This window comes from Populus nigra, chromosome 7 (genome assembly GCF_951802175.1).
Source record: "Populus nigra chromosome 7, ddPopNigr1.1, whole genome shotgun sequence".
Classification (NCBI taxonomy): domain Eukaryota; kingdom Viridiplantae; phylum Streptophyta; class Magnoliopsida; order Malpighiales; family Salicaceae; genus Populus; species Populus nigra.
In genome coordinates this window covers 18694405-18745303 of record NC_084858.1, presented here as the reverse complement: position 1 = coordinate 18745303, position 50899 = coordinate 18694405, and the positions used below count along the sequence as shown (strand labels likewise).

General features: G+C 31.9%; 3 protein-coding genes and 1 pseudogene across 5 annotated transcripts; all 4 read right to left on the bottom strand.

Moving 5' to 3' along the window:
* Positions 1–4354: 4354 nt before the first annotated feature.
* Positions 4355–5879, bottom strand: LOC133698322 (uncharacterized protein At2g39795, mitochondrial-like). Its single transcript, XM_062121203.1, has 2 exons — positions 5519–5879; positions 4355–5199 (listed from the first exon to the last, which is right to left on the bottom strand). Exons 1-2 carry the CDS (start codon positions 5768–5770, stop codon positions 4639–4641), a joined length of 813 nt encoding a protein of 270 aa, XP_061977187.1. The 5' UTR covers positions 5771–5879; the 3' UTR covers positions 4355–4638.
* Positions 5880–13759: 7880 nt separating this feature from the next.
* LOC133700230 (glutaredoxin-C9-like) lies at positions 13760–14766 on the bottom strand. Its single transcript, XM_062123777.1, has one exon. It carries the CDS (start codon positions 14511–14513, stop codon positions 14043–14045), a length of 471 nt encoding a protein of 156 aa, XP_061979761.1. The 5' UTR covers positions 14514–14766; the 3' UTR covers positions 13760–14042.
* A 12136-nt stretch (positions 14767–26902) lies between these two features.
* LOC133700214 (MLO-like protein 12) lies at positions 26903–31062 on the bottom strand (annotated as a pseudogene).
* A 2209-nt stretch (positions 31063–33271) lies between these two features.
* On the bottom strand, positions 33272–40150 carry LOC133699695 (auxin response factor 3-like). Of its 3 annotated transcripts, XM_062123070.1 has the most exons (13): positions 39305–40150; positions 38907–38963; positions 38319–38501; positions 38106–38190; positions 37864–37954; positions 37625–37789; positions 36353–36472; positions 36204–36279; positions 35346–35523; positions 34760–35241; positions 34322–34657; positions 33837–33988; positions 33272–33631 (listed from the first exon to the last, which is right to left on the bottom strand). In XM_062123070.1, exons 1-12 carry the CDS (start codon positions 39611–39613, stop codon positions 33914–33916), a joined length of 2157 nt encoding a protein of 718 aa, XP_061979054.1. In that variant the 5' UTR covers positions 39614–40150; the 3' UTR covers positions 33272–33631; positions 33837–33913. The 3 variants fall into 3 exon arrangements, with proteins under 3 accessions (XP_061979054.1, XP_061979052.1, XP_061979053.1); XM_062123068.1 differs by having other exon boundaries at positions 34322–35241; positions 39305–40147; XM_062123069.1 differs by lacking the exon at positions 33837–33988 and having other exon boundaries at positions 34322–35241; positions 39305–40144.
* Between the last annotated feature and the right edge of the window lie 10749 nt (positions 40151–50899).

Sequence of the window (50899 nt, the reverse complement as noted above, 5' to 3'; positions counted from 1 at the left end):
CAAATCCATAAATGCTGCAGGTGATCCTCAGTTTCTGTCCTTTTTAAACAAGTTCATAAAATATTATTCTTCAATAGAAAAGGAAGTTCATAAATATTATTCTTCAATAGAAAAGGAAGTTCATAAATATTATCAAGAACAATATTCATGCTGCGCCTAGCCACTCAAAACGTGTTCAAAAAGTACAAGGAAAAAAAATCAAAATATAACTATTTAAATATGTGAAAGCAGTCCCATATCAAAACATATCGAGCAAATCATTATTCTTTTGCTTGTTTTCTTCTTATATATTTTCATGCTTCGTTTATCAACATGGTTTTAACTTGTTTTTCAATGTGTTTATAACGTGAGAAATATATTAAATTAATATTTTTTAGATATTTTTTTATAGTTTTAATGTGTTAATACTAAAGATAAAAATAAAATATAAAAAAACTATTTAATAAAATTTTAATAAAAAATATTTTTTTCAAAAACACCATATACCACTCTGAAAAGGCATATAACCGTAGAAATTAAGATAAAAATCAAAGAGCCAAGTGATTACGTGTAATAGTTAACTACACAAGTGTAGTTTTGCTGGAAAGAAGGGCAAGCGGGGTCCGATGAGAGATTTGATTTTGACGTGGAGGTACGTAGACATATGTGGGACCACTTAGTTTTATTAATCCTTCCAAGCTTGAGAATTATATCGTGCATTTTGAAGCTTCGTTGCCTATTTTTAATTAAGAGATCGATCGAATATCATCAATGAGAACAATGTAAGCTCTAAGAGAGCAGCAAAAGTACATGGAAGTGATTGTTTCAATTAATTCAAAAAAGGTTACGTGAAATTCTAACTGAAAAGCTTATGGAAGTTATTTTTAACTTTGAATTATAATCCAGGAGTTTTTTTTTTAAAAAAAAATGAGTTAGCTAATAGAATGCTTGGACAAAACAATTGACTAAAGAACATTTTGACTTAAATTTATAATAAATTTTAATTTAATTCAAGAATTATTTCTAATTAAACAAATTTATGATTTTCAACATACCTAATAATAATGGAAAAGACATTGTGAAAATGCAAAACTACCCTTTCAAATCGGTTGTAAGTTTTTCACTTTCAATTATATCTTGATTGTTTCACTATACTTTTAAAATAAAATAAGATTTATTTGTTCCTTTAAATTTGATAATGACTAATAGACCTCGTGAAAAAACGTTAATATCCCGAATAGTTAAATTTTTTTAGTAAGAGGTGCAAAATTGTGAAAACACGGTTTCAGTTATCAGTATTTTTATTCACACACTACAATATTATTCAATCATGTTTTAGTTTTTTTTTAATAGTTTAAAACCATCTGCAATGAAAATTTTGGGATTAAATAATGTGCTTAATTCTACTTATGTTACTTGAGATTCCAGTTAGATAAGTTAGATAAGTGTAGATAGTTAATCCCTCAACCATCATTGTAAATCTAATTCTGGTTGGCGTTTCATTTTTTTTTAACAATAAATCTTGGTTCAGAGCATTTTTTTTTTATTACTATATATATTTTTATGCAACATAACGGCTAGGTTGCAAATTTTGCATGTTGACCTAGATAGGTTCGGGTAAATTTCTTTTTATCTATTTTTAATTATATTTTTCTTCAATTTTATCCTTTAATATTTTATTTGAAAGTAGGCTTTGTTTTTTTTTATTATTATTATTTTGTTTTATATGAGGCTATCATATTCTCATTTGATTGTTTGGAATTGATCTTTGTGTTTTTTTTTCAGCTTTTCTTTTTATGGGATTATCCCAATTTTATACTCATCATTAGGTTTTCAAGTTAACCTGAGTTTTTTTTATTGGTTTTTTATTTTATTTTTTCAGTTTTGCCCTTTAACACTGGATTGTTTAATAATTAAACTGTGGTTTTATTCAATTTACTTTCAATAAATTATTTCGGTATCACAACCTAGTTACAAAATTTGCATGCTAACCCGAACAAGGTCGGGTCATGTTTTGCTAACCTCTTTTTTCATTAATTTTTTATCAATTTTTTTATCATTGTATTTTTTTTATTTTTATTATTTAAATTAGCCAAACTTATTAAATCTGGTCGAGTCAATAACCTAAATCTTGAATTGTTTTCTTTTTTAGGAAAGGTTGCACCACCTTAGCATTTTTTTTTTCATTAAAAAAATTTGGGTAGGCATTCCTAAACATGATCAAGTCCTTAAAAAAAATTTCAAAATAAAAACTATAACACTTCAAGCAGATATCACCATTAACTACATAAACGGGCCACCCTGCAAATAGTTGTTCTTCGTCAAAAGAGTTACTTCTCCACCAAATTCTTAAGGTTCTTTAGTGATACCAAAATAGTATGAATATCATTGATAAATGCAAATTATACATATGTTTTATTTCTTTTACAATATGCTTTTGAGCATATTGAAAGTTATTTTTATAAGTTTAGCGTGTCTAAGAGACTTTGTGAATTAATTACTAAAAGATAAGAATTTCTGCATTTTATGTCTCGGATCTTACTTCTTGTGGCAGGTTTTTCACTGCGTTATAATTTCATAATGAGAGTGGGCTGAATAAAATTTAAAGTACACCTATCAAGCTTTCCAGAAAGGTATTTTAGACAGAAATTCGAGTTTATTTGGACCTCTAATTAGACTTGTGAAATTGAGCTAAAATCCCACTTACAACAGGATGAGAGACTTTCACACTACAAATTCAAACGAGTATAACTTGAGCCTCAAATATCAAAATCATGTTATTCAAAAGCCCAAAATCATCTACACATCCAGGACTACAACTTTTATGAAGGATGTCAGATCAGATAAAATCATTTTGAAAGTAAAAATTCAAACGCAAGCTGAAAGACGAGATTGGTCTCGTAATCTGATGAGGAAACTAATGGTGTCGAGTATCCCACTACGACTAAGAGTCTGACATATAAACGGCGGGCCTTAGGATCCACAAAAGGTACAAATCAAGTCTTTAACATTCCATGAATGAAATAATACATTTGGAATGGCCGAATATTGCAAGAAACCAAGTTAAAAACAAAGTGTGAATTGTAGCAGAGTCTAAATTACAACAGAATTGTGACGATAACAAAGTCAGTTTTCAACACAAATTCTAAGGGATTTAACCAACCTTAATGACCAGATAAATAAGAGGGAATGAAGTAACATTAAAGACTCCTAATTAGGGGAAGGATCCTAATGAAAGACAGCAACTGATATAGGGAATAAAGGCCGGAAATCATGCAGAGAAACAACCCCTCTTCTTCTTCTATATTGTGTTCTATTCTTTCTGTTTTTGTTAATTTTTCAGCAATTATGAATTAATTCCTAGTTTTGGTTCAAGAGGAATATACACTATCTTCATTAGCAAGTTGTGAAAAGTAACATTATCATTGTAATTCTTTTAAATTCAAGTATTTATTTTTCCTTATTCAGAATTATGTTATTGATTATTATTCAAGCTTATTGAATTGTTTTGAGATAACATGTATGATTTTTAGTTTCTTTCAATTCGTTATTGTTGTTAGGAACTAGAGTAAGAAACAAAATAATTAATTTGATTGCTACAAGTCTCATCTTGATTTATTAGAAAAGAATGTATTAAGTTAAATTGTCAAACTTTTGAACATTTACTTAAACAATTTCACAAACTTTACCTGTAAGGCTAGTGCTAAGTGAATGAGAATTGCTTTCAATATTAAAATCGCTTCATAATAAAAAATTGATAAGAAAGTTTTGTCAAATTAATTTATTTGTAATGTCATTGATTTCCCTCAACTTTAAGGATATCAAATTTATTTGTTTGACATAAAAAAAATATTTATTTTACTTTAATAGTGATGTGTGGACTCTTGAAATGAGTTAACATATCAATTTATTATTTTTATTTTCAGAACTTTGTTTCTTTAATTTTTTATTCAAATCACTTGTTCTTTTTTATTCCAGTATATTGTGAAGATTAAACAAAATTTCTCTTGAATTCGACCTGATTTTCACAATCAAACTACAAATTTATTTTGTTTTTTTATGGTAAATTCAGAATTATATTTTAGAAGTTTTGACAACTGACCAATCACAAAGTAACAAGTCATTCATAAATAATAGTTTTCACTCATCACTCTAAGATACAAACCAAAGAAACATATATACAAATAACTCACCGCTTCAAAGATACAAATCACTCACCACTTCAAACATATAGAGTTACAAAGAAAGTACCGAACTTGGTACCAAGTCAACGATTTTCAATTGAAATTTTGCCAAAAAACGCAAGTCTAGAAAAATACCAAAATAACATACTTGAAACTCAAATAAATAACTTTAACATAAAACCAAACAAATATTAACTAACACACATTTTTTATTTCTTAGAAACAACCATTTACAAAGCTTAAAAACTAAAAGAGACCATTATGGAAATTCTCATCCAAATCACCGCCAAAGAAAAACCATGTCGGAAGTGAGCAAAAAACCAGCCAGTGATTAAGAGATTGAACGGTCCTCGGAGAAAACTTACTTAAAATCAGGTCCTCGAAATGCAAGTTCATCATAATTTTCTTAGGAGCATTACAATGAAAGTAGATGCCACTACTAAAACAGGTAAGGAAGAGGAAGGTTGTTGTGGGGCTAAACGAAAGACAAGAAAACATCTTTGATTACAATTAAAAGGAACAATCTCAAATAGACCAAGATCCAATTTCGGGTCATTTCTTGGTGAACGTAATCTGCCATAATCTCTTTGATCCCTTCATTTATATGCCGGAATAAAAAGAGATTGGGTAGGAGAATGGAAGAGACTTTTTTGTATATGATAATCAAAGGGATCAGCAAAGCTGCGGTAATTCTTTGCAAAAGCACGATTCTCTTAGTCTTCGAGCTTTCATTCCTCAATCCACTCTTTCGTTCCTTCATATACCCCCCCACAAATAGATATAAACAAACAGGAATAACGTTTTTAATTGACAAGCTATCAATTCTGATCTCATCACGGAAAGCAGTGATACCAGACTCCATACTTCCCTTGGTAGTACTCACATTGCCATTGGCATCATCAACATCATTTGAAACATTAGGCATGTCAGCTTCCATTTTGATAGTTTCATCTTGGAGCTTTCTATTTAGCGAAATAGTCCTCCCTCCAGGATTATCTCCAAGTTTGAAAGGAAATTCATTTGGGATATTCTCTCCCTGTTTAGATGTCAGTAACGAAACACATTTTTTAATTAAAAAATGTTTCTTTTCTCATCAAGACATTAGAATTTATTCTCTACCAGCACATAACTTGAAAATTCAAAGACAGAAGAACATAAAAATGAGGCAACAAGTAAAACTACTCTAAAAAGTTAAACAGAGAAAAGAAAGCAGAGTATTATGCTGACAAAATTCTAAACCACAAAATTAAAAGAGTAGATGATTTATGTTAATTAAGCATGATTGACCAAAAATCATAGCATAAAAGAAGAACAAAACTCATAATTTATGTTAAAAAAGGGAGAAAAAAACTGACATCTTGGGGTTGCTCGGTGCAATCGATCTCAGTTTCAAGGACTCGAATCAGATTTTCATCGGCGTTTGGCTTCTGTGCGGCGACCTCTGTTGAGAAGTGTGAAAATGGAAGGAAGTTTCGTAGAGTGGTGCGGTTTTCAACGGAGATAACGGTGGGGATAGCTCTGGGGAAGGTTCTGGGAGATCCAACGGAGCGGACAGCGAGAGGCAAGAAGGATTTGGAGGCTCTGCGAAGTACCGAGTTGAAAGCCATTTCCAGGTTGTTGCTGGATCTGGGTGGGTGGAAAATGGTAGTCTGCTTTTTATATAGAGTGTTCTGGGGTTAATTTGGCGTCGCTGAATCTCTCCTTGATGTTGCTTGTAAGTTGTAAAACGAGCTCTAATTTTCTGACACCCCTAAAAAACACACCACTTTGCAGCCGTGGGCCTAAGCTGCATGTGAGATAAGGCCCGATCTATGTAAAAAAAGGCCCAACCTATAAGGCTTGCCTAGAGCCCAATGAATAATTAAGGTGGTGTTTAAAATTATAGTGTTATTTATTTTTTAAAAATATATTAAAATAATTTTTTTTTAATTTTTAAAGATTTATTTTTGACATCAACATGATCTAAAATAAAAAAATATTAAAAAAAAATAAATATTAAAAATATTTTTTAAACAAAAAAACAAACACACTTTAAATTGAAAAATAACTGCTAACCTGAAAATCCAATAGGTTTGAGTTGATGTCAATTTATTAGTTTTTCTGAAAAACACTGTCTTCTCTTTATTTTTTTCTTAAAATTAGCATTATTCATAAATTGAGAAAAAAAATATATTTTGTTATCAAATATTATAGTGTTTGTTTCATGTTAAAAAAAGCAAAAAAAGTGTTTTTAACAAATCGATCATGCCTTCATAGCATATATAGTATAAGTTATACTATAGATGCTATGTTTGCCGGAGCATATATTGTAGCATCTGAGACCAAGAAAATGGAATCAGGCCTCCTTCTTGGAGGTTGATGGAATATGATTCTTAAGCATGCTCTCCAGGTTGGTGCTTTATTTTGTTTGCTCGGGATTTCTATTATAGAAAAAATTAAAAGAAAACACTTTGGATTTAAACAATGTTTCTCTTTTTATTTTTGTTCTTTTTTTTTTCATTTTTAACACAAAATTTATTTTTTCCCATTTGATTCTTCCACGTTAGGTTATTTTGGGCTTGGGCTCTATCATTTGTTTAGGCTGATTTGGTATTAATGCTTGTAGTGTAAAAAAAAAAAAACTGATTCTATATTTGAATTTACAAAACAAAATAAAAAGAAATTGAATTATGATACTGCAATAATTGATTTCATTGATTACCTCCATCCAATACAGGTATTGATTTGCATGATTCTTTCATTCATTTGTCTTCATCCGAAGATATATTTATGATTCATAATTATTATTATTTTTCTTTGCCAGGGACCATTAGAAATCTGGGTTGCTTGAAGAAGCTACAGCCAGTAGCCACTACCTCCAAAACAGGGCAAAAACCCTGCCTTGAAATTAAACTTGCACAGCATACCTCTTAAATCTAGCTAGACAAATAAATCCATAAATGCTGCTGCGCCTAGCCACCCGTAACGTGTTAAAAAAGTAGGAGAGAGAAAAAAAAAGAATCTAGTTAATTAGAACTGTTTAAATCTCTGAAAGCAACTCCAAATCAAAACATTCACTCGATGTTTTGAAACCTGAAAAGGCATGTCACTGTAGAAATTAAGACAAAAATCAAGGAGCCAAGTGATTACGTGTAATAGTTTTTTTTAGTTTAATGTGGGTGTCCAGGCCAGCTTGCGTGCATCTCGACTAATCCCATGGGTCCTGAAGTTAACAATCATGTAAGCCTTCAGTGACTATTATATGAGCAATCATAAGGCTCGAACTTGAGACCACAAAAAAAACAAACCTCTTGGTCCCAAACACTTACCATTAGACCACTAAACCAAGTGATTACGTGTAATAGTTAATAACCACATATGTGTAGTTTTGCTGGAAAGAGGGGCAAGCTGTCTCCGATGAGAGATTTGATTTTGACGTGGAGGTACGTAGACATATCTGGGACCACTTAGTTTTATGGAATTAATCCTGCCAAGCTTTAGAAATATACTTCTGCGTATTTATTTTTTTCATCACATACAAATACTAAGATGATGCATATTTTTTAAAAAATATATATAAAATTCAAGATTATGATCATTAATTCATTATCTACAAATATTAAAAAACAATGAAAAAATATCAAGTCAAACCTAGTGAATCTGCTGAATTCATGACTCGAGATATAATATTAGGATAACTAAATAGAAAAAAAATAAAAAATACAAATTTTCAAAAACAAAATTTCTTTAAGTATTGCCTCAAATTAAATGTCAGCGATGTAATCAATAAATTTAATTTAATAAAAAATTAAAATAGGGCCAACCATATTTTTCATTGGAGAAAAAATATCAAAACATACAAACGTTGTGAACCCAGTGAAATTAAAAAAACCCCTTTATTCCATAAATTGTAATGAAGAAAATAAAGATAAAACCTTAAGTATAACAAACCCTAGGGGTTGATTTGATTTTTTTTTAAAAGCCAATATGAAAATCAAGTAGGAGAGAAGGAAAAAAAAACAAAAAGCAACACGCACCACTCCGGCCACCATCGAGTGCCGGTTATTCGTGGAGGGGACACTGAGATACTTAACCATCCCACACCTGGGATAACTCCGCATAAAGGGAGGTGAAAAAAATGACAACGCTCAAGGGTTAATAATTTAATGGAAAAGGATAAAACCGAATAAAAAATCAATTTAAAAAACTAAGCCAACCCATGTTAACCCGACTAACTTTTTACCCAAGATATGATATAGGGATAACCTCACAAAAGAAAAGTTGAACAAATCACAAAGCTCATAACTTAATAAGTCAACGTCAAATTATAAAAATTAAAAAAAATCTAAAAAAGGATTTAAAAAAAATACTGAACTCAAACCACGTAAATCATTGAAACTAGTGGACCGGGTCATGAGAATGAGACAACCTTGTAAAAGGCAGAAATAATTACAAAGCAAAGTCCTCAATTATAGAAACAAAATGAGGACCAAATCTTGCACCGAAAATAATTGAAAGAAACTAATCATGGATTAAATTGAAATCAAAATAAATGAAGAAAATGATAGAAAAAAAAAGTAATGAAAAAAAATAAGGATAAAAATTTGAAAAACAAAATGAATTAAAATTCTAAAGGACAAAATAAAATAAAATAAAATAAATGCAAAGAATAAAAAAATAGCAATCAAAATAATAAGGACCATATTGGATACAAACAACAAATTAAATTAAATATGGAGAGGGATGGAATTGAAAAAAATAAACTTCAAGAAGCATTAAAATCAAAGTAAATAAAAATCAAAAGAAGGAGGATCAAATCCAAAACAAATATAAAATGGAGGACACAACTAAAATTTTAAAGGCCTGACACGAAAACCAAGACCCATGAGAGAGAAATGAAGGGTAGGAGAAAAAAACCTCTTTGTCACCGAACCGCATCCGCCTTGGCAAATGTCCTACCCCAACAACTGCGCTACATCATAGAGCATTGGATGAGACAACTATCAGGTTTTTTTAGTCATCGTAATTGTCCTCACGCGCTTCTAGAATAGCGTGGAGGACTCTAACGCGTTGATGCATGTGTGGCGCGCATCAGCATATTATATTGATTTATTAATATTTTAATAAGATAAATAACTGAAAAGGACCCTTGGGGCATACTATTATTACAAAACAACCATAACACAGACAAAAATGCCCTCTGCAATTATTCTATAAATCTGAAAAGTCAAATGTTATTTAATTATGCAAATAAAAAAAAAGGATAAAAAAACCCTTAACAAAAGACTATTTTTTCAGATTTCAAATGCAAAAAATATTTTTGCTATGTATTTTCAAAGTTAAATGATAAAATTATCCCTTATCAATTCACAAATAATATTTGAATTCTTTTGAAAATATAATTTTACTCTTGATATCAAGTTAATTTTTAATAGCAATGAAAACCAAAATTATTATTATAATACTTAAATCCACAATGATTCTTCTCAAATGAGAAAAAAAAAAGGTCTTTTGAAGCTTGATTGAATATGGTTAAAAGATCGGTCTAATATCATCAATGACAAAGTAAGCTCCAAGACAGCAGCACTATACTTTCAAGATAAAAGCTCTTCAAAGAATATCTTGGAACTTGGAATTGATTGTTTCAATTAATTCAAAAAAGGTTATGTGAAATTCTAATTAAAATTCTATGTGGCATGACTTATGGAAGTGATTTTTAACTTTGAATTATAATCCAAAAGTTATTTTTTTATTAAATAATTAATGAAAAAAGTAGTTAAGCTAAAAATAATACTTGGACAAAAAAAATAACGAAATTGTTTTTTTTAAGGGATGTAAAAAAAAGTTGACTCAAATTTATAATAAATTTTAATATAATTCAAGAATTACTTCTAATCATATATATATATATATATATATATATATATATGATTTTATGTTTGGCAGTGTGGTAGCGGTTGCTTTTCAAATAATTTTTCGTGTCGAAATGTATGCTAATGATGTTTTTTTTTTATTTTTAAAAATTATTTTTTACATCAGCACATCAAAACGATCTAAAACATACAAACTATATTAAATTTTAACAAAAAAAATTGAATTTTTGGGAAGGCGGTTTGCACCGCGTACCGCGTTCCCAAACGGTTTCAAAAGGTGAATCTAAAGTTAAAAAATAACTTGAATTAATTTTTGAAAATAATACCAAACAAAACTTAAATTAATATTTTGCTATGGTTGTCATCTATTACATATTCCACGGTTATCTTCTTTCTCTTTCTTTTTTTTATTTTATTTTTTATAAAAAGACATGCACAAAATAATTAGTACATTACATCATTAAACAATTTTACCAACAGATTAATTCCATCGGTGTAAGGCACGCAATCATCGGTAAAATTCTTACAGACAAAATACGTCTGTCGGAATATCGATCGTCGGTAATTCCCCGTTCCGTCGTAACTCTGTCGGAAATAAAAAAAACCAAACACCTATGGTCTTGAAGACAACGAAGGGCACCAAAAAAAACATTTTCCCGCGAGAACTTTACCGACGGAATAAGTTCATATGTATTTTCAACAATAATCACCGAAAGAATGGTCGTTGGTGATTGTGGCACGGGCGGTAAATATTTCAGAACTCTCTTTAAACAACCGATGGATATAGTCCATCGGTAATAGCGATGGTAAACACTGATGGAAGATATTCGTCAGTGATTGTGGCATGGGTGGTAATTGTTTTGTAACTCTTGGTAAAATACCGACGGCCTAGTTCCGTCTGTAAAGCCGCCGGTATTTATTTAAAATATTTTTTAAAAAAATATTTATTAATAGTAAAAAAAACTAATTAACCAAATAAATAGCCAAATAAAATTGTATTAAACATTAAAAATATAAAAATATTGTTAAATAATATTTATCCAAATATTCATTACAAATTTAATGTGTTTCAAAAACAAAATTAAACTAGAATAATAGCGAAGCTGGAGGAGGAGGAGGAGGAGGAGGGTGGTTGTTCTCGGGACCGTACGGCCAAGAAGAGGCTGCACATGTATCATCACTCATCTTTGATCTTATCTCCATGACCGTTTGACGGAGTTGATCATAATCCGTTGAGAGTCGTTCATATTGTTGTTTCAAGATCATGAACTCCTCAGACTGGGTGCTCGATACTGATGGAGAGCTCCCAAACTGTTAAGACACTACGGGTTGACCACAAGTTTTCAGCTGTAGTGCTGGAGAGCCCGTAGACCCAACTTTTATTGAGTCCACCAGACGATCCTACTTCCATCTACAAATCCAGATGAGTCAAAGAATCGTCCCCATATCTCTCCCTCAACCGGCTATTATAGGTCTCCTGAAATGTTTTTTTAAAAAAAACCATCGTATTCAAGTCAAGAAAATAATAATTTACGAAATAAAATGATTGAACAAACATAACACGAAGTGTTGAGTACGGTTGTCTACAAACTGTTGTACTTTTTTTTGACGGTTTTGACTCCGCCGTGCGTCTTTACAAATAGTTTTATTAGGCTCGACTCATGTCCTAGAGACGTAGCCTTTGTTTAAAAAATCATTTTGTTTATAAAAAATAAATATCTTCATCAATCAAAACAAAAACCACCACGCAACAGCTCGCTATTACTATATAGTTAATTAAAGACCAAAACTGCATAATCAAAATCATCAGCATTCAACTGTTTTGATAGCAGCACTACATTTGACTTTAGTGCATCCACCAGGAGGCGAAGACAGAAGAGAACTTCGCTTGTGATTGTCAAATTAATCAATAATACAGTGAAATCACTCGACGGATCTATCCAATGAATCAAGGTAATACATACATATATATATATATATATATATATATATATATATATATATATATATATATATATATATATATATATATATATATATATGCTTCGCGGATATCCCATGGGCGATGCTCCCAATACTATGTGTCTTCTATTTAAAGAAATTAATGTGGATTAGAACAAGATACTTATGGGAATTACATGCATGTGTATATAAAACATAGTCCTCCATTAGGTTAAAATCCATGCGTGGCTGCCATTTCCCATTTCCCCCATCAAAGTGAAGGTGACATCATCGCTAGCTGTTGTTGCAGCTAATTGATATGGGACGTCAAGTTGGGATTTTATCAAATTCTAACACTTATCGATTGTCCTAATCAATGTTCTTAACACTTTCGTGGAAAAGTGACATGGTTACGTTCATTTCATCCTAATTATTCTAAACTTCAGCACTCATGTGTGAGAAAAAACGCAGCATTTTCCCAGATCTCTAATGCAAGGGAATGCATTTGAAATGATACTTCTTAATTTTTATATATATTTTTAGATTGTTTTAATATGTTAAAAATAGTTTTAAAAACATAAAAAGTATATTATTTAATATATTTTTAATTTAAAAACACTTTAAAATATAATTTTTAGCATATTTTTTTTTAAACAAATTAATAGGAAATAAAATGAAAGTGGAACGGGGTCATCAGTTGACCTTCGCATATATAGTGGGTACAGTTTTGTTATCTTAGAATTCAATGGAGCCCCACCAAGTGATAGAGAGCATTAACACAAAGGCTACCAAGATGATCCATCCCTATCTCTTTTATTTTTGCCTGCCAAAAGACATGGAAATACCAAACAAATCCTGAGATACACGTACTTAATGGACCACATTACCAGTCCCCCACTTTTAGGTGAAGTTTCTCACTTTCTCTCTAGCTAAATCCAAAAAAAAATAGAGAAAAAAAAAAACACGAACCACAAGCTGCATGTTGACATGGGACGTCGTCAAGTTGGGATTTTATCAAATTCTACAGGATCCTTAATATGGAGTTCTGAATCTTATGGTTAGACTTTCGGAACCTTTGGATATTTTCTAATATACACCTGCCTTTTCTTCTTCTTCTTCTACTTCCTTTCCCTTTCTTTCTTTTGTTTTTTTCCATAGCACATTAGTCATGATCACGTAGTTTGTTTGGCACAGCTAGTTCTACGTTGCCTTAATTTAGAATATCCCGGAGGCATGTTGTGTTTGCTTTCAGCTTTTCACAGCTACAAAATATTTTCCAATACGGCTCTATAATTTCCAAAACAACATGCCGTTCTCTACGAGCATTCAATTAGCAACTAGTTAGATTAATACATAAATGGAAGGGTAGGTTAGCTTTTTTATATTCAAATATATATGGCTTGGGACTTGGGATCGATATCCAATGTTTACTTGCAAGGACAAAAAATCTACAAGGAATTTCCAGGAAAAAACATGGGATTGAAACATCCTTCTTCCCAGAATAAGTCCCTAAAGATAGAAAATGACGACACCAATCTTCCATTGAATAAATTCATAATGTCGTGTCTGATTATTTCATTTTAGGGGAGACAAAGCATATGAACTGAATTGATCTAACAAGCAGATTAAGACATGACTTTACAGTCCAGGCTAAGATTGTGGAACCCGGGCATCTCTGGCTATAATTTTATTTTGTGGAGCAGAAGAAGAGAAGGGATACAATAAGAGCAAGTGAAATCTCTCAACGAGCTCAAACCAAACTATGGAAGCTGAAAAGATGTGTCCTAAGTTGAAAATGAAACATGTAATTAAGGGAGACAGATTTTATACCATGATCAGAGATACAAGTCTTTCATATAATCATGATATTCCAAAGAAATGTTACATGGTTAATCTACATCAACATCAGAAGTAAAATTATGATTTAATTACATCTGACAAGGTCTTCCTTTTGCTAAAGCTTCGACATAATCTCCATCAACACACAAATTGAACAAGAGACCCAGAGAGACAGAGGACAACAAGGTGGCCTGTATTCCTACCTCAAATGATCAGAGACGGGTAAATGAAAGAGAAGAGATTATAGTCATAGCCACAAAGCTCCGGCATCTTTCAAGATAGGCACCAGCTCACCAGTAATATGAGAAGCCATGATTCTTTCAAGCCCACCAAACAATTTGCCTCCAACAAAAACCACAGGAAACTGCACTTGATCAGCATCCTTCCCTCCTTTATCCCCATTAATCATTGATAACGCCTTGATCACATAATCCTCCTCCTTCTCTTCCACCTCGAAGACCGGTGGGTTGACACCTAGTCCTAGTAACAACTTCTTCACAACATGACACATGCAACACCCGCGCTTGCCAAATATAGCGATCGAATTCTCTGACACTAATTTTTGGACATGACATTCTTGACCATTGGTCACTACTAGCACATGTCCAGCACTAGTACTATTAGCACCACCATGATCACGTGAGTCACATCCCGGGAGTTTCCGGTTGCCGGCAGTGGTGGCCGGGGAGTAGGCTCTAAATGGGATTGCTTCCTGCATGAGGGTTGATTGATGGACGGTGTGATCGAGTGTGACAAATTTGAAAGATTGGAATTAGAAGATTTGTCTTGTCATGTGGAGAAAGAGAGGGAGGGAATGGAGAGGCATTATATTGGGAAATTTGACAGGGGAAATGAGAAGACTCTCTCACGTCAACGGCAGGGACTGTGGGTGACGTGTTTTACATCACAGCTTGGTAGACGGATTCCTAGCTAGTTGCTACATCTCCCTGACCATGACCCTTTCTTGTTTCTTGATATCTGATTAGCCAAGGAGTTCTTGTATCATAGTTAACTAATTTTTACATTAATTAATTAAAATAAAACCAAATTCTTTCTTCGACAACTTGGAATCTTGGATGCAGAAGATCATACAATTGCCGACTATATCCTCTTATAAATGGACGTTAATAATTCTGTCAGGGGTGGAGCTAGAAAATACTTTTAGAGGGACAAGATTAAAAAACGTTTTTCTAGGAGGACCAAAACTTTTAATTTTTACTAGTTTTGGCCCTAAAATTTTAAATTGTCTAAGGAAAGCCAGAATTTCTTTTTTTCAGGGGCCAGGCCCTACCAACCTTCCCTGGCTCTGCCCCTAAACGGAGCTATATGAATTTAATGCCTTGTTTAGTATTAGTTGTTGTTGTCGTTTTTCGCTTTTAGTTTTTTTTTTAAATAAAAGAATTGTTTTTATTTTATGTTGTTTTATAGGAAAAAAAAAACTATAACCACCATCACAATTGGTTTTGAGAAATAAGTTCAAATTCATCATATTTTCTTCACAAGTTTTCTTACTTTATGATGTCTTTTTATATTTTTTTTAATGTAAAACTTAAAGGAAAAGTGTTACTTTGACGAGCATTTTGGATAATTTTCCGTTTTCCTTCAAAGATTTTCTAAAAAAAGAAGAAAAATGTGTTCAATAATTAAAAATAAAATATGTTTTCTGGAAAACATAAGTTATCTAATTTTCTAGTAAATTGAAAAACTATTTCACATTCTTTTTTTTTATTTGAGTAATCTACTATAGAATCAATGGGTATAACAAACAGACTTTGAAGCGTAAAGATCACTATTTTTAATACATTAATTGTCTTTATTATATTTGCTCCAGGATTAAAGTAATATATCTTTAGAATACATTAAAGTCTTAAAACTGATAGACAACATCTTTTATAAGTTTATTAAGAAGTTCAATTTTGTTTCTGATAAATATAAACAGATAGTTCATAGAGAAAAGTTAGAGAGAAAAGAACATTGTTTTCTAATTTATTAATTTATGTCAATATTAAACTGATATTTATAAAGAAAATAATTTTCTTTCAGATCAATGTATCTTTAGAGTTTAGAATCACACATCTTTTAATTTATTTATAGAGTTTGAAAAGCAACTTTTCATTCAAATTAATTGAACAACTAACCTGACAAGAGGTGTGATGCATAATTAATTAATTCTAAAATTTTAATTCATTAACTTAAATTAATTAATTCTAAAAATTATTTATGTTACATGATGTCAAATGTTTAAATGTTAAGTGTCATTTTATATATATATATATATATATATATATATATATATATATATATATATATATATATATATATATCTTGATTTTATCTTTCCCTCCAAATCTTCCTTCCAACATCTAAATCTATCAATTTGATGTCTCTCACATTATAAGATTCAACAAAACCTCTTACATTTTAAATGTGAAATAAAGTTTTCTATAACTACCTAATATACAAGCTATATTTTATATTATCTACTTTAGAAAATAAGGGTTTTATCTATTTTTCTTCTTCTTTTCTTTTATTATTTTAATAGAAACTAAATGAGGCTCTAATTTTTATAATTTTGAAAATATATTTTTTCTTGAGTTTCTTCACGGAATTCAGATTATTCGGCGGAGTAATCAGGAGATTAGCGTTAATAATTAGTAATAAACCATCACTATAAAGATGAGAGGTAACCCTGACTATTTCTGTAATTGAGCATTTTTTAAGTCCATGACTTCTTCTAAGTTTACATATCTCACGATCACTTGACCAAAACCCTATTGGTTGATTATTTGATACTACACTACCGAGCTAACTATTTTTATTATTAAATAATTATATGTATTATAAATACAATTCAAAGAGTTGAGGTGAGGTGAGTTTAACTACTTATGTGAATTAGATTAATATATTATTTTAATTATTTTATATCAATTTTATAATGTAAATCGTTTGGTTAATGTGGGATGCTGATTAGTTAAGATTACAAGTTTAAGTATTGAGGCTACCAATATTTTTAGTGATGTAACAAAAGAGATAGACAACCTGCCTCGAATCCACATACGTGGAATATACTGTAGCAAGCTTATTATTATTTTTTAATTGGATATTTATTTTTTTATTTTTTTATTTTATTTTTTAATATTAAGTTTTTATTAAAGTTTAATGGTGAGAAATCTTAATGAATCCTCTCTTTCTATTAAATCGACCCGTGAGCCGAAACCAAGAAACAAACACCCGATGGAGGGAGATACTTGAAAATTATCAACCCAAAGTGGAGAAAAAGGCCGTTCCAGGACGGTGCGCTGTGTTCACGTCATCCGTATAAACAATGTCGCCGGTGACATAACATTCACCGTCACGAACCGTACCTCACTTCATCATCTCGACAATTGGATAATATTCGCTGATGAGGCCATCTTTGGCCGCCTACTTATTTTAAAACCAATGCTTTCATTCTTGGACACGTATCACGACCAGTTCCATTTCTCATTGCTGACGTTGCACCACATAGATCATGGGACCCACTTGAGAAATGTCTTGGATTTTGGTTGGAAGTTGTTGGACGGAAGTGGTTTGTTTTTTAAAGAGTATGTTTTTTTGTCTAAAAATATGATGAAATAATATTTATTATTTTTTAAAATTTTATTTTTAATATTAGTATATTAAAATAATAAGAAAATATTTAAAAAATAATTTAAAATAAAAAATAATATATATTTTTTAAATATACTCTTAAAATACAAAAATAAATGTTATTAATGCCGTGATAGAGAGATTGCAGCTGGATTTTCTGTTCTTTACAACGTACAAACACAAACAGCAAAAACATGTTTTTCATTATTCCATTGCGTTTTTATTTTGGGTTCTAACTTCTAAGTATCATTTATGCTCCCGTTCAAAAACAAATTCCACGTTTTGAAGGCAGTAAAATACTAGGAACTTTTGTCACCTTGTTCTTGTTCTAGTGTTGGACAGCCAATATATATATATATATATATATATATATATATATATATACAGAGTTCTTACAACTTCATCTCCTCTTTTAAGACTAGAAACTTAAATATAAATAAAATAAAATTGTAGACTAAATCATATAATTATCAATTATCATAATTAAGAAACTAAAATAAAACTTAAGAAAATATTCCTCAAGGCAAAGTTTGCCAAAAATGTGGTGGATGAACAATACTTGGAAAAAAGAGGGCTATATTTTTCATCCACTTTCAATTTTGATCATTTTATTATTAGCTTTGATTAAATAATAAAATCAAAATATTTTTCATTAAATTGAGCATTTATTCAATGTCAATACATTTTTAGAATGAATAATAATCAAATAGAAAGCTAATAAAATTAAATCATTAAATTTAATTTTTTAAAAATAAATTATTAAAGAATGAAATTAAATTCAATCACTATGATTCTTATGCATGTGTTTTGTTGTTTTTCATGGAGAACATCTTCACGTTCAATCTAAGTCCACTAAATTTGTTATTTTTTTGTTGAAATTGTTATTAATGTATTGAGATTGTAGTGAAATGTAATTTATATTGTATTGAGATTGTACTGATTTTATAGCAATATGAAAACTATTTCAAGACTTCTAAAACAACCCCTTTCATAAACTATTATTGTGCTATATATTAGAATTTTATTATTATTCTTAATTTACCCCGTTTAGATTTGTTTTTCTAAAAAAATTATATAAAAAAATTCCCTTGCTATTTAGAAAGGATTACAATGCTACTGGTTGGAAATTTAAAGTTAGCTAACACACATATACTTTGATAAAAAATCTTTGATTCAGACCTTTTTCTCTCTCTCTCTCGAAAAATTATAGAAATGTAAAAGAGGAATTATGCTTCATATATTTTCTCATTAAATAATAAATAATAGATTAGTCATGCTTTTATAGTTGGAATACTAGAGTTAAGACAAAAGAAAAGCTTCACATAGATATCATAAAAGCCAATGATGAAGCTAGGTTCAAGATTGAGATACCACATCCTAGAATATCCATAAAAAAGTTAAGGGAAGAATTTTACACATAAAACCACTATTTTATGTTACAAATTTTAAAATGTTTCTAGTGTTTTGTATGTGTTTTTTATAATATATATAATCCAAATAGACTTTTTAGAGTGACAAGCGTGTAATACTCTATAATAAATTGGTAAATCTCTCACTTGGTGGGAGTGGTGTTTATTTTTAAGAGTTAATCTCATCTCATGTCTAGATATTTTTTTTATGGGGTATACAAGTAAGAGTTAAATGAGGGTTGATAGAGATAGTTACATATATGGTTATGATTTGTGTAGGGCTTTCATAACAAGAGTGACTTCTTCATAGGACGCATGGAGCTTTCTGGCAGTGTTGTTAAACTTGGCGCAACCGGTTAACCTTAAAATCTCATGATTAACATCTTTGCTTATTCTAAGTTTCAAATTAAACCGCATGAGAGTTAGTTTGACATGATCCAGTCAACTTGAAATGTTTGAAGACAACTTGGATAACTGGTAAAAACATGGTTTGGCTTTAAAAAAAAATAAAGATGACTGTTTTTTTTTTTGAAGTATTGAGAAAGAAATATATTGGATCAATTCGGGTTTCGTGGCATAACTTGCCAAACCCATAACTTGAATCATAGACTCCACTGAATTAAATAAATTTTTTAAAATTACTTTTTATATAATTATATGATATCAAAAATATTCACTCGCAAAATCAAGTATCAACTCAATATTAAGATGTTTGTTTAAGATAACGATAATTCTATATAAAGTAAACAAAATAAATTATGAAGCCAGATTTAATTTTTTTTTTGTAATCAATGAACCTTTATAAGTGTAACCAATCAAAATAATGTTGTTAGAATTTTAAAAAACTAATTACATTGAACCTGTATGCATCAAATGATGAGCAGTAAAATTTTAAGGATATATGATACAATTCTTGGCATCAACCTAGTCTGTGTGTGTGTGTATATTATAAGTACTTTAACAAATAAATATATTAAACAATCTGAACAAGTGTGTGATTGTATATTTATATATAACCAATAAGCCTTTATTTATTAGTTTAATATATCTGGTTTAATTTTGTCTATGATTATATGTTTGGTAGTTGCTTTCTCTTATAAAGTTAAGTTTTATTCTAGTTTTGTTACCTTTCATTTTCATGTAGTTTATTTAATAATCATGCTAAACTATCTATCACAATAAATTATAATACAATAATATATTTAGTTTGACATAATTAAACCTAAATAATTGCAACTAACTAGAATATTTCTACTCATAGCAAGACCTTTTGTCACCTTACTTGGAAACCTAAGCAAGTTGAAGGAGAAAAACAAAAACAAGGATAAAAATTAGCCATACTCTGTACCAAGATTTGTTCAGAGGAGATCCATATAACTCACGGGCGAAATCAAGACCCAATTGCCATGCAATTTAATTATAATTGTTTCGGTGCTTAATTAACAGAAATAATTAATTTGGCGTATCACGCTACTCATCATGATCATGGAGATGAAATAAGATAAAAATTTATTGTTGATTGGTGCATAAACTAATTTAAAAATATTTATTTTGGTTAATACTAGATTACTTGATTGTAAAACGTTACATATTGGATCAATTTTATTTTTTAATGTAAAAATCATATCCAAAAGTGTTACATGTTTTCTAGTAAAAATGGATTTAAACTGTGAGTTTTGATCTAGAGTGACTGATTAACTTGATAGATTAAAAGACAACTTAATTGAATGATGTTAAAAATATAGTTTGATTAAGAAAATTCAAGATATTTTTTAAGAAAATATTAAGACGGAAACATATTAGGTCAACTCAGGTTAACTTCGAATAACTTGTCAAATTTATGACTCAAGTCATAAGACCGAATAACCTCATAAAAAACAAATAAAATTAAATTGTAAAACTCAATTCTCAATTAACTCAATATTGAAGGATGAACTTGAGAAAATAAAAAATAAAAAAAAAACCCAAAAACAAATAACTTAAATCTACTTGAGTTAACCTGTCAAACTTGCAACCCGTGTCATGTGACTGAGATAACCTAATAGAAAATAAATCAAAACAAATCATGAAATTCAATTCTCAATCAATTCAGTATAGATGTAATTGAAAAAAATTAATTAAAAAAACTGAGTTAACCAAGATAATAAAATCATGATAATCTCGTAGAAAATAGACTTTAAAAGTTATAAAATCTAATTTTAAATCAATTAAATATTAAAGTATATATAAAAAAAACAAATCACTGTTTAAATCAACAATGAAGGAACCAGGAACTTCCCTTTTCATTTAGTTTTTGATGATAAAAAAAATAGTTGTCTTAAATATTTGATAACTAATTTTTTATTCTTTATTAATCAAAATGTCCATATTCAATGAACTTTCAGCAGCTGCATAATGTGGACGGCAGTACTCTTACATTCATATTTGATCAAAAGAGTTATAGATTTCTATTACCAATATTTAATAATTAAAAAAAAACTAAAGAGAATGACGAGTAACTGTAAATGTATTTTAGCACTAAACTTAATTTCAGTGCCACTGGTGATTCAAATATTGTTCACCAGGGCAAAAACGATTTTGATTTAGATTGTTTTGACATAACAACAACACTGTTTTATAAAAAAAGAAATTAAGTGATTTTTTAGAAATATATATATTCAATCTGATCCTTAGATTTTAATGTCTTACTTCAATGGTCCCTACCCTTTATTCGTAATATATCTTGGTCCCTGGATGAAGATAGAAAAGAATCGAGGGAGAAGACACGAGTGAGAAAACTCCAACGAGCTCCATTCCAACCATGTAATCCAAAAATCTTGGTATCCATGTGTCCGTGATTACGAGGAGAGTTTGTTGCCAACGTTTTTAGCGAGGAAAAAGAGATTTAAAAAAAAAAAACTATTGAATTTTTGTGTTTGATTTGTTTTTGAGACATTCTAGAGCGAATTTGAGATGTATTTTAAGGCTATAAAATGGTTTTCACATGTTATGGGGATGATTTTATGCTTTTTAAATGTATAATTGATGGAACAGTTAATTTTAGGAATGATATTGTGTTAGTGGTTATTTTTAAAAATATTTTTTACTTGAAAATATATAAAAATAATATATTTTTTATTTTTAAAAAATTATTTTTAATATTAGTATATTAAAATAATTTTAAAATATTAAAAAACTTAATTTCAAGCAAAAACATTTATCAAAACATCATGAAACATAATTCTTACTGAAAAACAAATTTAAAATTTTTTTTGTTTAAATTCTTTTAATGTTTTTAGATTGTTTTAATATACTGATATTATAAATAGTTTTTAAAAATATTAAAAAATTATTATTTTAATATATTTTAAAATAAAAATCACTTTAAAAATAACTTATGCTAGACCATCCAACACCACCCAAATATCGTCAAACCTTTTTTTCTCTTATGACCTAATGGGTTGTATTCATCCAGACTTAAAGTAAGCGTCTAGGTCTGACGTAAGGGCTTTTCTTTGTCTTGGCCGAGGTTTTTTTTTTATATACATATATATACTAATATTTTTCTCATATTGTACTATTTACTCAAAATAAATTTCCTTCCCATAATTATTTTTTTTCAGACTTTTCATGCAACTTATAAAACAAAGGATGATTGTTTTCATAATTTGAACTTTTCCTTGTTTACTTATAAAAATTGTTATTATATGTAATCATTTTCTTAAAAAATAATGATACCACATACAAACTTATAAAATAAATTTAATTATCAATTTTTTTTAATATAACATACAAAATGGAGTTAATATAACACTAATGTTTTTACAATAATCGAGGTTTAATATTTAATAATTAATCAATCCAGGGTGCATAGTTTTCAAAAGTTTAATGATAATTAGATCCAAAATGGAGTTAAAACAACACTAATGTTTTTACAGTAATGAAAATCTTGACGCTATCAGGATTGACATTTAGAAGAGAAACGGTCTAAATAATAAAGATTTAATAGTTGATAATTTATCATCTTTTAATTTATTTTAATTTTCAGTCTCTTGTGTCTTGTCGAAAATTGATCATAGTTATTTGACATGTCTAAAAAATGTGATTCCTTATTTTTCTTAAAGTTCCATCAAAGTCTCATATAATTTATTGTTTGATGTTATCATTTTCCTATATAAATTTATTATTAGATTTTAAATTATGAAAATAAATTTCAGAATTATATCAATATAAAAAAAAAACAAAACTATCAAGTAGAAAATTATATGATTCTTTTTTATTCACGCGGGGTATCCAGATCAGTTTACACGCATCTCGACTAGTTAATTTTTATAGATCCTGAAATTAATATTAGTAATCTGAGAACTCAAACCTGATACCACATGTTATTTTGATTATATTTTTAAGTGTTATCAATATGTATTGATTTTATCTCATTCACCTAAATTTTCAAAATTAATTGAAATATTAAAATAGATTTTATAACGTCACTTGACGTAGTGTGCGGGAGACAAAACTAGTGGTAAACTATAATTAATACGCTGATTCAAAGTGATGAAGATGAGCCCTCCCATGCTTCTATTTCAACAAATGTCATCATATTTTCCATAAACAATGTTTACACGGCAAAGCAGATTTCGGTAACTCTTATTAGATATTGTTTCTCATTCCGGTTTAATTATAAATTTAAAAATATCATTAATTTTTTTCATATTTTTAAATTATTTTGATATATTATATCAAAAATATATTATTTTTATTCCAAGCAAGCGCTTAAAGCACACCGTCCACCATAAATATATGGGTTAATAAACAAATAAAATAGCATATTTTTGGTTTGGCCGGAGTTCGTTATAAGGATGCTTCAATGACCTCATCACTGAGCACATCAATAATTTCCGTGGTCCATCTAAGATCCCCATTTGCTGGGAAAAATAGAAAAACAAAAATCTATGTGCTTAGCGTGCATCCCAAGAAATTAAGCAAAATATAAATGCCTAGTAATTTTGGTCTCATATCCGCCCGCAATTTTTGACTCACAGACATGCAAACGACAAAATTAGAGGTAAATTTCCTGCTGACAAAAGCATCTGGCTTCATCATATTGCAGGTCCATAAGCCGCCTCTTTTAAGGTAAAATAACGTTTTTTTTTTTCTTTCAAAATTAGCATAATGATAAAATTTATGTTCTTTATAAAATAATTCTCATTCTGGTATAAAAATAGTGATAATATCTGCACCCATGAACAAATAAAATTAAATTTAAATATCTATATTTTTAAAAAAATATCTGCACCCATGAACAGGTGAGGTGAAGATGGTTTTCAATTTAATTTAATGAATGAACTGGGTTTTCTTCAAATTTAGCAAATTTTTAGTTTTTTGTTTTTTTTGTTAAAACCAAGCAGTTAGCTATGAAAGAGACAGAGAAGAAGAGCTTGGATCCACAACCATGGCAAGCCTGTGCAGGAAGCATGGTTCAAATCGCTCCACTCAACAGCATATAGTCTTTTATTTTCTACAAGGCCATGCCGAGCACTCTCAATCCCCTGTCAACTTCCCTAGCTCAAAGAATCCATTCTCTCATCCTCTGCCGCGTTGCCACTGTCAAATTCCTTGCCGACCCTGACACTGATGAGGTCTCCGCCAAGATCGGCGTCTTCCCATTACCACCACCGAAATGGGACTTTGTGGTTAATGATGATTCAGGTCCACTTCCAATTCCAATCCCCCTCTGTCGCGGCGAATTCCAACGCTAAAGATATATTTAAATTGAATTTAATGTATTTTTTTCTTAGATAATTTTTAATATTTAGTATCATCTTTAAAAATCATAAAAGGATATTAACAAAGAAACCCTCTTCATTCAACGCTAAACTCCAAAACAATCTTCACAGTACAGCTCTTTGTTGCGCATTTACTTTACGCTGCAAGACCAGTTTTGATGCCTAACCTCTAGGTCATGAAACTACATGGGCGATCGTAAAGTTGCGCATGTAGCTGCTTGCAAATTTTATAGGTCACACATTTATTATATGCAGGATCTTAAAGTTGTGCTTGTAGCTATCATTATTTCTATGATAGAGTGAGAATTGTCTTTTTAATTGTGCTAATTTGAAAAGAAAAAAAAAAACTCATAAAATAACACTGTTAAAAGGGCAAAAGCCCCTTCAAGTTTTCTCTTGAGCTAGAATGTCTGGCCTACATTATAATGGCTGATCTCAGCTGTAAAAATGAAGTATAGAAGCGGCGAGATCGAGGAATTAAAATTCCTGCTTGGTGTGCATATTTTATTCCTGCTGGATTTTTCTAAAAAAGCATGAAGCTGGTGTATCTGAATCTATATTCTGTGTTGAAGACTTCATGGGAATAAAATAAAAAGGGCTTGCGGGAAGTGTTCTACTGTCAATAGCCCTTCTGGCTAGACGTTCTTGAAGTAAACAGAACAAGGGTATAGAAAAGTGGTCCGAAGCAGGGAACGACTAATGGATTGGCATAACGATATCCCTAATTGATGTGCCCTACAAAAAAGTGCAGACAGGGTGTCCATTTGGGCCTAGGCCCAAATGAAACCAAACAACAAAAAGCCCAAAGGAAAGGAAATTAACCGATCAAACGAAAAAAAGGAAGAAGAGCAGCTGGCTCGCACAAGAAGGGAGAAATAAAAATTGGCGTAGAAATTGAGATGGGAAAAAAGAGAGAAGGGAAAGAAAAAGAAATACTTGAAGAATGTGACGGTAAAGCATACTAGAGATCTGATCACGACATGTGTCGTATCATTAAAAAACTCTCGTCGAAATGTATTCATCAACACAGGAAAGCAACCATCAATGATGGGATAAAGCCACATGAGCCACTGCAAGGCTTGTCTACATGTTGACGCGTGTATTGTGATTAGATCTCAATACACAGACATGTCAACAGTTTTAGTGTGAAGCTTACAAAATCACTTTATAAATTGAAACAGTATTTTCAAGCATGGTTTGAAAGATTCAATCTAGTAATGTAAAAATATGGATTTAGCCAAAGCAACTCAGACCATATAGTAGTCTTAATTATCTATGTTGATGATATAATAATCACAAGAAATAATAAAAAAGGAATTTTAGAATTACAAAGGTATCTAGTAAGTGAATTTGAAATGAAGGATTTTGGTGCGTTAAAATATTTCTTGGGCATTGAAGTATACAGATCAAAACTGGACATATTCCTCTCACAAAAGAAGTATTATTAGACCTATTAGCCGAGACACGTATGTTGGATTGCAAACCTGTAGATACATCAATCGTACAAAATTATTGTTTAGCGAAATATCCAGATCAGGTTCCAACAAATAGAGAAAGATATCAGAAATTGGTGGGAAGACTCATTTATCTTTCATATACACGTCCTGATATTGCATATGCAGTCAATTTAGTCAATCAATTTATGCAGAACCCAAGTGAAGTACATATAAAGACAACATTACGAGTACTTAGATACTAAAATCCTCTCCAGGAAGAGAAATTCTTTTCTCAAAGAAAGATCATCTTAACATCATTGGTTATACTGATGCAAACTGGGTAGAAAATCTAACTGACAGAAACTCAACTGCAGGATACTTTACCTTTGTTAAAGGAAACTTAGTAACCTTAAAAAGTAAGAAGTAAAATGTTGTTCCTTTATCTAGTGCTGAAGCAAAATTCAGGGAGATGACAAAAGAATTATGTGAAATATTATGGATAAAGAGACTATTTAAAGAGCTAGGATATCCTATAAAGACTAAGATCAAGATGTATTACGACAACAAAACCGCAATTGTCATAGCTAATAATCCAATTTAACATGATCGAACTAAACATGTGAAAGTAGATAGACATTTCATCAAGCAGAAACTCGATAAGAAAATTGTGATTTTTTCTTTTGTCAAATCTAAGAATCAATTGGCAGATATAATTACAAAAGCAATATCAAGTAAAGTATTTCAATGCTCTCTCAACAAGTTAGACATACAAGATATCTTTGCATTAACTTAAGGGGGAGCGTTGACAATAATTAATTCTTGGTTTAGAAAATATTACAAATTAGAAAAATTAGAAATCAGAACAAGTTTAGAAAAGATTTTGATATATTTATATTCTTAGTTTTCCATTCTTAAAAATAATTTATTGTACATGTATATATCCAAGTTCTATGCAATAAAGAATAAACACAATGAATTAATATAAACAATTATCTTTGAACTATCCCGACACTGTTGACACATTATATCTGCTGAGTACTCATGAATCGCTCTCTTTTTCTATAGGGTGTGCCTCGTTGCTCACATCAAAACCTTCAAAGGAACCACTTTTTTTAAGCTCCTGAGGCTGCTCAGCATTGTCTTCTGCTTCCTCCGATACTTCAATAGCAGCGCGATCACTGTCCAATAGATTATTCGGGTCTAGAATGGAGGCTGAAAGAAGGTGAAGAGTCAAGGGAAAGTGAAGTGTCAAGGGAGGGGCGGGCTGAGTAGGAATTTTTCAGGTTTTTCCTAGCCTTCGCTCGCCATCTTTTCAGCCCTCCAATCACATCTTCTGTGAACACAGCTGGCCTCATTGATGTACCCATCTGTTTTGCAAGTCACATTTAGGATCAAATTCTTGAATATATAATCACAGTTAGTTGAATTACCGCGCTGTAATGGTAGCTGTTCTAGGTTAATATACGTGTTTTCTGTATGCTATGAAATTTTTTTATGCTATATAGGATCTGGTGATCATAAACATATGCAGATGCATACCTGTGTGACCAAAGCATATAGAGGTAATGTCACATAGCCACAGAGAAAGTGTACCAACACTCCCATGACAACCCTTATGACAATGTCTTCAGTTCGTCGGTGGAAGCATGATCTAAACCCAAATTTGTACTGAATTTTGAAGCAACATTAGAACTGGAATTTTTCGTCCTTCAAACAAACTAATAGAAGAAAATTTAAACAATAAATCACCAATGAATGCTTACCCAAGTCCATGTAAAGAATGCCAATTGAAAGGAGTTCTGCAAAGCCCAAAATACAATTTAGAATAGATTCAAACAGCCACATATATATAATTTTTCTTTTCTATATCTTTACATATACAGAATTGCTGTGCTGTTTTAACAAAAAAAAATTAAAAAAAGGAAAAATTGGTTAAGGGATTGAAGAATGACCTGAAACGATATGAAATGTAGGAGTTGGAGAAGCAATTTAGGCCTACCAAACCAGAAGAGATGGTCACTAGGCCTAACAAGTAAAGTTCCCTTAACAACATGAGATTTATCATGGCTATCTAAGCACATTAAAGTTATGATGGCTTGTAGTTTTGTCCCAACCAGCAACAACATCTGCAAAACACAACACCAAGTTCAACATACAGGTTCTTCATGTACAATTACTTGAATCTTTTTCAAGAATATCAGTAATTATTGGAGTCGATTTACTTACCACTAATGGAATAAATGGAAGCCAGTAATAACTGTAAAATTCTACACGCATACATGGACAAAAGGTTAGAGCTATAAACCTTTGATAGGGTATTCAGGTATATATAGAATCTGATTAAATGAAGTGAGAGTGTATTTGAACATACTGTGTGCATTGAAGAATATGAAAGAAATAGCAAACATCCAAATCCAGAAACTGCAAAAACAGAAATTTAGGCAAATAATTAAGTTTCCAATGTTTGGGTTTAATGTGTTTATAGTGAGCTTTCAAGATTGGAAATTATTTTTCATCATCAGGATGGCTACCTTATCCCCACCATCACACCAAAGTCTTTATCCAAAGCTCTTCTAATGTATTTGTGAAAATCGAAGTTGTTGTCTTGATCAAAATGGGCCTGCGAGCAGACAAAAAACACCAGTTTGAGTTGATGAGAATTGTTCATTATCCTTCCTCTGTAACTTTGTCCCTATTTTCAACTAGTTGAGGTTGGTATCTACCATGATAAATCCATGTCTAAGTGTGAAATAATCCACTTTGGAGACAGAGCCATAGAACTGTCTGAGGAAGCATGCCTGCGAAAGATTGGCAAAACAACAACTTTACAGAAATAAGCAGAAAAAATTTAAACATGATCTGACATTCTTTTCCTTTTTTCTTAACTAACCGGCCAGCGAAGAACTGAGTTTTCATTCCAATATCTCAAATGCCGCTTCCCAAATGATGTTTGATGAGTGAGCTGGAATCTCCTGGGATCTGAATATATGATCAGAAACAGCAAAATAAGTACAAACTTCAATAATTCAGTAGCTCATCTGGTGATTTTTTTTTACATGCCTTACACAAAGTTATTAAACATGTTCCAAGCCCGGCTTATCAATTTAATGAATTAATAAATTAATTTTAATATATATATTTTTAATAATTAATTTAAAAAAAAAACAATATCATTTTAAAAAATTATATTCATAAACCATTACTGATTTACATCATGTCAATTCAAACCCAGATTAAAACCTTATCTAAGCCTGTAGCATAGTCGGCATTTGTAGCATAGTCGGCCGGTCAAGTCACCAGGTTTAATGATAAGCTTGTATAGCAATTTTTTTTTGTTTTCTAAATTGTGACCAATATAACCATGAAATTTCGCAAGTAAGATATTTTCGATTTAATGATGAAATTTTTAGGCCATAACATTGATTCCTGGATGAAACAAAATAAAAGGGTCCCAGAAAGAATAACGCGACCATTAATATTTAATCTTACCTGTCGAAAATTGATAGTCCAGTGTCCTCGTCTCTGCCTCCCATGACTCCCATCTTCTCATCTGAAAGCAAAATGCAAATTTTCAAACACAAGTCCAACTTTCCCGTTCCAAAATCACTCGAACTAAGGTTTGTTAAGTTCACACGTCTATGTAAGAATATTTCAGGACAACTTCCATTCCTTTTTGGCGGGCTTTCTTTAATCGATTTTGTTCTCAAGAGTAAATAATTTAATAGTAGGTAATGGAAACATCAAAATTGTAAAATGGGAAATTTTGCTTAAAAACAATTTTCAATTTAATAATTTAAATTATTCAGTGAGATCTTATAATATAATTTATATTATTTTCTAATATATATTTTTAAATGAAATTTAAAATTTACATAAATCTATTTTATTTTATTATTATTTTTTATTAAATAAATAGAAACGATAAAATTCAAACTCATAATCAAAATTTTAATGATATATTTTATATTTAATAATTTATAATTTATATTATTTTCTAATTATTCTGTAATAAATGATCATAAAAGAAAAATCAAAATTTACCTTGGCCATCCCTAAGCAGAATGTGAGAATGCTTGACACAGAATGGAAGGAAGCCAGCACAAAAATCAAGTACTGGAGTTGTGTCATACCTTCCGTGGACAACAAAGAAGCCTTTCCCTGTTCAAGAATCCAGTCGAAATAAACATTAGTGTTAAAGATTGTTCTTCTAAATTATATAAGGATATGTAAATATGGGTGTACAAAATTATACCTGCTCTGAACATTTGGTTTCTTGTTCACTCCAATCACTTGAATCCACGCTACCACAGGGAAGAAAGGTTTCGCCTGCACTCTTTGGGATACATATTTTTGCAACTGGCTTTTCCAACACAGTCATCAACAATGAGATGAAACCCAGTAGCATCAACTCTATACAAACAAAAATTAATAAAGGTTTAGGTTTAGTAATGAATTAGCAAGAAAGCAGTCTGTGAGAAATTATTCTTCCAGTTATATCTATATTTTGTAGTGTCCGATCACCTGTTTTGATCTTGTACAGAGCCTGAATGAGGTACTTCCTCCTTTTCTTGTTGAAATACTGTGTCCCCAAAAAAATAAAGAAGTGGGAAGTTAATACCAAATGATCAACGGAGATGATAAAATGAGCATGCTTGTGTTTCAAAAGGGGTGGTTGATCAATATTCTTGCGTAGTTGCATGTCAAATTCTGAGTGTTATATGTACGTACCTTAGCTAAAAGATGGAGCAAATACTCAATAAAGATGGATATTAATATCAAAAAGAAGCAAACAGTAGCCACAGCCCATGTTGGTGTTTCTTCCAATGTTTTTGCTTCTACAGCCATGATCTCGTACGACTATTTCTCTTTCTTTCTTACTTTCTTTCTTTCTTGTGAGTGATATTGGATCCTCAATTGAGTAGCCTATGTTCTGTACAAGGAGAAATAAATAACAATAGAGGATTCGTTTTCCATGGAACCTGTGTTTCTCTTTTGTGCTAGCTCTATATATTTCAGGTGGAAGTGAAGACAGGGCCGACAGAGAAACTCTGGGTCTTTGGTGCGTGGTTCTTTCAAATCGTCGCACGAGTTCTGACGTACCGCGTGGGTACGGAATCAGAGACGTGTATGCTGAAATGTCAAGTGGTAGAACGGTTCCAGTCCATCAAATGGGAACGTACTTTCACTACTGTAGACATCGTTTTCACTTTACAATCACCTCTTGAGGACTAGTCAAATTCCTATAAATTTTGGTCCAATTAACTGCTAAATAATATCTTCGAGTAGATGTTCATAGGGAAAAAAAAAACTCTACAAGTAGTTTTTATTTTCAAAAGTGAGTCTTGGCCCTCTTGGGTAATACAATAATACTTATTACATAATAATAATAATAATAATAATAAAATAACTAAAATCATGGAGACTCTTAAAGGTGTTCTAGCATATAATAGCGATGCGGATACCCTTTTTATATACGATATGGCTTTTGAAGAAATGCAACGTAGGAAAAGAAAAAAAAAAAGAGCTCTTATTTAGGTTTATTGGTAGGCTCATTATTAGGTTTTGAATTACATGATGAACTACCATTAATGAACCTTTTCATCCCGGATTTGCTTAAACATAGGTGTGAACAGTATTTAAGATAATTAATTTATTAATTAGGGTACTGACTATATTCCAAAAATACTTTACGTGGAAATTAGAAGGGCAAATTTTCCACATACGGACCGTGCTGAAATACCAGAACCTTTCATTCATATTAGTTCTTAGGTGGGAAAGCAACGGACGACGCTACGCGTAATCAGAAAGCAAAAGTAGACTCTTAGGCAGGGGCGGAGACAGGGCATTAGGTTTGCAGTGCCGGCCACCCCTGCTCTCAGGTTCTTAGATTTATGACACCTATTTTTGTCATGTTTTATACTTTAATAATCTGAACATTTACACTTTGGTTAAATTAAGATATGAAAGTTTTGACTTTCTCTAGCCCCAGAGACTCTTGCCGCCTCCAACATCCATCTACCTCTCTACCTCACTGATTGACTTAGCTGGGCAGCCAAGCCACCAGGTTTGTCTTTGCGGCTGTGAAGTCTATTAAGTTCATCAGCTTTGGAGATATTTTCAAATATTGAATTCGCTGGTAGTCTTTATCATTCAAAGAAAAGAATATCATTTGCAATCTTCTTCCTTTCCAGATACATGCAAAATAATGCAAAGGTCCTTCCAAAACGTAACCGAAGGAAATATCAAACATCATATTTCACTGACCAACATTATTTCTCTCTGCTCAATTATATGGTCCAAATAGTTGAATCAGTTTCACATATTGATAACCCCACATCACCAGTGAGTCAAAGGAAACCTTTTTCAATGCCATGCCCTTCAGACAATACCTCAAGGGTACTGGTCATTGGACTTAGAGTTCTTACATCCTTTTACTGTTTGGCAATGCGGAAGCAAAGTTCAAACATCTCCTGTGTAGTAAAAATAATAATAATAAGGTTTGAAGTGTTTTCCCATGGTTTTGCCTCTGGCCTATGTTAGCCAGGTCATGCATCAAAAACCATCACGAAATTTACCAGGGTAACATTATTATCCTATCAAGCAACTAGAACAGGAGTATTCTTGTTGTAGTCTGAAACCATCTTCTCCAAGTTCAAATTTGTATATATTGGGGCAGTTGAAAGTTACATGTGAAGTCTCGATCCTCTAGTAATTCAAGATATGTTAAATTTGGCGAGCAAGTCCAATATGTCGAAATCAGAAATTGGACCAACGACCGCATGGTTCAAACTAATGCAAACTGATGGTGCTGGGGGCATTTTCATGAGTCATCGGTCAGTTTTGTTGAAAATATGAACGGTGAAAACTCACAAGCTGCAATAGTTTCTGTTGTAACTTTTTCCTAATACACTAGGAGGACCGTCAACAACAAACTCCAGCTACTTCTACGATGCATGCATGCATCTTATATCTAGATACTCGGTTCGTTTGAACCTCATGGGCATTCATAATCACACAGTTGCGTTGCTGTTCAGAAGCAGGGGTATGAATACAGTGTAGGCTCCAACTTTTATTCTGCAAGTGCCTTTGCGTTTGTTATAGATATCAGAGTACCTTCCAGTCATTTGCCATGTGGGTTCCAAGAGTACAACAGCTGATCTTAGATGGAAACAAAAAGAAAAATGTACAGGAAAAAACAAACAAGAACAGAATAATTCAAAATCTAGTAGGCTCGCATGCATAGAAGAAAATATATTGAGATTTGAGAGATAACAAGCTTGTAAAGTATTAGGCGCTATTACAACAACAATTTGGTCCAAATTGGACCGAGCCAAGCAAGTATGAATAGATCATTCTTGAAGGAGGGTTATCATGGGAAACCTAATATATTAGTACAAGGTACAAACAGAATCTGTCGCATAGTCAACGGAGTTAGGATATAACCGAGTTGCATTGGGAGATTAGTTACATTCTTTCACAAAAGCTAATACATATGAATCCAAGCAACTGGAGGCATCCCCTTGCGCAGCCTCAGATGCATCAACAGGGTCTTCATTAGTATATACGATAATTTTCAGCATGATGTTGCAGAATTGCCTGCAAAACAATGCCAGAGATTTCAACGAGATCACAGATTGACTCAAACAGGTGAGAAATTAGCATGAAAATGAAAAGTCATTGACTCTATTAAATAATGCTAACACAACTTAGTCAGTAAATAAGACCATAAACACCCATCTGACTTGATCCTGAAATTAATTTACGGATCTAAACTGAAACTAATACAGTATCAAGTACCAACCTAAAAGCCCACGATGCCACCCTTAACTTTTGCACCAATCATACTGAAGTTTGCCATTTGAGTGGCAAGGCTTGCAGTCACAGAGGTTTTATACTCGTGCACAAAGCTCTACAAGAGCAAATAGCATTGGCAACAGTAGCAAAAGGCCCCAACTGCCCATAAAATCCATCATGTAAAGATCAAGTTTCCTAGTAAACTATCAAATCCAACATTAAACCAGTCAAACCCTTTCAGAACAAATAAATGCCCATCAACTAGTTTATGATCGAGCTAAATGCTGCAAAGGATCCATATAATAGTTTGGGTTGAGGCTTAGTTGTTTTAAATACCTCGTTTACATGTGACTCGTATACCCATCCATCACATTTAGAAAGATCAGTTGCCCTGCCTGCTACACTCTTTCTTGTGAACCAACTTTTTTATGCTTGAAATGTACTATATGAACTAGCAAAAAGCTTGTTTTTAATAGAATAGAGGCCACTTACTTTGGTACAACTGCTCCCAACTGCATTGTTTATTGCTGGAGGCTTTGGATGGAGCTGTTCTCCAACAAGAGGCAGAAAAGAGGACTCAGGATTCAATGGAGATGTTATTGAAGCAACATTGTCTTCCTTGTTGACAACATGTCTATCCTCAGTCAATGAGAAACCAAAGAGTCTGCAGCTGCTTTTGCACAACACCATATCTTGACTGCTCCTAAAGGCTGATTGAGCTACAACAGGTTGTGAAATGCCATGCTGAAGATGCTCATGGGAAAGAACATAAGGATTCGTGCTGCATTGGCTGTCTCCTCTTAGACCAGGGTCAGAATGTGAGGACAGCTTGAATTTTCCCCCATGTGTTTCAGGATAAAACCAACTTTGAGTGTTAGTTGTCTGCTCCTCGTGATCATTGGAATTAAAAATGGAAGTTGGGTTTGAAACCTGATTGCTAGCATGCTGAAACATCAACACTGATGATGGTGATGATACTTGTGTAGGAGGTCGCATTTGAGTATTATAGCCCTGCATCATGGTAGACCATCCATTTCTTGAGCTTGACATTTGAACACCATCAGAGAGTCCAAGACCACAATTTTCAGGAGCCTTGTTAGCATTTGGAATTCTTCTATATGGTGAGCGTGGAAATATTTCTTGACCTTGCAAGACCTTATGGAATCTATAAGATTCATTAAAGCCTATGCCTTTAAAGGAATTTTCAGAAGTGGGAATTGAGCCTCTGATACCACTTCCTATTGCAGCAATCCCAGATCCATGTGAACCAGGAAACCGACTCCTTATTTCAGATGGGTGCTGATTTTGACCATCAACATCATCATAAAGAGTATTAAAACTCATAATTTCTTGACCTTGCAAGACCTCCTGGAACCTTGAAGATACCCTAAAGTCTGATGCTCCAATCCCATCTGTTAGAAAAACATGCAGATTAGTCAAAGAACATTGCACAAAGAAAGGAAAAAAATAGGGATAGGATATGGTGATGCATTTGCAGAGGGAAAGCAGATCCTACCAGGGATTGGAAATTCTGCCTTCAATGAAGGCAATCCAGACCTGCTTCTCTTCAAACCAGGTGCCATAAAGTTATTGGAACTAGAAATAGAACCAGAACCAGAACCAGAACCAGAAGGCTCAACTTCCCAAGGAGAAACCCTGCTGTGTCTGTTAGCCTCCATATCATCCCACCTTACCTGAGAAAACAAGGATACAATCGAAAAATATATAAATAGTCATGACACATGAAAAGTCAAAAATTGTAAAGATGCTTTATGATAGGAAAGCTTAGTTGCAAGAGCACAGATAGAATCCAGAAGAAGAAAAAACAAAGCAAAACCCAAAGCCCAGATTGGCAAGCAGGAAAATATACAAATATCCCATTTTTAAACTCACCAAGCAAAATAAATTACACCTACATTTCTATTATTGAAAAAATTCTTTAAATATGTGATATTCAGTAATAATAATGAATATAGAACATATCATCATTCCAAAGTACCGACTACAGAGCAACAGGAAAATTCCATGGAGAAAAACCAAGACATTAATTATTGGTTAGACACTGAAGAACACAAGAAAGGCCCCATGATGAAAGGTAGAAAAGCATCCTGACCTTTGCAAGCTATACATATTATTTCAGTTCTGTAGATCTTCCACACTCAAGACAAATAAAGACTGAGGATGAGGCAATAATGCATCAAAAGTGACAAGAGAAAGAAAAATACTTAGAGCCTAAAAAAGCAAACCCAAGTCTAAGAGCATCCCCACAACTAAATCTCAAAACGAACCTTATTTGTATTACAACAGATTTTCCACAAACATTTAGGAACTTGAAAGTAAATCTTATAAAATATACTTTTCAACAATTACATACCAATAGACATTTCCATTTTGAACCAGGCCATCTAGTAGGATCTAGCTCACTGATTCCAGTTATTAGTCCAGTATATCTGCGAAAAAGTACTTTAGTTAGTATTTAGATAACGTAGTTAGTTAGAAGCTCCTAGCCCATGGATGGCAAACCTTCTTTCTGCTGCATCTTCAGTTTCAAAACGCATTTTGACCCTCATTCCAGCAGAAAAGGACCGGTCAAGGCTCTTCAAGAACTTATTGAAAGGTATAATGAACTCTGATGAGCTGGCCCTACAAAGTTAAAATTTGCACTTGAAAATTAGAGGAATGAAGAAAGTAATAAAAACCATAGTAAATGAAGTACTGGGAGCAAAAGCAGAAACTAAGAAACTGTTCTGAAGAGTACACTAGGCATTAAGGATCGTTGGCAAGCATAAGCAAAAACTAAGAAACTGTTCTGAAGAGTACACTAGGCATGGTAAAATTTAAGTCAAATACATAATCTCAAAGCTGAATAGAATTTGTTAAGGGATGTGATTGACTATAATTGTAATAAAGGATGTTGAGTAAGTTTTTTTCTCTTACTCTTCAGAAAAGCATTAAGAAGTGTTATACACAATCCCCTTATGGTCAGTATCTAGAAAAGGTAAATTTTTCTGCATAAACTGTATCACATTGCGCACTAAAATTTTACATTTTGAAAGACAATGGCTCATAATCCACCCATCCAGATAGAAACTCAATATGCAATTGAGTTCCAGTGTATTCTCAAGTCATGGGTAAATACCACAACAGCTTGAGGGAACAGGGAGCACTTTGGTGAGTTACACAGGATTTTGGAAGAGAGTTAACAGCTTGTTAGACCTACTAATCTGGATTCTGAAGTGAATGTTTTGGTAAGAAGTGAAACATGGCGAGCAACAATGGGAATACCTTTGAGGTGGTGCTACACACAATAGAAGGTTAGAACTTTGGTGACAAGTAAAATGAACAATGGAGATGACATCACCATGAGAGGTGGTATCAGATGATGAGAAATGCAAAAAATCTATTGGAGGAAAAGACATGGATGCTATTTGTTTTCTATTTTCTGAGCATGTTCAAATAAATTGCTGCACTGCAGTAGCTGTATGGGTTCCATAATGGAAAGTAAATGACTCAGATTTTGAAGCTTCTAGTGCGACCAATATCTTAACAATAAGAGTGTCATATTACCTCGATGAAATTTCTCAGTTAGGTTTCCCTCTAAAATTGCAGTTCAGTATTTTCATCTATCAAACAAAATGATGTATAAAGAGCACAACATGTGCCAAAACTAAATAATTTCAAGTCACTGGAATGATTGAAAGATGCTGCAAACACCTCATAAAAATTTCCCGGTGATATTTGCATGCAAGCTACATATTTTCCTACCAACATTATATGAAACAAGAAGAAAAATACCTTGGATTGTAGTAAATGCGGAAAGCACTTCTCATTGAAATAGCATTAGCTACTTCCGCAAGAGAGCTCTGATTCAACTGCTGATTCCAAAGAGCCGGATAAGTAGGACCACATTTAACTTGTGCTGCTCTTCGAACTCCCAGTCTCAATTCTCCATCCTCACCCCTGATGGAAGATACCAATGAAGAACCACCAAGTCGGGCTTAGAATATCCTATTGATAAGAAAAGAGATTTATACCTGAGAAAGAGCACAGCATCCCCAGAGACAAGTTTTTTCTTATTGACAAACGCACTCCATCCAGTAGTGAGCAAATGCCTCCGAGGTTGACCTGCTCAAACCAAGAAGGAAAATGCAAACTCAAGAATCAAACAGGGGAAGGGAAATATATAAAATCACAGTCAGCAAGCTATTATTTATCATTTGAGAGACAGACTAAAGTAATGAATCTGAAAATGCAAGTGATATTGCCTCGAGCATACCCCTGTAGATATGTCGAAACTTCCACTCAGAGCCATGCAGATCCTTTGCTACAAGCTCTTGCGAAGGCCTTTGTTGAGTATAATCCTGCAGTAAGAGTACAATTCAGTCAATAACATCCGAAGTTGAGCCAAGAAAGCAAGTTGGTCACAAGTTGAAATCACACATGGAAGGTTATCAAAGAACAGGAATAAAAAAAGTAGAGTGTTGTTTACCAGAGGAGGGAAGCAGTCCTCAGCAGCTCGACGAGGGACTGAGAAGCCTCCATGAGTGCTGGTATCAGAAGCAGTTAGTGTCTTGCAGAACATATGCGGTGTTGTTGTCTTCACTGTGGCTTCAACATCCTCCTCTTCACCGTCTCCCTCAAATAACCCCTCCCTCAACTTCTGCTCAATTTCCTGTGCACAACAAAAAATTTGAGACGAAATGAACCCCATCTCAAGAATCTTAGGTTACACCATAATAAATCAAGAGAAATAAAACAAAAGATGCACCACTGACAACAAAGTAATAAAAAATTAAAATGCAGGACTTGAATTCAAAGAATGGTGCCTATTTACAAATGATAAGTATTTTGTTTGTTAATTAACCATTTAATTTCTGGTAAAATGAAGAATTGAATCTAATATCTTGAACATTTTGGAATCACTATGCCAATCACAATTAGAAGCTCAAATAGGAAAACTTTCCCTTTGGGGGTCTTGGTAATATTATAAATTTGTCATCCAAAAGCTCAATTTACTAGATGTTCTTATTACAACCATCAACAATTGAAGTTAAAGTAAGATTAGAACAACACCCACCTCACTCTCAGGAACCAGAGAAACCTGTGCATAAACATCATCACTTGCTGCCTCTGCCTGCCAAAAGGGGGGGAAAACGACATTTTTACCACAAATCTGTCTTAACAGATATAGCACTCCAGTTCCCCAAAAGAAAAATCAGAACAAAATTAAAAGCAACCAAATACATAAATAGGCATCCGCACATTTACAATGCTAAACAACTACAAATCAAATTCTCCACAATTGCTAAAAACAAATACCAAAAATGGAACCCTTCGATTTCCTTTCAAACCAAGTAGCACCAACAATTAAATAGAAGATTTTTTTCAAAAAAAGAAAACACCCATTTGGCCACAGCAATTCCATCAATAAAACGCACAGATAACATACACATACAAAATGACATAAAGACTTACATGGAGCTTGACATCAACAACCCTACAGAAGACATGAGGAGGGAGATCATAAATCCCAAGAGGCAAATCAGGGAGTTGCTCTAAGTGACCTTGAGGGACATACACAACAATACTCCCTCTCTTTGGTAAAGATATTAGTGGGCCAGCACAAGCATGCCAAAGCTCCAAACAAACAGGAGAAGTACGAGACCCAGAACCAGAAGCACTTAAAGCAGAAGCAGCAGAGGACGATGATGGAGAAGATAAAGACCCAGAAGATGGTGTGGTTTCGTCTTCTTCAGTTGTGTTAAGATCTATCATACCCCCCATTTTTTGCCTTAGCTATGTAGCCTACCTAAGCAAAAACAACGACAACAAGAACAAGAATAGTGTAGAGTTCTTGAAGACTAATAATAATAAGGAGATGTTGTTGATAACAATAATGAAGATTTATCAAAAGACAAGTGCTTTTGTGAATAAGGAGAGGTTTCATGGCTGCATTATAGTGCAACTTTGGTAATGACTTAAAAGGAGATTGGAGTCAAGACTCTTAAAAAGAGAGACCTTTTACTCTCTTTGTCTCTCTCTGCTTTTTTAACATATCAAATCAAAAGCTTTAAAGGTTGTGTTACTCCTGTTAATAATTTATTAAATTAAAGATTTCATCTTTTTACTTATTTCCTTTATAATTTTTTATGGGTTCTCTTTGTTGTTGTCGTTGCTCCTCATGATCTGCAAAACTGAGATGCAGTGCCTGCTACAATGCTGTGAACACTCTGCAAGGATGCGATGTGTGGCAGCAGAGCCAGAGAGAGAGAAAGAGAAATGAGAACTAATAAAGCTGTCTTTCTTTTCTTCTTTTTTTAAGTGCTTTTGCTTTTTGTTAGGCGTTTGTTTAGTTAAATACCACTGTCCAACAACATAATACTAAATATTAAATCTAGTAGGAAATGATTAAAAAATGCTACAACAGTTTATAAATTTATTAGTAGCTGTAAAGAGGAGGGGGGGGGGTAGAGTTGGTGTACGGATCCCTGTATTTCCGGGGGGTGTCTATTCTGTCCCCTTCCATTTACCAAATCTCCCCCATGTCCCTGCATTTCTTAAGACAGTAGAACTCCGGCTGCCATGTTTGGTGTTTGTTCCGGGCAGCGTTTTAATAAGAATATTTTTAAGATAATAAAAAAAATACTTTAGAAAACAAATCCATATCTATTTATGTTGTTAATCTCGAAAAGGATGAACTTCTAGTTTGCTGTAAACCATATTTTAGGATGTAGCCAAAAAAACACATTCATGGCAGCAAGGAAGCAGGGAGTAGAAATAGAGAAACGCTTTTCAGAGGGCCTTTTTTTTTTTTGCTTTTTTTAAAGGAGGCCGGCCTCCACTTGTTTGTTTACCGTTGAAGTTTCTAGTTAAACTCATCTGTATTTCATGAGCATTTTGCATAGCTTTTGTGGTAAAAAATCATGGGATATTGCCAAGCTCGAGAGTTGCTAGCCATCTGCTATGGAACTTTTCGGTACTAGCTAGCTCCCTATCTTTTCATCTTCATTTCGAATCTAGTCTGTTGTCTGTTTGAGCATCGATCCAATTGGTCGAATTCGGTATTCAAGATCTAAATCAGTGAATCGAGAGCTATATAAAGTTACAAAACATCCATGTTTTTCCATCATGATGTTGCTTCCTCTTCTGCCTGCTCAAGTTTTGACTCTACCCTATGAAACTATGGTCCTCTAGGCAATTATCGTTGTTTCCTTTGGTAAAAAGCAATGGTTGCTGCTTGTCATTATGCCTGGACTGGACAAGGAGTGGATAAGCATGTATATATTAATTCGAATCGGAAATTTCTCTGCCTTTAATAATTGGCATTAGTCCATGCCTAGTCTTTCTTAGGATTAACAGGAGGAGGAACCCTAGCTACTCATCGCAATCTAATCTGTATTATTTGATTTCATTTCATTTCTTTTCATTTACAGCGTTGTCTCCTTCGAGTCAACTAGTGTCCACAATCAGTTGAAAAAAGAGAGGAGAGAATTTGGTGCTGGGGTAGCATTCTGCTTTCTTACACGGCCTCCTCGAATGATTGTTAAATCTTATTTCTATAAAATTAAAAAAAAAATCACTTACTTTTTTATTTATTAAGATTTTTAAAACTTTACATGAAAGAATTTACAATAATTTCAATTAAATGTATATTTTTTAAAGCTGCAATAACAAAAATTACTACGTCTACGAGTGACTTCAATTTTAACATGCCCTGGTCCTCTAGTTCATATTCATAGATTCATTTGTTGTTACGTGTACTTTCTGTATCCATCTTTGGTTTCGACAAAATCTGTATGTTTAAATATCGGATAGTTCAACTAGTTAAATTTTAAGTTTGTTTTTTTAGAGATTATTAGTTCGAGTTTTACAAATGTTAGAGCCACTGAATACTTACATGGTCATTAACTTAGGAATCGTGAGATTAGTCGAGGTGCGCGTAAATTAATCCGGACATCTACATTAATAAAAAAATCTATCTATTTATTTCGAATAAAATGAAATCCTAGATAACCCTAAAAATGACTTAGATTTTTTTGTTTCAGGCAGTCTAAGCAAATCATCAGAAGACACCAATAAAATCATCATTATTTGTCTGTGAACTATTAAGGTATATTTCACAAAAATCTAAAAAACAATTCATTTAAATTTTTATATGATAATATCAAAAAAATAATTTTAAAAAAAACTAATATAATTTCAAATACAAAAATATTTTAAAAAAAGAACTACAACAACCTGCACAAAAACCTCCATAATGGTTGGTGTTAAGGTTTTGATATGGTCCTCCTTGATCAGTAAGAACTGAATCAGCACATGTCAGAAAACAATTAATTGGTTTTTAAATACTGTTGGAATCCCATAAATTCAAAGCAACCCTATACCCTAAAAGGAAGTGTAGATATAAAGCTCTGTGGATGAAAATGAACCCAGCAACTCAAATGGGTAATCATCCTTGTACACATTATTATTAGCAAGCTACTAGACGTGGTCCGCGTTACTATGTCTATCCATATTATTACAAATTAATTAATTAATTATTAATGAGCCAAGTAAAAAAAACAAAATTCCTCCAACACCAAAACTATTGATTTTTGTTAAAAAGAACAAAATAGTAATTACAATAACATAATGAAATGAAACTGTGTATAAAAAATCCCAATAATTAATAATCATTTTACTGTCCATTATCATAACCAACCTTAAAAAGAAATTATATATTTTCAACATATTAACTGTTGTTGGTGGAGCATAACTTGTTGATTTTTTTTTAATTTACATTTTCAAGAATAGCATAGCTTAAACAAATTATATAATTGTTATAGTGTAACCTCTAGAATTGTTGTAGAAGGTTATGGTGTTCAAATATTTTATAATTAAAAGAATACTATACCTTATTCTCAATAACACAACTCAAAGACCAAATTATTTTCTTCAAATATTTTTTGGGTTATATTAATTTGTTCAAAAAAATCTTTTCGTTATGTGTTCCTTTTGAAAAGAAAAGAAAAAAAAAACTAATCTTTTTGTTGGAAGGAAAGAAAGATCAGTCAATATGTACAGTGTATGGACAAATGTTTCACAGTAATGAAAAGGGAGCAGGTCTTTATCAGAGCCATCAATGGCAAACGACCCAGTCCCTCAGGCCTATGGCTATATAGGCTCAACTTGAATAGCTTGGTAGGTGATAACCCGGTCAAAACGGGTTGCAACTCGATGCCCAGTTGGCTTTGACCATGCCAGAAACTCCACATTCCCACTCTCACTCGAGGGTTCTTTCAGAAGAATTGGAGAGTAATTCTCAAAAAGGTTAAAAAAAACAGAGAAGAAGCTAACTAAGATGTTAGATACGGAGAACTGATTCAAAGCTTTCGGTCAAATTCAATCGGTCCATTTCAGAATGCGTAAAATTAACTTCAGATGCAATCCACCAACGCATCATCAAGTTGACGATAACATTTATATGCAAAAGTGAAGCAAAATAATAATTATAAGACATTATTATTATTATTATTATTATATATTTTATATGAGTTTCTCATTGTGTGAATGGAATGAAATACAAGATAATTAAAAATAAAAATAAATCTAAAACCCATGGAGATGTCACTATACTGGTACGTACACGTGTGCATGTAGCAGGTGAGGAGATGGAGTTTCCTTTTTTATATCCATTTATTTATTTATTCATTTTAATTTTGTCATCTTACATTGCCTTTACTAATAATTGAGATGATTTACTTTAATTTATTTTTATAGAGTTTCCATAATTTTAAAAATATCTCAACATAAAATTGAAGCTGGATTTTGTATTAAAAAAAATTTGTTACTTATAAAAATTTAAAAATATTAGGACCAAAATTGACAGCGAGGCAAATATTTATCATTTTTAAGCTGTTTATTGAGCGTCTTTTCAAAGATTTTGACCTATAGGATTTTTTTTATTTTTTTTTAACCCTTTTTTGTTTGAAATTTTTATGTTTGATCTAAAATTTTATTTTGTTCACATTTCAATTTTTAAGTTTAAGATAGGTGAGAAAGCCACTAAAAAATAATGAAGGGGAGAGAAAACACATTATCTATTCTTGTTTTTTTTTTTAAAAAAACAAACAATGCATCATCCACCCATTTCATGAAAAAAGAAAGAAAGAAGACCTGGCCTTGCAGGCTCACAGACCTCCTTTTAATGAGTAGTGTGCTTTCGCTCACCCAAACCTAAGTACCTAACCTCTTTGTGAGCTTTGTCTTTTTCTTCTTTAGTTTAAATCACAATTTATTTATATAATTTAATCAAGAATTTATTTTGGATATTATTTTATTAAATATCATTTGATTTTTTTTTCAAGTAACATTATAGAATTTGTTTTTATAACATTAGTAGGCATTGTTTTTGTACAATAAAAATTTTATTCGGTTTTTTCTATGCCCATGTCAATTTTTATTATCATAAGATTAAATAAAAAAAGATTCTAAACACCAAAGTTATTAAACCTGGTCAAGTTTATAATCTGAGTTATGGGTTTGACAGGTAAACTTAAATTGGTTAGGATAATCCAAGACATCAGTATCTTAAAGGGCTAGAAAGGCATCGTCTTGATTTTTTTCTTAAGTCAAGTTGGTTTTTGACCGAGTCACTTTTTGATCAGTTAGATTGACTGGATCATATCAGATTAACCCCCACCTGGTTTGATTTGAAGCCCAAGCCAAACAAGGGATTGGGTTAGGTCGTCTCCATGTTGACCCGCTGAGCCGAGCCAACATGGAGACGACTATATCTCAATTTCACGGTAGAAGATTAGATATCTTAATTTACATTTATATCTCAATTTCTTGTCTTAGTTTTTAGTTGGTATTAAATTTTTTTTAATATTTTTAACATATATAATTCTCATTTTTATAATTAAATGCACACATTATATTTTTAGTTCACAATTAAATTTTTTCTTGGTACTATAAAATACAATGACAACATCTTCACATTATTTTTTTTTTAAAAAAAAGAAAATTCTGATCTCACCTTAAGCATAACGCGGGTGAAGTGGTAGCTTTATTTGCATATGATTTTAAATTACAGCCACATTTGCTGATAAAGATTTATGGTAGCATCTATTTTGGAGTTGCAATTAGCCCGAAGGAAACTCAATTTGCTGATGGACCCTTGATTTATTTATTAGCTTTTATTTATTTATTATAATTTTAAAGTGTTTGTGATGTGCAATTTATCCTTAGGTTGTTGTCTTGCTTCCTTGTATTATGGTGGCTGGCTGATTTTCCATTTAGCCACACATTCTTGATGGGTTTATGGACAACTTATCTAATCCTTATTAATAAATTAGATCACACTTGAATGAGTTGAGAAAATTGTAATAAATTGAGTTGTCAAGTTTCGTCAATTTGCTTTCAAAAAAACGACATTTAGGGCTTTCGTTGTTTGCTAATTGCTTACAGGCGTAAGCAACAGCTACTTCCTCTACCATGTTGTATGAGTTTTTTTCCTTTTTTATTTATTTATTTATTATGTGGAGCCTCTAACTTGATGACAACAAGGGTTATTTGGCGAGGTTTTCAACCTCGTCTATTTGGATCCTAAATGAATCTTTATTTGACTCTAATGTCATGGAGTTCTGACCTGTTTTTCTCGAAGTTCAAGTCATTCCTCCATCTTTCCTAACCCTAGGAGTCCTTATCGTAGATATCGACCATCTGCACGCATGCATCCTTGTCGTTTAAGGTGGTCACGAATTTGTATTATCTTCATAAAATCTCACTTTGTTTCTCTAAGGTTAAGGTTTGTATGTTAGTTTCAACTAATTAAAACCTTTATTTGTTTCGATTATTCTTGATATCTTTTATTGTTTTTAATCTAATTAGCTCCCACATTTTTCATTTTTGCTCCAATTCTTCCTTTCTATCCATCTTCGTCTGCAATAGTAATGGAAAGCATGTGTAGATTTTAATCCCATCCTCAAGATTTATGAAACATCTCATGATATCACATGGAGAATAAATAAAAAACAATCGAAATTGAAAAAAGTAAAAATAGAATATAAATTGAAAAATATTTTTTTAAAAAAAAACAAATATGATAAATCTTGAGAGGATTAGAGAAATACCCTAATTCTACGAACTTCAATTCTTGCTTATTTTTATTTGTTAATACTACAATTAAATAAAAATAGAGATTCTAATGAATCTAACTCTAGGTAATGTCAAACTTGTCCTATCTTTATTTTACAATTCCAACCATATAAGATTTTCATTTTTTTTTATAATTCCCATTAAAATGTTTTCTAGCATATTTTGATGCAGAATTGGATAAAACACACATGTATACACATGCATGGGTTCTATGATACACCACATGTTGGATCAATTTAAAAAAAAAACATAATAAATAAGTAAATGTATTGTTAATGTGTCCCAGTAAGAAAAATAATGTAATCATGAACTCAAAAGTTGATGCATAATAGAAAACACCTTCTTTAAATACTAAGATAGTAACATACGTACTGTAAGATATATTTTTGTTTTCTAGATATTGAGATGATGATATATTAGATTGACCAGAACCAATCTTGATGAAGCTAGAAGATTCATGATCTAAGTTATGAGACCATAATATCGTCATAGAAAATAAATAAATAAAATTATAAAGTCAAATCCCAAACAATCAATGTTGAAGGATAGAACTGAAAAAAATTAATTTAAAAAAAAAAGATAAAAAAGAGCGGCTCAGGTCAACTTGAGTAAATTGTTGAACCCATGACACGAGTAACGAGAACATGATGACCCTATAGAAATAAAATGAAAAAAAAAAAAAACATAGCCGAAATCTCAATCAACCTAATGTTGGAGGTTGAAATTGAAAATAAAAATTGATTTTTTTTTTAAAAAAGACACAAGTCAACTTGAGTTAAGCCTACTAATCCAAAAAAAAGTCATAAAAATAAGATAACCTAAAAAAAAACCGAAAAAAATTACAAAACTCAATTGCAAACCAACACAATATCAGAAGAGAAAATTACCAAAAAAAATTATATTTAAAAGAAATGACCAAAAACAAAAGATTTGGAACAACTGAGATTAACCAACCAAACTCACGATTCAGGTCATGATACTGAAATTACCTCATATACAACAAATATAAAAATAAATAAATTATAAAACTCAACTCAATTGAAATAAAAAAATCTATTAAAGAAATGAAATTAATTTTTAATTTTTAATTTTTAATTTATTCATTCTTAGCTTTTATGGTATATTTAGATAAATATATTCTATTAACTTTGAGAATAAAATTGAAATTTACACATATTTTCTATTACTATTTTCAACATAAATGAAGGGAAATGGAGGGTGGAACAAAAAATATAAAAAGGATAGAATCTGGTTACAACAAACCAAAAGTTCAAACAATATTAAGACAACACATAAATATAAATTTTAGGAGGACAAATTAAAATTTATTCTATTTTGTACACGTAAGTATGTATGATTAGACATTTATCAAGTTCTAAGAAAAAAGATGTGAAAATTATTTATTTAAAAATATATTAAAATAATATTTTTTATTTTTAAAAAATTAATTTTGAATTAGCTTATCAAAACAATTTAAAAATATAAAAATAATTAATTTCAAGCACAAAAAATAAATTTTATAAAAGTTAAAATAATATATTTTTTATTTATAAAAACTTATTATTTTATTTACTTTGTAAATAAAAATTCATCTTAAACCATTTTAATTAAACACATATTTTGTGATTTAATTTTTTTAAATAACATCCTAAATTATTTATTTTAAACTATAACAATAAAGATTACCACAAATACCAAATACACGCTTTATTCTTTTGCGTCAGCCCCAACCACCGCACTAAGATTGTTTCATTATCAGACAGGCTCTGCTTATCTGGGCACCCACTTGCTTTTTTGATAATTGGGGCGGCTCATATAATCAAGCCTGTATTAAAACCATGAATTGAAATTGGCCTTGCAGCTTTGCTTATTCAACTCTCTGTCACCCTTCCTAAACACAAAAGCAAATTATCTTTCCAAGTGGGTAAACCATGATTATCAACACCATAAAGAGTGCCCATATCACTTCCCATCTTCCATTTTTCCATATTTTGAATGCCAATAATATCCATGATGGTCAGTTGCCTTGTTGGGAGCCCTATTAACATCAGACATTCTCTTTTCACCATGCCTCTGTGCAGGTAGCTCAGCTTTACTATTTTCTGGGCACACTATGATGATTTTTCGAAGCATTTCGTCTTAATTGCAGCCACTTTGCTTTTCTGATTGGAATGGGAATGGGAATGTGGGATGGTGCTTCTCCTTTTCTTTTATCCATTTCTTGGCTTTCTTTCCTCTCCTAGGTTTTAAGGTGGAAAATTGAAGTATAATGAAGACGACGACAGCGTATCTTTTGCCATTTCTTAAAACACAGTATTTAAATAGAAGAACACCTGTTTTTCAGGATTTGATCTTGATACTAGCTAGTGAAAGCTTCAAGTATTTACCACTATGATGTCCCCTTGTAAACTTGCTGAGTCTGTTTAATTCTATGTATAAATATGGTAGTATATGAATAATCCAATCAAATAATTAACTTCGTAGGTCAGATAGGGTTTTATTTTTCTTTAAAAAAGAAGAAGAAATACTAAAATATAAATCCCTTTTGGAAAAGAAATATACAGATGCCATTGAACTAGAAATTCAATGACAAAGTTGGCAATAAACTAAGAAGGCCAGCAAATCTAATCTTGACTCTTGTATCTGGAGGTGCTCAAGGGCAGACAAAACCTTCGATTTTTTCTCACAGTATCTAGAGACATAAAGATTTAAAATGATGAAAAAGGTTAAAACTTTATAGCAGTGATGAGTAACAATACTAAAATCTCACGTGCACCATAGGGTAAAACGCATTAGATGAAATCGATAATGCTTGTGATATCATATTGTTTTGGATAATCATGACTAAGAATTGCATAAATCTCATCTTAACCAATCTTATGATGGTATCTTCTGACCAAATTGTAGGACAGCCGGTTAGTTTGTCGCATGTGGGATTAATTGCTACCATGATTATGATTATTATTCTTAATACTAAAAAATGAAAATTATTACACCGAACGTACGAGTTTTGCTAATCAAGCAATTGCTCTAAGAACAGCAACGGAAGTACCATAAAGTTGTTTATAGATTCACATAAAGACCGATCGATTCGAGCCAAGGCGAGCTTACTTCTTTTGAAATTAGCCAAAAGAAGAAGGCAAATGGGACCTCCAGAGGAGGGTATATTCCCCCCCTGCTTGCCCAATTGCTCTGTTTCGTATTTAATCATGTAAAATTGAAAGATGAGACTTGCTAAAGTCTAAGATAAGGAAAAGAACAACAATGTACTGCCTGAAAGGAGCTTTGCGTCCTCCCATCACAAAAGAAAAAGGGATCCTTGTGATTGCTTCTCAGCATGATGTACTATGGTCGGTTGATATCATTATTACTTGTATTTTTAGCTAAATAAACCTCAAATGTTTCGTGTCGAGCGCTGCTTCTTCCTCCTAAAGGAAATGCATGAATCTCGAGATACCCCCCCCCCCCATAAGACCTTTTTATCAGCATAGATTTTTCTTTTTTTAAAAAAAAAAAAAACAAAACATTTTAAAAAATAATACAGTTAAAAACTTAGCTAGAAAAACAACATAATTTTTAAAGTTATATATATATTGCATGAACATGGAAAACAAAACAATTTTTTTTTATTTCTTATCCTCCTCCTCCTCCTCCTATTGAGCATTATCCTTTATATAATAAACCAAGAAAATAAAGCGTGGCACTCTGAACAAGGTAGTTTGCACTTTAATTAAGCTGTCAATACTAGGTAACAACATTACAGACAAAACAGGATTTTCTTTAAGCTAAGTAGATTTTGTTGTCTTGATTGATTAATGCGCACGCAACAATTCACACTACCATCATAAAACGAGGGTTAAATGTTGGTAACAATCCTAATCATTCTCTATAATCCTTTATTTTCCACCCTCTAATCCATAACCCAGCCCGATAATCCACCCAGCCTCAAAGATAGATTTTCATTCTCAATGTCCTGTCGGCAAAATTTGTATGGATCCATGAGATCAAACTTGACTCTCTGCTGGGTTTTTTTTTTTAAAATTCAAATTTTTAAATCATTCTAGATTTAGCCATCCCTCGTGGATTTTTTTTTATTTTTGTTTATTTTTTATTATTACCCCCTCTCTCACTTGAAATTTGCCCTCCATACTCAATTTCGATGATGAAGTTGCAACGAGCTTAGGTACAAGAAGTCAAGAACACACTAACAAGCGTAACTAGAAATGGACTCTCCATTCCATTGACCCTACAATATTTGAGAGTCTTTGGGAACATAATACAAATTGCGCGTTTTTAAAAATTTTAAAAAATGTATTTTTTATTTAAAATATTTTTTAATTATTTTAATTATTTTAATATACTGATATTAAAAATAATTTATTTTAATATATTTCTAATAAAAAAGACTTTAAATTATTATTATTAACACAATCTCAGATATACAATTCTCTCGCATGCTCACTCCCTCCCCATTTCCCAACCAAAGAATCTCACCTCACAAAACCCACCCCACTCTCCTACCACACGTGCCAACCACAACGCCATCGCCATCACATACACCAACAAATTCTCCCCCTTCTCGCCATCACATACGATACTTACACGCAGGCAGCAGATAGTTAACAGGGAGAAGGTCAAGTCTTGAAGAATTAAAAAAAAAAAAACAAAAAACAAAAAATGGAGAAAATTTAAAGGTCCCCCACATCCAACGATGAAGAGTAAAGTTGATGGCTTTCTGCAGAGGGAACCCTCGACTTTTACGCGGGTGCTTGCTGCCCCTGTCTGCTCCCCTCTGTGCCCTTTGTCGCAGCCTTTCATCGTACTTTAGTCGCGTCAATCATCGCTCCTCACACGCGCCCCTATGCTCGTGTTTTCGAACGCGCCCTGCCTTTCTCTGGCACTCTCCTGGCCGTACACCTGTTAGACGATCAC

Bases quoted from the DNA above. Each gene is read 5' to 3' on its own strand.
- LOC133699695 (XM_062123068.1), bottom strand. From the start codon at position 39,613: ATGGGGGGTATGATAGATCTTAACACAACTGAAGAAGACGAAACCACA. The intron at 38,502-38,906 runs GTGGGTGTTGTT...TGTTGTGCACAG, and splicing joins CTCTGGTTCCTGAGAGTGAG to GAAATTGAGCAGAAGTTGAG. The intron at 35,524-36,203 runs GTATGTAATTGT...TTGTTTTCTCAG, and splicing joins CAAAATGGAAATGTCTATTG to GTAAGGTGGGATGATATGGA.
- LOC133700230 (XM_062123777.1), bottom strand. From the start codon at position 14,513: ATGCAGGAAGCAATCCCATTTAGAGCCTACTCCCCGGCCACCACTGCC.
- LOC133698322 (XM_062121203.1), bottom strand. From the start codon at position 5,770: ATGGCTTTCAACTCGGTACTTCGCAGAGCCTCCAAATCCTTCTTGCCT. The intron at 5,200-5,518 runs GTCAGTTTTTTT...ACATCTAAACAG, and splicing joins GCACCGAGCAACCCCAAGAT to GGAGAGAATATCCCAAATGA.